At 37.9% G+C, this 71,684-nt stretch overlaps 3 protein-coding genes, 1 long non-coding RNA gene and 2 pseudogenes across 5 annotated transcripts; 3 read left to right on the top strand and 3 right to left on the bottom strand.

Annotated features, from left to right (window-relative positions):
• LOC119251380 (cytochrome c-like) overlaps window positions 1-280 on the bottom strand; it is a 415-nt pseudogene extending 135 nt beyond the window's left edge.
• Window positions 281-3,366: 3,086 nt separating this feature from the next.
• On the bottom strand, window positions 3,367-7,416 carry DNAJB9 (DnaJ heat shock protein family (Hsp40) member B9). Of its 2 annotated transcripts, none has more exons than XM_037511687.2 (3): window positions 7,342-7,416; window positions 5,793-6,019; window positions 3,367-4,882 (listed from the first exon to the last, which is right to left on the bottom strand). In XM_037511687.2, the coding sequence occupies exons 2-3, from the start codon at window positions 6,007-6,009 to the stop codon at window positions 4,431-4,433; spliced, it is 669 nt and encodes a 222-aa protein (XP_037367584.1). In that variant the 5' UTR covers window positions 6,010-6,019; window positions 7,342-7,416; the 3' UTR covers window positions 3,367-4,430. The 2 variants fall into 2 exon arrangements, with proteins under 2 accessions (XP_037367584.1, XP_037367581.1); XM_037511684.2 differs by lacking the exon at window positions 7,342-7,416 and adding an exon at window positions 7,219-7,313.
• Window positions 7,417-7,693: 277 nt separating this feature from the next.
• On the top strand, window positions 7,694-13,176 carry THAP5 (THAP domain containing 5). The gene is made up of 3 exons (XM_037511691.2): window positions 7,694-7,834; window positions 11,510-11,702; window positions 12,162-13,176. Exons 1-3 carry the CDS (start codon window positions 7,755-7,757, stop codon window positions 13,074-13,076), a joined length of 1,188 nt encoding a protein of 395 aa, XP_037367588.1. The 5' UTR covers window positions 7,694-7,754; the 3' UTR covers window positions 13,077-13,176.
• On the bottom strand, window positions 8,417-11,527 carry LOC129145338 (uncharacterized). Its single transcript, XR_008550822.1, has 3 exons — window positions 11,404-11,527; window positions 9,680-9,748; window positions 8,417-8,606 (listed from the first exon to the last, which is right to left on the bottom strand). It is a non-coding gene; the product is annotated as an uncharacterized LOC129145338 (long non-coding RNA).
• A 5,246-nt stretch (window positions 13,177-18,422) lies between the features above and the next one.
• LOC119250397 (sorting nexin-17-like) lies at window positions 18,423-21,061 on the top strand (annotated as a pseudogene).
• An 11,185-nt stretch (window positions 21,062-32,246) lies between these two features.
• Window positions 32,247-69,064, top strand: PNPLA8 (patatin like phospholipase domain containing 8). Its single transcript, XM_037511672.2, has 10 exons — window positions 32,247-32,283; window positions 39,191-40,331; window positions 40,471-40,620; window positions 45,131-45,282; window positions 46,959-47,053; window positions 50,464-50,635; window positions 51,820-51,877; window positions 57,713-57,907; window positions 63,481-63,676; window positions 68,045-69,064. The coding sequence occupies exons 2-10, from the start codon at window positions 39,282-39,284 to the stop codon at window positions 68,317-68,319; spliced, it is 2,343 nt and encodes a 780-aa protein (XP_037367569.1). The 5' UTR covers window positions 32,247-32,283; window positions 39,191-39,281; the 3' UTR covers window positions 68,320-69,064.
• The last annotated feature ends 2,620 nt before the right edge of the window (window positions 69,065-71,684 follow it).

Below are 71,684 nucleotides of genomic sequence, written 5' to 3'. Positions count from 1 at the left end.
AGATACCAACTCTGCCCTTTCTGACTTCTTAATACCCTCAAAGATAATTTTTGTTCCAGGATGTACTTCTTGGGATTCTCCAAATACTCCATCAGGGTGTCCTCTTTCTAGATGATGCCTTAGTTCTTGTTGGCATGTGTGTAAGACAATCAGTGACCTGACCTTCCACCCAAACTCACCATGGAGATTTGGCTTAACTTTGTGTTTGCCTCTTTTCCATGGGTGGCACTGGGCACACTTCTGGAAAAAAAATCTTCTTGCCATTCTCAACAGCACTCATTATTTTTTTTAAAGATTTATTTATTTATTTATTCATACAAGCACTGGGTACAGTCAGAAGCACGGGAGGGTGAGAGAATTCACCAAAGCCAGGGTGGGGAGCAGAGCAGGCAGAAGGACTGAAGTACACTGCTGAGGGGAGCAGCGGGCAGCAGGAGAGGTCTGCGCGCCATGTAGGACCCTTGCCTGCAGCCAGGGATCGAACTGGCACTGCAGAGGCTGCGGGCAGCTTAGCATCCCAGCGCTCAACCGCTGCACCACCGGGAGGCCCAACAGCACTCATTTTTAATACAGCTCTTTTGCTGATCACTCCACAAAGTTTCTCTGAGGCTGAGTTTTAAGGAAGAAAGCCCCTGGCCACAGTGGGTGGTCTTGACTGCTCTAAAATAATCATGGTGGCCATATTCCCCTTGTTACTGATTGAGTTGGGCATGGACATGTAACACCATGAAACATTTCTGGCCAGATGAGATAGAAAGGCTTTGAGGACATTGTAGAGGTTTCATTTTTGATAACAACCATCAGGACAAATCCAACACAGATCGGAGCCAAGACAGCTACAACGGACAGATTCCTGACATATCATAACTCCAAGAGCTGCCTGACTTCTGGACACCATATATCAGATAATAAGCTTCTTATTGCTTCAGTAATATAATGTAGGGGTTTTCTGCTAGTTCCAAGCATCTAAACCAATACACCAGACTTTTTTCTTTAAAAATACACTAATGTAGGGGAAAATACATTCATTCATAAACAGAAATTCAAACATTATAGGTTGATATAAAATGCAAAGTATGTTTCCCCTGCCTCCCAATTCCATTCTTCAGAAGTTACTGTTAGCAGTTTCTGTTAGATTTTCTGGTGCTTGTCATTAAAATTGAAAATAACATGCTTAAATCATTAGTCTTTATCAGTTTTAAAAAATACTATTTTTGTTTTTATTAAAAAACAGATACCTACTTAGAATCAATTGATTACATAACCTATAGTGAAAGATAGAATACAAAAACAAATGAGACTCTAAAAATATACTCTGCATAGTGCAAGATGCTTGCATCAAAAATAAAAAGAGGGCCTCCCCTGGTGGTGCAGCGGTTGAGCACTGGGTTGCGAAGCTGCCCGCATCCGCCAGCGAGGGTTCCACGTGGCGGGCAGACCTCTCCTGCAGCGCCCACTGCTCCCCTCAGCAGTGTATTTCGTCAATCTGCCTGTTCTGATCCCTGCTCTGGCTCTGGTGAATTCTCACCCTCCCGCACTTCTGACTGTACCCAGTGCTTGTATAAATAAATAAATAAATAAATCTTTAAAAATAAAAAAATAAAAAGAAACCAAACTGAATGAGAGACATTATCTGCCCAATAAGGGGTTAAAATACACAAAGAACTCATAAAATTCAACAACAAAAAAAAATTAAACAGCCCAATTAAAAAATGGGCTCACCTGAATAGACCCTTCTCCAAAGAAGACATACAGATGCCTACTAAGTACATGAAAAGATGTTCATCTCTTCATTATTAGGGAAATGCAAATCAAAACCATAAGATATCCTACATCTATTAAAATGGCTATGATGCCAAAAAAAAGAAAAACAAGTGCTAGACAGGATGGAAGAGAAAGAAACCCTGATACACTATTGATGGGGAATGTGCAGTCATTATGGAAAGCAGTCATTGAGTCCAAAAAAAATTAAAAAAAGAAATTCCATGTGATCCTTACTCCACTTCTCACAAAAGGTCTAAAGCTAAGCTATATACACTCCCATGCTCAAAGCAGACTATTTACAAGAGCTAGAAACAATGTAACTTTGCCCTTCTACAAATAGATAAAAATGTGGTATACACACAATGGAATACCACTCTGTTGTACAAAACATGAAATTTTGTCATTTGCAACAGCATGGATGTTAACATATTATGCTTCCTGAAATAAGTCATACAAAAACCATATAACTTCACTTATGTGATACACAGAAAAAACAGATGAACTAAATAAAAGAAAAACAAACTTTTAGGCCATAAAACTTAATTTGTAGTTACCAGAAGGCAAGACAAAATGGGTGCAGGTAAATCAGACAATTATGTGTCGTAGGGTAGAAGCGGACTTTGAGTGAAATTAATGTAGTATACATACATACTGATTTTTGCTGCACACCTAGAATTTATATTATGATGCAATGTTACTTCAATTAAAAAGTAAATTTTAAAAAGGAAGCTGCCTGACTTGCTGATTTTTGAGCAAAAGAAATCCTCCTATTGTGTTAAGCCAAAAAATAAACTTCAGAAATAAAGGAATATGTTTTTATGATTACTGATGTAATATCCAATTGTTTATATGTCAAACTAAACACACTGTATAATAAATATTTTTCCTGACTTTCAGTTTGTATCTTAAGTGTGTATGATTCAAGGCCCATTTCTTCTTGCAAAACTTATGGCATAAAGCCAAAGGGAGGTTTAAAAAAAAAGGAGTCAAATGAATGTTAAGAATAGAGAAAAAAAAACAACACAGACAATAATCAGGTCCTGGAGAAAAAAGAGGATAGATGCCAACAATATTAAAATAATCCTAAAAGTTATTCCTGGTTTGTAAATAGGACTTCTTTTTGCCTTATTTGTTGTTAGGCTATATAGATAACCATCAGATCAAAACTGAAGGTATAATTGTTTTTTTATTACCAAACTAAAGTAGTAGGTATAACTTCCAGGAAATAATTAAGTTACATAAATGTAATAGAATAAGTTCATTTTCTTCTATGTTTTCAAATTAAAGATAATTGTTAATAAAAACAGCTTTATGCTAAGTCTGCTTTTTACGAACAGAGGAAAGGATGGCAAGGTGGCAAGAATAAACAAAATTATAATTAAAAAATCAAGCTACCAACATTTGTGAGAGGAGATATGAAAGGAAGAAAAATTACCAAATGGCAACCAAACAAGGTCATATCAGGGTTTCAGGTTAGTCAAAAGTAACTTCTGAAATATGGTCTATGCTCAATATAAGTAGCCCATTGCTTATATACCCTCCATACACCTTCGGAATTACAGAATAAAGTTTAACAATAAAATGACAACAGAGAACACTACATTGTAAATATTATATTTTTCTCAACTCACACACTCAATTTGTATGAGACATTTACTAGTTTTAATATGTATCCATAGGATTAATACTCATATGGAGTATAACATGGAAAAGTGCAGAACTAAAGAAATCAGAACATCTGAAAACAAAAGCACACATTTCTTAGGATTTAAAAATATTGCACATAATAAGGTTGCACAGAAATTACTGGCTGTTTTTACAAACAGAATGAGGTATTAGTCAATTTCTAGATAAAGGTGAGTGCAGAGAAGAGGAACCACACACACAAAATATATATATAAATCCATATTAAGACCTAGAGCGCCAACAACTAAGAAAGAAATGTAAAAGATAGTAAAAGTAGCTATGACTTGAATACTACAAAATCATTAGCTGGAGACCAAACATGTAACAATCTCTTGGCAATATTTCATAAATTTTCAACTTTCCTTTAGCCTTCATGACTATAAGCATTACAATCATTTCCTGTACCCCAACTCTAACAAAGAAAGGCATAGTTCTGCAGTAACTATTATACCATGCCTTTCTAAAGCCTTCAGTGGAAATGAACCAAGATACTGCTATCCTTTGCTGAACAGACCAATTATAGTTTCATGTACATTTAGCAACCTCTGTCAGAGATGCTAGAGCATGCAATTTTAAATTAGCAACACTTCACTGCAAAAATCATTCAAGTTCATACAATTTAAATCTACCACAACTCTTAAAGTTTAATCTTTAAATATTTATCAGGCAAACTCAATCTTTTCTTGGTAGTGAAACTGGCCATATTAAGATGCCCAAGGGCAGGGAAAGAAAAAAGACCAGGAAGAATTATATTTTTTTCTTAAAAAAGAATCTTTCCTAATCAGGAAAATTAATATTTAGCTATTTCTCTACTAGCTGAAGGTTGCTTAATTTGTCAAAAACAATTTAAACATATTCAATAGCTACATCAAGTTAAAAGAAATCATGCACTTGTCAAAATAGTTCACAGAAAATTGTTTTGCAAAGATATTGAGGAAGAGTCAACTAGTTGGGTTTAGTGAGAACTGAAATAGAACCAACTACTGTCCTGAACAGTCAGTGTATGTAGTAACCATATTTCCTCTTCGTTGAGTGACAGTCCTACAGTGCTTGCTAGATCCATGGAATCTATTTTCAGTCTGTACTGTGTGCCGATTGGTGGTGTCAAAACCACTGAAAGAAAACATTTTTTCCATATCTTCAAACATGTCATCAAATAGTCCACCTCCAAAAGAAAACTCCTGGAAATGATACCTCTGTCTACTGGAACCATCCTGGCGTGTCTGGAAGTGATTTTCAAAATGCTTCTTGGACCGAGTGTTTTGGTTTTGACCAAAAAAACCAAAGTCTTTAATAAAGTCATCAAAATTGAAGTTAAATGACTGCTCAAAAGAACTTCCACTACCTCTTTGTCCTTTGCCATTAGTAAAAGCACTGTGTCCCAACGTATCATATTCTTTTCGCCTATTAGCATCTGAGAGTGTTTCATATGCTGAAAGAAATAAAAATACTTTAGTAACTGAAAGAAAATTAATCAAAATTACTGAAATGTAAACCTCCTCAAGTAAGTGAATTCAACCCTATATTTAGAATCATACATCACAAGTAATACCAAAACACTATACCCATAAGAATAAAATTAAAATGAAAGTTATAAAAGGCAGGATTTTCATCTTACTGACTGCATATTACAAGCATTTAGCACAATGCCTCGTCCAATAAATATGTTAAATGGATGCCACATTACTACCAATAAATGTGAGTAGGTTATTTTTCATATTATTTGTGTAAAACCACTGCATGCATTAAAGAAAGTAACCATCAAATATAACCAATTAGGTAGAAATTCGATTTTTCACTTTCTTAATAATTCAAGTAAATGCTTAATTCCAGACCTTACTCAAATACCTCTACCCATCATGACTGACTTGAATGCTCAGGAGCTGCAATCTGTTTTACAACTAATCCAGTCAAAATTTGTTTTGTTTTTCCATTAAAGGCAAAAGTGACTTTGAATTGTTGATCAAGTCAAAGGGGGTGGGGAGGGAACAAACATTTTAGAGAGTATTTTAATTTTTTTACAGTTAATATATTTATATTTAATCTCAATACTTGGTAAAAATACTATTTTATGTTAGTTCTAAATTGGGGCACCTAAAATTCCTTTTGACTTAGAAATAATAAGTGGATTTATAATTTAAAAAAATATGTTTTCAATATTTTTAATGTGTATTCAATGTTATGTCTATTCAATGTTATGTCTCCGAGAATCTTGCTATATTTAAATGGAGCTCTCACTCTTTTTCTCATCTTCACAAAAACTTCAAATAGATTCACATATTAACTATCATTTCTCCTTCATTAGCTAATGCCGGTGAGACCAGAGAGCGTCATTTACTTACCTTCCGCAATCTCTCTGAATTTTGCTTCAGCATCAGGGCTCTTATTTTTGTCTGGATGGTATTTCATGGCCAACTTGTGAAAGGCCTTCTTGATTTGGCGCTCTGATGCCGATTTTGGCACACCTAGGATATCATAGTAACTTTTTGAGGCCAAAATTAATTCTGTTATCATTAAAATGCAGATTGCGAAGATAAAAACTGATTGGGGAGTAGCCATTTCTAATATCCTGAAAGAGAAAAGAAAAAAAAATTTAGCCCAACATACTACTAGCTTTATTCCCTTTATAAGAAAGTAGCAAGTTCAGCTTTCATTTCAGCATCGTAAGCCATGGATTGCAAATACCACAATAAAACAAGTAATACAGCAGACTGCAATTTTTTTTTAAAAGGTCAAACATTTAACAAAAAAGCAAGGGTAAATAACTCACTTAAAACTCATAATTAATAGAAATCAAATTTTCTGCCAAAGCCGCGAGAAAGATCAACTAGCATCGTCTGTACCTGAGATAAATCCTTATTTTTAAACTCTCCAGTAGCCATTAAAATATTTCCCGAACTTTTAAGAAGTTTTAACTTAGAATTCTTGGTAGCACAGATTTCCTGAGTTCAAGAAATAAGGTTCAAGCAGCAGCGCTCCTGTTTTTTTTGAGCACTGTACCACAGGAGTCCCTAATAACCTATGATGACATAACAAGGCTGACGAAAGGCGGTATAGTTTGTGGAAACTGCCTGCCTTCCTCTCCTGTGGCCTTTTCTCAGCGTAATTAGCAGGTGGCTTACTTCTTTCCACAGTTACTCACAGTCACGGGTACCAAGGATCAAGTGCAAGCTCCCGGTTTAAAGACCACAAACCCAGAGTGCACTGTGGACCGTGCCCGACAGCAGGTTGTTTCCCTAGTCAAAGGGCGGGTCTGAAACTGACAGGGAGGCCTCTCACTGGCTTAGTAAACGTTATCCCGCAGTTTCAAGTCGAACATCTGACACTTTATTGCTGGCTCGGAAAAGACCACACAGCTTTCAGTGACTGACATTTCTTTACACTGACTTCTCTTCACGGCAGCAGGGCCTTGATCCCCCCCCGCCCGTGGCCGAGTGGACAGGACCGTCCGCCCTCACCCCGCAAGCACACGCCCCGACCGTGCAGGCTCCGCCGTCGGGGCGGCCGCCGCCCGGGGACCAGCCCTGGAAGGCGCCTTCCCACACCCGGGGTGGCCAAGCGCACACCCCAAGACCCAAAATGCAGAACCGTGCGGCTCGGCCACCTCCTTTTCCCAGTCCCCCCTCCTCGAGGACACCCAGCAGCCCGAAGCCTGTGCGGCGATCGCGGCGGACACCGAGGCCGAGAGAGCCCACAAAGAGCCCGGCCGAGGCCCCGGGAACGCGATCAACTCCACCCCGCGACCCGGGCTTCGGCCCCCGTCCGCACCCTCCGGCTGCTGCAGTTCCTACGCCGAGGCGAGGCGCCAACGAGGTGGACGCCCGGCTCCTCACTCCGGCCTCCGCGGCCTCCCGGAGCCCGCGCGCGTCCCGCCGCGGCTAGTACACAGACCTCGAGCTCCTCCGGCCGCCGCCGCCCGCGTCCCCTCTCGGCCCGCTCCCTACTGGCGGGAGGCAGCTGCTGGCGCGGCCACCTCAGGAGCCGACCTACACGAAACGCTCCCCTATTGGCTCCCGCGTCCCCACGTGACCCTGGCGCCCAACGCGCACGTGGAAAACTGTTGTTGCCGCTCAGACTCTACGTCATTTCCGGCTCCCACCCTTCCGAAGGGCGGTGCTGAACCCTGGAGTGGCGGAAGTGGGTCGCTGGTTGCGGCGTCTTAACGCGGGGCCGAGCCTGGCGCAGGCGCAGTGACTCCGGCGGCCTGCTCCGTGGCCCCGCCTCACCGGGAAGGCTAGCCTGCGCCCCTAGCCCGCCGGGGTCGCCCCTAGCCCGCCGGGCTGTCCCGGCGCCGCGCCGCAGCGATGCCCCGCTATTGCGCAGCGATTTGCTGTAAGAACCGCCGGGGGCGAAACAGTAAAGACCGGAAGCTGAGTTTTTACCCGTAAGTGACCCCAGGACAGCAGCGTCCGTCTTTCCCTTTGGTGGTGTGGCTTTTGGGGCGTCTCTTCTCTGCTCTGTAAATTCCACCACCACCACCACCCCCCACCCCCACCCCGGCTCTTCGGGCTTGGTGGTCGCGCGCGGGAGGAGGGCATAAAGGCTCCACCAACTTTCCCTGTAAATGCCCCAACCGAGCGGGGACGCTGGACTGGCGTCCAGGCCGGGGGCATGGTTGGATGTTGATAGCGCATGGAAAACTGTCAAGTTTGCCCGGTGATCATGTTTTCAAAGTGTTTCCCCACCTAACCTGACCTCATTGCATTATACGATGTTACCCACCCAGCTGTGGACAGTACCGCAAATCTGACGGATGGGTGGGTTAACTCCAAGTTAAACTTACTACTCTGCTGTGTTGTTGTAGATGTTTTTTTTTATTCTGTTTTCTCCTGAAGAAAACTGAGGCCTTGCAGAAACATTAGGTAACTGCCCTTGAAAGTTTTGTGGCAAGCAAGAATTATAACCCATCTCCTGCCTAAGCTCTCTACACGTTTCACACAGAGGGCAGGATGTTAGTATTCCCAATTACCAGTGCCGCCAATATTTCCAGGAAACCACGGTACTTACTTTTATTCAGAAGAACAGGGAAGTAATACGGTGTAATCTTTAAGATTCCAGGCTCCAACCAGATTTACAGGTTCAATCTAATCCCGGCTCCACCACTTTGTAACTGGATGACCTGCAAGTTAATTAAACTCTGGGTGCTAAGCTGTCATCTGTAAAGTGGAGACATAATACCTGATTCACTCTTAAGTGTGTGTGTAAAGAAGTAAAACTTCACTTAGTACTCAGTACATGCTGAATATATATGAAAATCAGCATATTTAAAATATTTTTTCTTGCATTTAAAAATAATTTCTTTACCTCTAACCTGATTGCCTCTTACTTTGAATTTTCATTAGTTATTTTGTGGAATGTATTTTAATTTAGACCTCTTTGTTCATAGTGATTCGGTTGCTTTTTGTAACTAATGAGAAAAAAAAGCTTGACAACCCCAAATAATTCACATTATGTGGCAATATTTCCAGGATTATCTCCCATGAAGCCCTTCCACAAGATGTAAAAGATACTTGGGGGGTGGGGGTGGCCCCGGATAAAATATTCTTTAACTTTTGTCTGCATTTTTATTCTTTTTAAAGAGGGAAAAATAATACCAGTTTAAGTCTAAAGTTTCTTTCTTTAAAATATGAGCTTAGGGCCTCCCCGGTGGCGCAGCGGTTGAGCGCTGGGTTGCGAAGCTGCCCGCAGCCTCTGCAGCGCCGGTTCGATCCCCGGCTGCTCCCCGGCCACCAGAGGAGGGTCCCACATGGCGCGCAGACCTCTCCTGCCGCCCGCTGCTCCCCTCAGCAGTGTACTTCGGTCCTTCTGCCTGCTCTGCTCCCCGCTCTGGCTCTGGTGAATTCTCTCACCCTCCCACGCTTCTGACTGTACCCAGTGCATGTATAAACAAAACAAACAAACAAATAAATAAATAAATAAAAACATGCCTCTATAAAAATTAAAAAAAAAAAAATTAAAAAAAAAAATTAAAATATGAGCTTAAAGAAACTGCTGTTTTTAAAAGAGTTTTAAAAATTTCATAGGTAGTCCACAAAATAAAAAACTCTACTAGTTTTATTCCCCTAATAGCAACAAACTCGATGAATTTGCTCATCCTAACACTATAGCAAGCTACAGTCTAAATTTATATTAATTCAGGAATTCAGTTATTATATACATATAGTATTCAATTATACTGTGCTTATTTTATGCTTTCTTGGGAATTAATAAGACAGTGAAACAAAATTACCAGTCAAGCCATTGTTAAGACACTACGCTGTGCAGAAAATTTGCTCTGGAAAATTTCTTAAAGATGTACCTGTTGAGTAAACATTGCAATGTAGTTATTAACAAGAATATTCACAAGGTATATTTTTTAGTGTTTTGATAACATAGGTACAATAGAAATAATTTTCAGATATCCTTATACATGCAATTACATAACATTGTAAAAGGCAGTTTCTTGTTTTAAATGTAACAGGAAAAGTATAAACTTATCCATGGCTAGCAAATTTCAGGTCCTTTTGAAAAGAAAATTTACTTTTACCTCTAAATGCCTATTCAGGTTGTTTAAAAAATTTTCAAACCATGTATGAATAGTGTATCTAGGGCCTCCCCGGTGACGCAGCGGTTGAGCGCTGGGTTGCAAAGCTGCCCGAGGCCTCTGCGGCGCCGGTTCGAGCCCCGGCTACTCCTCGGCCACCCACCGGAGGAAGGTCCCACATGGCGCGCAGACCTCTCCTGCCGCCCGCTGCTCCCCTCAGCAGTGTACTTCGGTCCTTCTGCCTGCTCTGCTCCCTGCTCTGGCTCTGGTGGATTCTCTCACCCTCCCGCACTTCTGACTGTACCCAGTGCATGTACAAACAAATATATAAATAAATAAAAATACATGCCTCTTTAAAAAAAAAAAAAGTGTATCTATGGTAAGAACTTCTAAAAGTAAATCATCTTTTTCTATACAAGGATATCAGTGTTTAAAAATATTTCTTTGAAAGTAACAGACTTTTTCTGTTAGCATCTTATAAAGTTATCAATATTTAGAGGGGAAAATCATGTTACTACAAAGCATACACTAAATGGTTGGGATGGGGGGAATATATAACAGCTTTCTGTATGAGAAACCTTGTATCATTATTTTTTCTCTTTTTTTATTGAGGTAACATTGGCTTACCATACTGTATATGATTTAGGGGAGTAGGGTCACACCTTCTCAGATGTGTGTCAAAACACCAGACCTATCACTAAAGTACCCCTAGTCCTTTACCTTAGACAGGCCTCCCACCTGGTTGTTCCCACCCCAATCCTCAGTCCTCCTGCCTCCCTCCCACTCTATTAACCTCAATTCTGCAGTCCTATTTCCAGACTTTGTTTTGGCTTAGTTTTGTCCTTCCTTTGCTTTGACTCTCTATATTCCACACGAGTGAAATCATGCAGTGTTTGTCTTTCTCCTTCTAACTTTGTTAACTGATTTTTTAATAGAAAATTATTTAATGTGTCTCTTGAACTGTATTCTTATAAAGCCATCAAAAGAAATTTAAATCACTGTAACTATTGTTTAATATGTTTTTATCCAAGTCTGTTTAGACTGGTACAAAGAAGTTTTCTGTCAAATACTGCCTTAGTCCAATTTTGCATATAAAACACATTGAGGCATGCAGACCTCTCCTGCCACCCACTGCTCCCCTCAGCAGTGTACTTCTGTCAGTCTGTCTGTTCTGCTCCCCACTTTGGCTCTGGTGAATTCTCTCACCCTCCCGCGCTTCTGACTGTACCCAGTGCTTGTATAAATAAATAAATAAATCTTAAAAAAAAAAAAAAAAAAAAAACATTGAGTCCAGATTATTGTCAGTTTAGGAAAAATGCATATAAAGTATGTATTCCTACATTTTGCTTGAAGAGACTGAGTTTTGTTTTACAAGCCATTGTTCTCATACCAAAGTCTTGGCTATACCTCGTATATCTTCGTCGTCTTACCTGCAGAAATGATTAGTAGTAGTCATAAAGATGCTCTCGTGATAGAGATGGTTGTCTTGCTTTTGTAGCACTTCATGCATAGGTTGTTTTCTTTTTTTGATTTCAGGTTTCCTCTACATGACAAAGAAAGACTTGAAAAATGGTTAAAGAACATGAAACGAGATTCATGGGTTCCCAGTAAATACCAATTCCTGTGTAGTGACCATTTTACTCCTGATTCTCTTGACATCAGATGGGGTATTCGATATTTGAAACATACTGCAATTCCAACAATATTTTCTTTACCTGAAGACAATCAGGTATTGGAGGCAGGGAGTAGGGGAGGGGGATGAAGCTGAGCAGGGGGGCTAATGATCAGGTGGAGGGAGTGGAGAGAGAAACTGCTGGGAAAACAGACTGAAAAAAGATAACTAGCTTGTACTTTTCCTAAAATTGTGATTTTTTTTTTTTAATTTCGTTAAGTATAGCTTATGAGGAACAAAAGAAAACATACATAAATTGCAAACTTATTAATATAAGTTAATGATCTAGGACTTTTTGCTGGTCTTTTGAATGATGTGAGGTGTTCCCATCATTTAATTAATATACTAATGCTTTTTGAAAAACACTTTATATTTGAGTTGTTAACAACTTTTTTTTTTTAATTCAGTAAGTTTGCTTGTCCAGTGTGCTACTCAAAGTTATAACTAAATAGCACTAGTAAAAGAGTAAATCCGTTAAGGACATCATTTTTAGAATTTGAAAATAATATTTTCTAGGAAAAAGACCCTTCCAAAAAAAAATCTCCAAGGAAAAAATTAGAAGATGAAAAACAAGTGTGCATAAAAGCCAAGTCAGAAGAATTATTTGTATCAAATGAGCCAAAGAAAAATACAGTTATCACAGATGTCCTCCCTGAACATGCAGAATTACTTAATTCATCTTTCTTGGTGAAGCCATCAGCTCCAAAAACAGGAGGTATACAAAATAGCATTTTAACTCTTAATCCAGTTAAACATGATACCAGAAAACCAGAATCAACCTTGGAAACATCAGTTAACCAAAGCATATGTAAAAGTGATTTTCACACATCTCTTGAGATTCCAAAATCTACAACTGTTACTTTGACAACTTCAAATTCAGAAGGTACTCAACAGTCTTTGGAAACCCATGAAGTGCTTGAAATAACTACCAATCATCATGCTCATCCAAACTTTATAAATAATTCCATGGAAATTAAGTCAGCACAGGAAAACCCATACTTATTCAGCACAATTGCTCAAACAGTTGAAGAAATAAACACAAATAAAGAATCTGTTATTGCCATTTTTGTACCCGCAGAAAATTCCAAACCTACAGTTAATTCGTTCCTACCTGCTCAAAAAGAAACTGTGGAAATGGAAGATACAGACAATGAAGACTCCTCGTACAAGGATATGGACTACGAGACAGAAGTTTTACAAATTGAACATTCTTACTGCAGACAAGACATTAATAAGGAACATCTTTGGCAGAAAGTCTCTAAATTACATTCAAAGGTAACTCTTCTTGAGCTACAAGAGCAACAAACTCTAGGAAGGCTGAAGTCTTTAGAAGCTCTAATAAGGCAGCTAAAACAGGAAAACTGGCTATCTGAAGAGAATGTCAAGATTGTAGAAAATCACTTCACAACATATGAAGTTACTATGATATAATAAAATTTTAAATCTATGACTTTATGTAAGCTTTTTGCAGCAAAACCAAATTATGTGTAATGTGAACTTTTTCCTGTATAAAGTGTTCATCTTAGTGAAACTAAGAAATGCTCTAATGCATCCTGAAACTAAGAAATGCTCTAATGCATCCTGTTTGTTTCATTGAAAACAAAGTTGTTGAGCTATAGAGAGAACATGCCATTACTTTACAATTTTCCAAATTAAAGTATAGTGAACAATAGGATTAGTCATAAAATGGAGAACAGGTAAAAAGAGCCCAGAAAAGTAGTCAGGCTCAGGAATCAGTCTTGCTTCTACCTTTGGCATGTGGCTTGGGTGGGTTATCAAGATTGAAACTCAGCCTCTAATCTGTAAATTAAGGACAGTTTATCTCTAATGTACTATGTTTTTTTATAGTTCCCTTCTCTTTCTACTAGGATACTTTTAATAGAACTTTCCTGTAAGATAATCTGCACTTGCATAATACTGGATGTTGGCGTGATTTTATACTATTAACTATTGGATCATCTTCAATATTTATTGAATTCTGTGTTGTTTGACTTCTTGACTATAGTTATCTGTAATTTAAAAGAAAATACTCCTTTTATAATTGTATTCCAGTTGAACTAAAATAAGGAACCACCTATTAACTCAGCTCTTAGGAGAGGTACTTTAAACGTCAAAGAATGTATATTTCAATACTTTATTTGTGACTAACCACCATAAAGTCATTTAAGCCTCTGAATATCCTGTATTTAAGGTTATATTTATAAACCAAAAATTTGAATGACTTAATTTTTTAAATATATAATTATATTTTAGAAATCATTTATATCTACTTACTAGGTATAGCTTTTTAAAATGTTCGCTTGTATCATCTTAAAATTCCAGAATGATAGACTTATACTACATTCCCACTTAATATATGTTTTATTAAAACTTGTAAACAAGAAATTAGAGATAATGGTGATGACCCTAGGGAGATAAATAACAAAGAGAATTGATGTTGAAATAAATAAAAATAGAGATTACAGTCACAGAAATTTAAGAAAAAGAAAGGTGAAAGTAAAGACTTTCTGGTAACAACAGAAATGTACAAAATAGATGATCCCTTAAAATTGACCATTAGTATAATTAAATATGTTGCTATTAATGTTATTGAGCAACTTCTTCTCAGTCTGATTCTTAGTTTTTTCAAAGTTGTGTAAAAGTTGCTGTTACTGTCTGAAGAATGGTTTGGAGAATTTTGTAAGGAAACATGTTTTTGATCCTCAAAAATAGGAGTTACTCAATAAATATCAGTTGACTGCATCACAAATAGTATACTAATTGTTTTACAAGTGACTAGTTGTTACTGGCTATATTTCACTTAGTTTTTCAGGCTAATAAATTAATTCCTGTTACATAAATATCAGCTAGTTATTAAAAAAATTGATTAGAGGTATTTTTACCTCTAATCATGGAGTGACCATTGGGACAGAACTTTCAAATGTTGCATAAATTAAGTGTCAATAGTTGATAGTTAATATGATGTTATTTTTAAGTATTCCCATGTGCATTTTGCTAAAACTTATTTAAAATAAATAATACACATAAAAAATATAATTCACTGTGTTTAACTCATTTTTTGCTGTTTACATTGTTGTTATTTTTCCTTTAAAATTACAATTTTCTCAGGAATAATTTATATTAGTTTTACTTTAAACTTAACAGACTGTAAGTATTTAAGGTACCATCTTGGCTGCCTGTATTCAGTTCAGAATATTCTCAGTCTAAACCAGCTAACCTCTAAATTTTATTTGAGGTTCTGGCCAACTTTATTTCTTACTTGGATTATTACGGGAGCTTCTTAACTAATCTTGCCAATGTATTCAATCTCCTACTTCCATGTCATCCTGAACTCTGCTGTCAGTTTTTTACCTAAAATATAGATCTAACTATATCACCCACCTGCCACTTGATCTTCCTAGCTCAGAAATCTGTAATAATTCTCTAGTACCTATGGAATAAAAGCCAAATTTGTTACTAGCATATACATGATCCTCTGATTCTGTTCATCCTGTATTAAAATAAACGTGAACTTCTTAACATTTACAAAACAAGACACATGTGTCTTCTTATTTTATTCCCTAAATGCAACCAGTCTGTCAAAGTTATATATTAATTTTGGTGGAATTTCATCCCTTTTCCAGTCAAAATTATTTTCTCTCTGATCCTACAGGACTTCGTTTTATAACATTAACAGCGTTTACTTATACTTTTTTGTATCATGGTATCTATGACTATCTCCTTATAAAAGCAGAATTTTCTTTATTTTATATATTTTTTAGCAATGTAATAGTCTCTCAATAAATGTTTGAAGGAATACTTTGAATTTGCCTACTGGAATTTCTTGTTTATTTCCACTTAAATTCAAGAAACTTCTTAACAAAGTATGTGTTCTTGACACCTTGGGAATGATTAAGCAAGGATATAGCTCTTCATAAAATATTGGAAACATTCCATTTTTCCAATGTATGGTGCAATTTGCCATCAGTTAACTACTATGTCATCTATTACTTGATGTTTGTTGTGGAAGGCTGACCCTATCCCAGACTATTTCATACTCTATCCTAGATAATTATAAAAGAAATTTTTGCTAAAGCTATTTATCTCTACATGTCAGGAAGTTAGGTGAGTAAAATTTAGCATAAATATATGGTCCTGATCTAAGTAACAAATTTTCTGCATATTTTTTAAATTTATTTATGCATACAAGAATTGGGATCTAGGTCAGATGTGCAGGGTGGGGGTCGGGAGGATGAGAGGATTCACCTGGGACAGTGAGGAGCAGAACAGGTGGATCTACTGAAATACACTGCTGAGGGGAGCAGCGGGTGAGACGGAGAGGTCTGCTGTGCCATGTGGGTTAGCTCCCTGGCTGGGGATGGAATTCATGCCACAGTGTCTGGCGATAACTTGATACCGCTGAGACTTTAACCCATGGCTACCAGGGAGGCCCTTTTCTACACATTTTTTTTTTTAATCAACTATGTATTAAGAGTTGAGATTCAGCAGTCACATTAAAAAATAATTATCTGGGGGCCTCCCTGGTGGCGCAGCGGTTGAGCACTGGGTTGTGAAGCTGCCCGCAGCCTCTGCAGCACCGGTTCTATCCCTGGCCGCCTGGCGAGGGTCCCACATGGCGCGCAGACCTCTCCTGCCACCTGCTGCTCCCCTCAGCAGTGTACTTCGTCACTCTGCCTGTTCTACTCTCCGCTCTGGCTCTGGTGAATTCTCTCACCCTCCCGTGTCTCTGACTGTACCCAGTGCTTGTATAAATAAATAAATAAATCTTTAAAAAAAAAAAAAAAACACACACAACACTTAAAAAAAAAAAAAGTATCTGGGGCCTCCCCAGTGGTGCAACAGTTGAGCACTGGGTTGCGAACTGCCCGCAGCCTCCGCAGCGCCAGTTCGATCTCCGGCTCTGGTGAATTCTCTCACCCTCCCGCATTTCTGACTGTACCCAGTGCTTGTATAAATCAATCAATCAATCAATCAATCTTAAAAAAAATAAGTATCTGAATTTAATTTGAATGTCAATTTAACTTAATATATACAAGATATTATCATTTCAACATGTAATCAATGTAAAAAAAATCATTAAGATTGCTTGCATTCTTTTTTGTACTAATTCTTTGAAATCTGTGTATTTGACTAATTTAGGCTAACCACATTTTAAGTGTTCATTATCCACATGAAGCCAGTGGTATGTATTAATAGCACAGTTCTATAGTATATGTATTGTCTTTCTATAATATGAAGTAAAGAATTTTGTGGTAAAAAAAAGAGTTGAGATTGAGGTGCAGTTGAATTTTTCTAGCTAAATTGAACAACTCTGCCAACTTATTTGGTGTTCGAATACTTTTTTGTTTTTTAGATTTATGTGCACTTTTTTGTTGGGTATGTGAATGGGTAAAACTCTTACACACAACTATTGGGGGAGAAATGCTATAGAGAAGAAGGGGGCAAGATGTAGCTATATGAAGAGTTATAAACTTCAAGGATGGAGTTTCACTCACCATTTTAACCTTTCTGCCTGCTTAGTTTCTCAGCTTCATCCCCAGTGAACTTTTCTTCTACCCCTCCTCAGCTACCTCATTCCCATGGTCATTGGTGAACTTTCATCATCACCAATAAGTCTGTCCCTTACAAAATGACGTGAAGCATATTCTAACTACTACCTTCTGTTGTTATGAGAATAACTCGCACTGCAATGGACCATTTTTCCACAATCCATCATTCCTGAGGTAGGTTGTATTTTCCAAATATGGATCCAAAATATATCTCTTGCTGTTCTACAGTGTAACTCTGCCACTTGCTCATCAAGAGAGGAAGTTTATTTCTCTGCCTCTGAATCTGGTGGGCTGTGTGACTAATAAGTTATAGTGAAAATGATACTGCCACTTCCAAATACAACACTTAATTGGCTTGGCAGCTTCCATATCCTCTTTGGAACAGTGCCTCTTAGAATGCCAGATACCATGTAAGATGTGTGATTACCCTAAGATCATGCTCAAGAAACCAAACCATATGGAGAGTCTGGAAAATAAGACATTAGACACATGAATGAAGAAATCACCTTGGAAATTGATTGATAACTGGTTTATTACTCTGTTTAAAAGTTTTCAAAATTGGGGGCCTCCCTGGTGGCTCAAGGGGTTGAGTCTCAGCACTATGAAGCTATCCGCAGCCACTGCAGCCTGAGTTCAATCCCCAGCCAGGGAGCTAACCCACATATGGCACAGCAGATCTGTCTTGCCCACTGCTTCCCTCAGCAGTGTATTGCAGTAGATCTGCCTGTTCTGCTCCCCACTCTGTCTCTGGTGAATCCTCTCACCCCCACCGCCCACCTCTGGCCTATACCCCAGCTCTTATATGCACAAATAAATAAAATAAATCTTTAAAAATAAATAAAAGTTTTCTAAATTAAAAATTACATAATTAATGACTGCTAGGTGTTAGCCTTCTCAGTAAAGATTATTTATGATGGTTTTGTTTCTTTTAAGAACATTTGAGGGGAATTACAATGAGGGAATGAGTTAATGATTTGGAGTCAGTAAACTTGAATTTGAAGTCAGGCACTGTGGTAATCAGAGTAATACCCCTCTACTTCACTAAAACTTTGAGAAGGTACAGTTTTCTTTCACAAAAGAGATGGGGGAGCAGAGTGGCAGCTAGTAAAACGTGACATTTTATATACCATTTACCCCTTTACTAGCAAATTCCTCTAGCTTCATTCCTCTCCTTAAGCATATAATAACCCACTGACCCACTTTTCTGTTCCCAGAGAAAATAAGGACCATGCAGTACTGGATTGGTAACATGCAATCTTTTTAAGAGTAAAAGTAGGTTTAATGGTAATAGGAACTAATCAGCTAATTAAGTATTCCTCACGGTCTCACGGAAACCCTAAAGACAAAGAATAATCCATCAGTAACCCTCAATGATTGTTTCCCCAAGCTGAGGTTTTTAATAGCATCTCTGGCACATGTACAAATAGTGTGCAGTGTCTAATTAAACTGGGGCACTGGTGATGGGCATGGTATGAGAACCTATATTCGTAGACTTTTATCCCCCAAAACAGATACAGATAAGCCAATGTTAAGAAACATAATTTGAAAGAAAAGTAAGTCTGGTGACCTGTTTTTCTCTGCATCACTAGTAAACTTACTTATTCCCCTGCTCTATAAATTCTGTACCTTCTAGATGATAGAAAAGAAGTATTTTCTTACATTTTCATACTAGAAATTTTTAGAAAATTCTATCAAATAGACTTTCCTTTTCAAACTCCCAATCTTTTTTCTTTGACCCCTTGTATCCTCCACACTCATACCAGGGCCATTCAAGCTGTCCTGGATCCCAGAGTCCGTGGCCATGGTATCTCTGTGCTATTTTACTAGTGTTAGCTTTCCTGTCCATGACTGTCTGTGTTTTGTTCCTTCTTCAAGCATTGTGGTACAGTGTTGTGTTTCTGTCACTGAAGCCTTACCTTACATTTTAGAAGGCTTGAATGTGTACATTCAGGTAATGGAAACAAGATGAGCATTTCACCATGGAAACTGGAACTAATAGATTCTAAGATATTTGAAGGGTACTTAAAATTTCTTATAGATGTCTTTTAAACTAAGTACTTATACTTTAACTTAAAGAACCTAACGTAGGGCCTCCCCTGGTGGTGCAGCAGTTGAGCGCTGGGTTGCGAGGCTGCCCGCGGCCTCTGTAGCGCCAGTTTGATCCCTGTCCACCGGCAAGGGTCCCACCAAAAAAAAAAAAAAAGAACCTAACATAAATGAGCAAAAATTAACTAGGTGAACTATTACTAACATTTCTTTAACTGGAGTTATTTTTAGTAATATATTAATCTGGGCCTCCTTGATGGCACAGGGGTTAAAGTCCAAGCACTATGAAGCTATCCTCACCCTCAGCAGCATGAGTTCAATCCCTAGCCAGGGAGCTGACCCACATGGCGCAGAGACCTCTCCTGTCTCACATGCTGCTCCCCTCAGCAGTGTATTTCACTGTTCATACATCCACCTGTTCTGCTCCCCACTCTGTCTCTGGTAAATCCTCTTACCCCCAGCACCTCTGGCCTACACCCCAGTTCTTGTATGCATAAATAAAATCTGAAAAACAAATAGGAAAAACGTCAAATGGGGAAGCTGCACAGACTCATTAAGCAAAGGAGGAAGAGAGTGTGGCCTTCAGAGTCCATGGCCTTGCCACAGGGAACATGCACTTTTCACACCTGAAACCAAGCCTGTAGCGGGGACAGCAGTGGCTCCTCCCAAGTGGCCTACCACATTCAAGTGGACTACTGCACTGTCAGGTGCCTATAGCCAACTCCTGCAAGAGCAGCTTCTGAAGGAGTACAGGGCCAATGTGCTTCCTGCATTTCCCCCAAAGAAGCTTTTCTCTCTGCTAAGTTGCAGGGGAGAGAGCAGATAGAGAAGTACATCTGGATCTTCCAGGTAACTTGATAGGATGCTTTAGATGACGCTTTTCCTTTTGTACTAAAGTTGAAAGAGTCTGAGCCACTTTTGTGTCTGTTAAAATCTTCAGAGTCAAGAGTATAAGGTTTAGTTAAGGAAGAGTTACTGGGGACCGCCTATGATGACAGTGTCACAGCGTCGGCCTGAACCCACTTTACGCTCAGACAATATCAGACATTGAGTGTGGGTGGATCCTGGTCACCAAGCAGCAGCACCAGCAGCTGAAATCTCTGCAATCAAAGGTTTCCAAGGAGTTCCTGCAGCTGGCCCAGACACTGCGGCGCCTTGGCTACTTGGGCTTGGATCCTGTGTGGGCCAACTTTCCCAAGAACTGTCCTGTGGTGGTGAGCACAGGCAACAGTGAACTCGGCCTCCAGCTCCACCTGCCTGGTCAGCAAATCTGAGAAAACAGCTTCTGGGTCACTTGCTTGAGGTGCTGGCAGGTCACCTCCTCTGTGCCATTGCCCAGTGAAGGCACAAGCAGCCTGGGCCAGGCAGGGTGAGGTGTGCTTAGAACTGGCTTTAAAATACCACATGAAGGCCTCCCTGGTGGCGCAGGCGGTTGAGCACAGCGCTGTGAAGCTGTGTGCAGCCTCTGCAGTGCAGGTTTGATCCTGGCCAGCCAGGGAGATACCCACATGGCGCAGCAGACCTCTCCTGTCTCGCCCGCTGTTCCCCTCAACAGTGTATTTCAGTCAGTCTGCCTGTTCTGCTCCCCACTCTGTCTCTGGTGAATCCGCTCACCCTCCCGCACATCTGGTCTGTACTCTGGTTCTTGTATGTATAAATAAATAAATCTTAAAAAAAAAAAAATACTGCAGAAGCAAGGACCAGCTACAGTGGGTCACTGTCACCAGCCCCCAGGCTATGATGGTGAGCATCTGCTTGCTGTCCATGGTAGATGAACTGATGGTGAAGAAATCCAGAGACAGTATGAAGGTTGAGGGATAGGGGTAGAGGGCATTGGCAGTCCCAGCAGAGTTGCCAGTGTTGTCTACCTCAAGTTCCCCTTAGGAGGCATTGGCGATGAGGCTCTGTAATCTCCAGTGCTGCAATGTCTCCCCTCTACCCTGGAAGAATGTTCAGAAACTTGCCCTGAGTTTGTTTCTTTTATTCCCCAAGCTGAGGAGTCTTTTCTATTTCCCCTTTACTCCTCCCAATCAGGGGCTCCCTAGCATACCTTCTCTTCTCCCTCAGGCTGGTTGCACAAAGGATTATCACCTTTTTTCAAAACTGGCCTCAATGCCAAATAAGCATTTGCACAAAGTCCAAGGAATCATGACTACTTGCCTTGCAGAGGAACCACAGTTGCCCTGGGGCTGCTTCTGGAGGCTCTGGGCCAGGGGGTGGGCAAAGTTTATGTATGGTCTGGCACACTTCCCACCACTAAACTCAGTCTGATTGCTGCCTAAAAAAAGAAAGGAAGGAAGAAAGAATAGAAGAAAGATTCAAATCAAGGAAGAAGCAAAGGGATACCAAGCTGGTGGTTAAGGGAGCTGATGCAGTGAAACAGGACACGTCTCTCTTCCTGCCCCATCAGGTAAGCAGTCCTAACAGTTGCATTTAACAAGCTGTCTTCTTGCATTCTAAGGAACTGAAACATCAGGTGTTAACAAGCAAGCTGGCGCCCACCCGAAATCTCCCTGTAGGCCTGCATCAAAAGGACATGCCAACCCTTGCCCAATTCCCTTTTGTTTTACTCCTTTGTATAAATAACCCTGCCCTCTGCCAAAGAGCAGAATGATGGTCTTTCAGACATGAGTCTGCTGCCCTCCTCAGTTTGTCGACAAATTAAACTATTTTCCTTCTCCTCAAACTCTTTCCTTTTATTGGCTGAGGGAAACGGAGGCCGGCATTCAGTATCAACATCACGTCTGGACCACAGCCTTATAGAACCCTCGATCCAAACTGGAGTCAAGTAGGAGGCTTAGGAATTGAGTCCTTCAAGGAGATGAACAGTGATAGAAAAACTAACCTGTTAAATGCCTTCACAGGGTAGAATTTAGAGTTGGATTGGTGATACATAAAGAGAAAACTATACAAATAAATCAGACAAATACTGACAATGTGCAAAAGCCACATCATCTCAGTACAAAATTGCATTTACATAGTCAAAATAATGTAAATGCAATGTGAACACTGATGCAATTGGGAAGATGAGGAGTGGCAAGGGAGGGGTGTGGGGTGGGGGAGAGCCGAGGCAGAAGCAAGTAGCAGGAGTAATTAGAGCAAAATCTTCATCAACCATACTGGATATCAAAAAGATAATGCCACAGTGCAAAAACTTCTAAAATACTAAATTGAACATGTTATTTCGAGATATATAGGTAAATACACAGAAAATCTGAATGGGGAGAGGTTAGCTCTGAATAGGAAACACAGGAGTGTTTGTAACAAAGCTTATAGAATGCTTTTTAAGCACATGTATAACATCTACAACCTCAAACCTGTGCATCCCTCAGGGCTATGCATGATTTTATTTAGAAAGCCTTCATTTACTCTTTCTTATTTGATCTATCACCTGCCTTTACTTATCCCTATGACAATACTTATCATCCAGTATCATTATTACTTCTTTACATGTTTTCATACCCCCAATGTAAGTTTTACAAAGTGTAAATTTTTTACAAACTTTATAGCTTCATTACTAGCACAATTCCTACTATAAGGTTATACTAGGAATTATTTGTCAAGTGAACAATAGCATCTGCTAAAACATATTTCAGAGACTAGGTCTAATCTGGCTCCCCATTAACACAGTCACCAGATACTGGTGACTGTTAGTCGCTCCATGAGTGCATTATTATCCCATTATTCAAGCAAGCTCCACAGGGGAACATTTCCCCAGTCTCTGCTGCTTCTCAGGCTGGACAAGCAACAACAGACTGATGTGGGCCTCAAAGAACTGTGATTGACCTCAGTTTCACATACCAAGGTGACATGTTTTGGAAAATGCTTACTTTGGACATCTTGGGTAAAGCCTATCAAAATATTTTGGGAGGCCAATCCTATACCCTAAAACATAGAAATGGGAGTTACAATTCTAAATTTGAATATACAAAACACCAATTCAGCTATGTGATTTTAATCAATCAAGAATAGAACTGAAGAGTAAATTAGCCCACATCCAAAAGCAGGCTTGGTGACTTGTACATAGAATTCTTATTTGCTGATTCATATTTTCTGGAAAATAAAATGTTAAATTTAATATTCAATTGTTATGTAAAATAGAAAAAATTCAGAGATTTACTAAGCATTATTTTTGATTATTGGAAAATACTATGTAGTTTAATTCACTAGCTTCTTGGTTACTAAAATATAATTCAAAATGAGAAACAATGGAGCAGGTGCCAATTTCAGAGTGCAGCTAATCTTTATTTTGTTCATGCATGGTTCAGGTTTTCTATTAATAAAAATGCATAGTGTTTAAATATGCACAACGGACTAGAATATCATGAATGTGAAATGAGGTTAATTTTGTTGAGCTCACAACCTTGCATAGTCTAAGTGAAAATGAATTCAGTGACATGAGACTAGAACGTATGGAAACCACAGATAAAATAAGGCAATCAATTCAGTGGTGTGATACTATAACATCAGAAGGAGTTTTGGGGGTGGAGACAGTGAGGAGGGAAAGACAAAGACACCATTCAAATTACTCAGACATTCCCCAGAGTCATAAAATAATAAAGCACCAATCTACTCCTCTTTACAACATTATGTTAGAGATACATGATTTTCCCTTGATTTTCCCTCGCACTTACAACAGTTGATAAACAACCTTTATGATGCCAACTTTCAGTCCACCTATTTAGTTTCATTAATTAACTAATAAAACGCAAAGAGAAACAATATAGCATAATAAAGGCGCCACAGAAAGCTCAGAAGATGGAAAATGCGGCTTGCCTCCGTTATCTAATCTCCAGTGTAATGTGCAGGAGCATATTGCTGGGTCTCAGCACAGAGAAAAAGAAGACAACAAAATTAGGCCCAGTCATCTGAGGTAAACTTCCTTAGCAATAGCAAAACACTGCTATGAGCATCAGAACAACCCTGAGGCTAGAGAATGAAGCACCCTGATTTTAACAAAAAAATGAGTGGCATGGGAGAAATTACTTTCAAACTTAGATAAGATGGTCCCACAAGCTCTCCTCTTTCTTTTGTTAATCTGCACAGAACTGAAATCGGAACTCAGTGAGGGTAGTTCTAAATAACACTGAAGAACCAGCTCAAATGTCACCTCTTTCTAGTATGCCACACACCAGTTAGTTATCAATATTCACCCCTCTGTCTTCGCAAAATCTATTTGTATGATCATAACTAAATCAGGTTTTGTTGTAGCTACCTCTGCATGCCTTGATCTCTGATGAGACCACAGGATCCTGAGAAGAGGCAATCACAACTTAGTTATCTTTGGCACTATCTAGGGGAAAATAATTCCTGTGTCATCTACCCTCCCCAAATATGCACATAATCCAAAATGAAGTCAAGGTAGTGACTGTCATTGTCCTAGTCAAGGCCCTGAAGCAGACTCCCCATGTCTTTTACCAGCATGTCCCTTCCAAGTATCTCTTCCAAGTGTGTCTACTTATCTCTCCTCCAAGTCCCTTTTTCACATGTGTCACCTTTCTATATAGCCACCTTGCTCATTCCCAGCTGTCCCCCATTCAGGAAGTCTGGTTCTGTTGGGATTTATAGTTCAAGCGAACTGGAGAGGGGCACGGGAATGGCACCTTCCCTTCACAGAGGAGTATTTGTAATACTTCCATTTGGAAATAACTAAATTCTTTTTTTTTTTAAGGATCTATTTATTTATGCATACAAGAACTAGGGTATAAGCCTGAGGTTCAGGGGATGAGAGGATTCACCCAAGAGAGTGGGGAGCAGAACAGGCAGATGTACTGAAATACACTGGCCAGGGATCAAACTCTTGTTGCAGTGTCTGGCAATAGCTTGATAGCGCTGTCTTTAACCCCTGCACCACTAGGGAGGCCCGGAAATAACTAAATTCTATAGTCAGCAACTCTCCCTAGCTAGAGTGACCAGATAAAATTGCCCCATTAAATTCAATTTTCAGATAAGCAACAATTATGTCTGAGTTTAAGTGTGTTCCATGCAATATTTATTTTGCCAAAGCTGGGAACCCTATCACTAATCCTTTTTTGGACTCAATCCCCACTCTCTGTGAGTTCTCACACCGACTTATTGGTTCTTTTGTCATGTAACAGATTTCATTTTTCCTTGTTTTATAGTGAATTTATTTTTTATTTATTTATTTTTTTAAATAGAGGCATGTTTTATTTATTTATTTGTTTTGGTTGTTTGTTTGTTTTGTTTATACATGCACTGGGTACAGTCAGAAGCACGGGAGGGTGAGAGAATTCACCAGAGCCAGAGCGGGGAGCAGAGCAGGCAGAAGGACCGAAGTACACTGCTGAGGGCAGCAGCGGGCGGCAGGAGAGGTCTGCGCGCCATGTGGGACCCTCCTCCGGTGGCCGGTGAGCAGCCGGGGATCGAACCGGCGCCACAGAGGCCTCGGGCAGCTTCGCAACCCAACGCTCAACCGCTGCGCCACCGGGGAGGCCCTATAGTGAATTTAGAGATCTGCTTCTTCTATAAATATTCAAACCCTTTGAAGGCAGGAAAGGCACCTACCTGACTGTTTCACACAGCGCTCATAAATGGCATTTCTATTAAACGGAACTTAGCATCCTGCTACATTGTTCAGGCTAGACTCTTACCTCAAATTAATTGTCTCTGGATCCCTATGAAATTCTCAACCCTATTAATTTGGTGTTGATTTGCTAATAAAGTTAACAAAATTTACTGAGGATATTATTTGTGGGCATACTGCTAAGTTGTATATTTGAAAAGAGCTAGGTCCGTATCTGTTCATTAGCCAATGTATAAATTTAGTACCACATATACTACATACTCTAGTTTATAGCCAATGTATGACCACACTGATCAGGTCATAAGTAGTATACAACAAATATGTTTAATAAATATAAGCATTTCATAGATATCATTTAAGTATCTACAAAACACTTTAAGATCAGTATCATTGTGAATCCACCCCCACCCCCTTCTTTTTTGGATGAGAAAGGTAAGAGCAAAAGAGGTTGTGAAACTTGCCCATTATCACTTTGGGAATGACAAAATAGTAACTCTGACTTGAAAGGCTGTGAAGTCCGCCGTTTATTTTTTATTTCTTCCCAAGACATTGTTTTTCAGAAAACTTGGCTTTTTTAAGTATCAGTGCACAGAAATTTCAGTTTGTACACAAGTTGATAATCTGTTACATTTTAAGTACCAGTAATTCAAAATTAAGTATCACATATACTACATACTCTAGTTTTAAATCTTTCACAGCACAAAGTTACTAGGAAAACTGCACTCCCTCACCAAAGCTGTTACAGGGGAAATAAAATACTGATAGGACACCCATGAATAAGGAGTGGTTTTCTTTAAGGAACAATTCTATCAAAGTCAGAGTAGAAGTAACGTCAAACGTTCAAGGCATTAAATGTGACTTTGACTCAAAATTGCCCTTTTTTGTATGCTTTGTACAATAGGCTATGAAAACTCTCCCCCCCATGGAATGGTAAGCAGACACCCAGGAAAATCAGAGCCTCCTGTATTCAATACCCCACTATTTTCTGAATATACCAAAAAGTAAACAACCAGCAGAAAATTTCACTTTTTTTTTAAAGCATTTACTTTTTTTTTTAGATTTATTTGTTTGTTTGTTTATACAAGCACTGGGTACAGTCAGAAAGGGGGAGAGTGAGAAAATTCACCAGAGCCAGAGTGGAGAGCAGAGCAGGCAGAATGACGAAGTACACTGCTGAGGGGAGCAGTGGGCGGCAGGAGAGGTCTGTGGGCCCTGTGGGACCCTGACCGGCCACCGGGGATGGAATCGGCGCTGCAGAGGCTGCGGGCAGCTTCCCAGCCCAGTGCTCAACCGCTGTGCCACCAGGGAGGCCCTAAAGCATTTACATTTTTAAAGTGGGATTGGCTGTGTCTCACCTTCTTAAAAATGTTTCTAGAGCTACTAAAAAGTCTTGCACTTAGAAAATAGTTGATAAAAAATATTTCTCTGGATTGTACAAGGGAGACAGGGAACCCTGATAAGACAGGATACATATGATTCAGACTTGGCTCCTGATTTTTAGCCTCTCCATTCTCTGCTGGTTAAGTCTCTAACTTCTCGGTTAGATACTTTGGCCTACTTTCCCTTTTGCTTTTTGCTTTTCCCTTTTGCTCGCACTTTTTTGTATGAAGATTTCTCTTTTCCTGTGTCTTTTTGGGCTTCCTTTCCGCTTTTGCTGGACCAGGTTTATCTGACATCCTAGGGGATCCCTGGGCTCCTCCTTGGCATTCTCCTCTGCCAAGTGACCTTGCTCGTGGGCACAAAGTGGGTGGGGCGGTGGCGTGACTCCCTGGCGTCCCAACAGCCTACGAGAAGCTGCACTGCCCTCCCTTCCCCTGCACCTCTCCTCTCATTCCCAAACCCCGCCTCCCCCTTCCCGCACCCCCGCACCACCCCCCCCCCACTGCTGGAACCCGCTGAAGTTAAAGGATTTTATATGTTATAGAGGCAGGTATTGCTACCTTTTAAAACTAGACGTTCGTTCTCAAACTGGATGTAAATGCCCTTGTAAGTGTCCTTGTAAACAGAAGAATATTTTTCAAGTGTTGCAACTGAGGCTTAAACGTTAGGTAATTTGCTCAAGTGGCAGAGCTAGAACAGGAATCTAAGTTCCCTGACTTAAAAGCGCATGCTTTTCACAAGCATCATACTTAAAGTGCTTAAGTCCTTGACAAACCTCTAAGCTCTCAGGGACTATAAAAAGCATTAAAGGAAAAGCGCTACTGGTTCTCTTAGAAGCAGGCAATGATTCATTCATACTCCAAACAGTGTCCGTATGTTTGCTATACCCAGGCTGTCCGGTTTTCGCATTCTACTCCTACAATGGGGGACAAATTGTGTGGTTCTGTAGCTGCTGTTTTTTTCTTCAATGACCCAACCCTAGGGCACTAAGAGGAGTTTAAGCACCTCTTGCCCTGCAAGCACAGCACCTCATGCCCTGGCTGTAGATCCTAATACCCTTAAACAATTGAACTGGGATTCTCAGGACTTTTACTGATAAGAGAAGAGAGGCTTGTGGAAATTATTTGCCATGCTATCACAGCCAGTAAATAGTAAGACTGGGAATTGGGGTTAAATATTTAAACTACTTTCAGACCCTAGATCACAAAAGGAATACAATGTATCTAAACTTTTCAGGGAGACTTTTTTTGTAGACACAGCAGAACCTGAGGCTTATTGACTTGTTCCTACTTCTTGATGAATAAACTGCCTTGTGATTAGCCATTGAATTTAAGCCTAGTTCTCATTTCTTTTTTTTTTTAACATTTATTTATTTATTTATTTATTTATTTTTGTGGGACCCTCGCCGGTGGTCGGGGATCGAACTGGCGCTGCAGAGGCTGCGGGCAGCCTCGCAACCCAGCGCTCAACTGCTGCACCACCAGGGGAGACCCATCATTTCTTTAGTCCTAATTCACTAATCAGTGAATAAAATTTCATTCCTTTGTTATCAATCCTAGTCCTTAAAAACCTATACAACATCATCATTCCGTTTCTTAGCCAGCAGGAAGGTAGATCTGAGGTTGCTTCCTACTTCCTGGCCAATAAAGCTGCTTTCTAGTCTCAATCCCTGCTGTCCTAGAAATCAGTCCCAGTGCATATCAGGTAGCACGCCCCATTGCTTGTAACAGTCTTAACGCTAAAGGTAAACAAAACAAATATTGATACTTGCCTAGAAGAAATTAACAATAAAATTCACTATTAGAGCATTTTTAGATTCCCCCCCCCCGAATTTTAACTGGGCAAAGTGTAGGTTATTAAGGAATAACCTAAAAAAAGTATTTGGCCAAAGGTAAACTGTAACTCAGTGCCCAGAGCAAGTTAAAGAAAATATAATTATGTGTACCCTTAAGATTTGAGTTTTGTGTTTACTCTTCTGTTAAAACCTGGGATGTAACTTGTCTATAAATAAATTAATAAGGTAGTAAAAATTATTTTATATGACCAGCTTAGCTCCTCTGTAGCTATCCTATCAGGAAGTAGGATAAACAGATATGGACTGTAAATATAGATTGGGATACTCTTTAAGGAAATTCTGATGAGAAAGAAAGAATGACAAATGATAAACACAAGATAACATCAGGGTTCCTCATCTCTTCCAAATCTTGCCCTCTCACATGTCAAAAGGATTCTTCTTAAGAACTAAATTTGGGGGGCCTCCCTGGTGGCGCAAGGGATTAGGACGCAAACTACGAAGCTATCTGCAGCCACTGCAGCACATTTTGAGGAGGTGCAACATGAAACAAAGGCATAGTAGGTACTCAATGAATACTGTAAAATCAGTGCATCTAATTAATTCAAGAATCACTCACCAAACATTTACTGAGTACCTATAAATGTGAGGCCTAGATGCTAAATATGAAAACAGATAAACTCCTTGCCTTCATATCATCAAACTACATAAAGCTAGTTGTGTTGCTTTTCTATTGCTGCTGAAACAATATACCACACATTTAGTGACTTCAAGCTACTCAAGACCTCCCTGGTGGTGCAAAGGGGTTAAGACACAGTACTGTGAAGATACCCGCAGCCTCTGCAGCACCAGTTTGATCCCTGGCCAGGGAGGTGACCCATATGGCACAACAGACCTCTTCTGACTCGCCCGCTGCGCCCCTCAGCAGTGTATTTCAGTCAGTCTGCCTTTTCTGTTCCCCACTCTGTCTCTGGTGAATCCGCTCACCCCCACACCTCTGGTCTGTACCCCAGTTCTTGTTTGCATAAATAAATCTTTAAAATAAATAAATACCAAGGAGTGCAACTGTTTGATTGGTAGATTTTCTCAGTATCGAAGGGCAAATAAGTGTTTGGGAGGATAGGGTGAAGGGAATAACGAACAAGAGCACTGAAATAGGAAAAGACACACAGTATTTGGGGAACTATAATATGGATGGTAAAGAGTAAGGGGCAAGTGGTGAAATAAAGACTGGAAAGTTGGCAGGGTCTGATCCTATCATGCCTTGCATTTTATTCAGTAGAGATGAAGTGCCAGCAGAAACATTTTATTCGGGAAAACACATGATTGGACTTGTGCTTTAGAAAGACAGCGGAGGCTGCACAGAAGAGAATGACTGGGTCACAGGTCAAGGCTGGAAAGTCAGATTAGATAAGATTAGTTGTAAAGATTAAAGCCTCAACTAAAGCAGTGGAAACAGCAACGTACAACAGTGGAAAGATTTGAGAGATTTTGCAGTGAGAATCATCAGACTTCATTTCTGATTAAAGGTATGAAGGTGGGCACAGGAGGGAAGGGGAGGACAGGGCAAAGAAGGAGGAGGACTTTGAAAATTTCCAACACAGGAAGAAAATCTGGATAGTTGATAACGTCCCACTAAACCAGGAAATAAAGAAAAACAAGGGGAGAATGAATGGTGACAAAGACTTTCTCTCTTTGATCAACCTTTAATTAGATTTCAATAAGCATAGTCTCCCCTAAAATCTGCCTGCACCCTCTCTGTGACATACCAACTCAAGTTTTAGCAAAAATTCTGCTTAGTCAGTGTAGATGGCATTTTTCCCTAAACTAATTTTCCATCCACTCACTCCTCTCGCTGGGCTATACATCCCCAGCAGTCTTTATTGTAATCCAAGTTGAGTCCACATTCTCTTTCCTGTTGTCTTAACAGTGAAGGCAAAAGTCCTGAATAAAGTATTCTCTATTGTTTTAACAAATGGTAATGGTGATGTTTATTACCACTGGTAATGGCAATGTTTCAACAATTTTTTTAAAATTTAACAATGGAGAGGAAATCTCTGAAGAATTAAAATAAAATTACTTCCATACTCTTTTAACATTTAATTTCTGTGTGCATCTTTTAACTATCATGTAGTTTAATAACACTTCTTTATACACTGCAGAGGTCTACTGGACATTATGATGTGCACAATCCAGTCATTTGTGCCCCCCCAAATCTAACAAGCTGGCTCCTTCACCACAATTTTAAAAAAGTGTTAGTTTAACACCTAATATGTTTGGCAGCTCATAAAATTCCCTTCCTTAAAGACTTTTACAAGAATCTTAGAGGGGAATAAAACATTAACACCTGCAAGAGTTGAGCCTAGATATAAAAGAAGCTAAAAGTCTTGGTAAAAATTTGAGGTAAAGACTACTTTTCTATGTTTCCCAACCTCAACTTATTGCAAGGTCACTTCAAGAACAGAGAGAAAGTTGTAACATGAAAATGCTGGAGACATGTAACGAGCATGGCTATGTTCTAAAAAACTTTTTTAATGAACACTGAAACATTAATTTCACATCACTGTCATTTGTCCCAAAACATTTTTATTCTTTTAACCATTGAAAAAAATATAAAAACTGTTCTCACCTCTCTGATGCACAGAAACAGGCAGTGGGGCTGAATTTGTCCCTAAGGGTTATAGTTTGTGACCTAGTATGCACATAATGTCAGATTTTTTTTAAGTGTTTTTAGTGTGGGAGCTTTGTGGGGCATTGTATGCTAACTTCCCAGGTTAACTTTTAATACAATAATAGACTTCAAAGTACCTGCCCAGGGATGCTAACAGCAGTGGGAGAGCGAGGCCCGGCGAGCTCACCATCCATCAAGGCAGATAGTGCAGGCCCCAGTTCCCAGGACTGGCCAGAGCACGGACAGGGCCTTTCCGGACGTGAGCCAGAGACCTCAGCTCCGCGTCCAGGGAACACCGGCCCGCACACAACGCCCACAACAAAAGCAACCCCCAGGGCAACCCAGCCCCGCCTCTCGGCGCCGGCCCGCGCATGCGCGCCCGCACGTCTGGCCGGGCCCTGTCACGCTCTTTTGCGCATGTCTGGGGAGGAGCCCGCGCCGCGAAGGACACCGGGCTGGGGTCGGCGCGGGTCGGAGCTCCGCCCCCGCGGGCGGGTAGACGCGACGGCGCGTGCGTCACTTCCCCTGGGGCGGGCCGGAGTCGGGGTGGGGGTGTCGGCGCCCCGGCGCCAGCTCCTGTTTGTGTCGGCAGCTCAGCTGGCGCAGCGGCCCGAGCGGACGCGAAGAGGAGAGTCGCCGCCGCAGCCCGCATCCTGGTGAGTGGCGGCCGGGGCCGCGGGCGGGATGGGGGCTGGCGAGGGCTGCCCCTGGCTCACCCCGGGCGCCTGCTCGGCCCCCCTGGATTCTCTTCGGTGGGGCGCTTCCACCCTGAGAGGGCGGACAGACGCCCGCTTGGAGGAGGTCCGGGGTCCAGGCTCCCGAGGGCGACCCGGCAGCGGAGGGCGCCCGCCGCGCGCGGGGGTTCGCTGGCCCCGGCGCGCACTGTTTTGGTTTCTCGGGTCCCGCCCCGCGGGTCCCGTCCCGCCCCCTGGACTCCCAGCCCGGTGGCCCGGAGTCAGTTTGGCTCCCCTGGGACTGTAGGGTTCTCTGGCGGTTCACTGGTGAATGTCAAAACGGTTTCCGTGTTCGACATCATTCTCGACTGCCAGGGGGCCTGGTCGTCCGGCAGCTTGGTCTTCTTATTTATCAGCCATTTCTTTTTTTTCCCCTTCCCCCGTTTGACTCTGTCCCCGACTGCTGCTGTTGAGTGGGCTCAGGTGAGTGCCTTTGCTAAGGTGGAGCTGTGTTAACCATTGGGTTGCAGGGTTCCTGCACCTGGCCTTGCTGGGAGGAACCTGCTTTCTATGTTGCAGTGGGAGCTTGAAGGAAAAGTGGCGACTCGTAGGAAAAATTTAGAAGAAATTTGACTAAAGGAATTAACCTCTTGTGCTATGTGAAGTAGTGTTTTTCCTTCCAGTTACTTTTGCATCCTGGTGCTGCAGTCCTAATTGTTGAGATTTCAGAAATATGTGTTAGTGTTTGGAGAAACTGCTTCTAGGAACGGGGAAATATCACGTATTGAAAAATCCTAGAATTAAAAAAAATTATATTAAACGGAACTGAGTGTTGACTTTTATGAGGCTGTTGTTTCAAGCCCATTGTAGTTACTTTGATAAATTGCTTCTACAAATTAGTTGAGTTTTCAGCATAAGAATATGTTATTTCATAATTTTTATTACTCAGACTTTTCCCTAAAGTTAATCTTGCTTTTCTGTCTCAGTTCTAAATGAAAATCTTCAAAGCAGCATCTTCTTTGTGCAGTGATGTTGGGTGAAAGGATTACTTTCACTAGTTTACAAAGTTGATAAAAGTACAGTTTGTACTTTGAGTTGTTTTTCTCCTCAGTAATGACAGGAATTGTGCTAAGGGTACACATTGCTTCATGTGTGGAACATATATTCGTGAGAAAGTAAGAGTTAGAATTCTTAACTATAGGCACCGTTCTGTTTTGAAATGTCTTTTTTCTTTTTCCTGTGTCTTGCGTTTTATTTTATTCATTATCCATTCGTTTTTAAGATGTGTTCTTGCTTTGGTTCATGTTGCCCTGATGTAATCAGGATATCTTTCATCTGTATTTATGTTTTTTTTCTTTGGAAATCTCTCTTTTCTGAACTCTGGATGGCAAGTCACGTTCGAACTTTGTTTTCTCAAAACCAGAGTTAAAAACTTTGAAATCCAAGGAATACTTTGGTAGTTCCTGAATATCCTGAAATGTCCTGGAAAATGGTGGGGGTGGGGTGTGTGTGTGTGTGTGTGTGTGTGTGCGTGTGTGCGTGTGTATTTGCAAATAGGCATTTTTCAGAGAGGAGCTTTTATCATTTTGTGATGCCAAAACATACTTGTAAAGCTTCCTCTGGCAAATTCAGTCTTTCATGTATATCACTTATTTATTTATTTATTTATTTATTTATTTATTTATTTTTAAAGATTTATTTATTTATACAAGCACTGGCTACAGTCAGAAGTGTGGGAGGGTGAGAGAATTCACCAGAGCTGGGAACAGAACAGGTAGACTGAGAAAGTGCACTGCTGAGGGGAGCAGCGGGTGCAGCAGGAGCGCGCCATGTGGGACCCTCACTGGTGGCCAGGGATCGAACCTAGGCTGCGGGCAGCTTCGCAGCCCAGCGCTCAACCACTGCGCCACTGGGGAGGCCCCACTTATTTATTTCTTAATAGATTGTCTCATTCTCCAAGACCTAGAAGACTTCAGGTATGAGGTTTTTGCTTTGTTGTCAACATATTATCCCATTTTTATCCTTGCTTAATGCTTTTACCTTAAATATCCATTACTTCATTAGCCTGGTCTATATTTGTCCCTATTCCTTTATTTCTAGCTGTTCTTTGTCCCAGTGTTATAGGTGTATCTAATATGGCAAGTAACTAGTATGCAGCTGGAGTATTCATTTCTACAATTTTGGTGTCCTTGTTCACTCTTTTGTTTTTTATTTTGCTTGCTTCTTTTTTGTCCCTTTTGTTGTATCCTTGAACATCTGAAACTTTGTCTTTATGTTTTTTCCTACTATTTCTAAATTCTGATGACACATTTTCCTTTTGGCTGTTTTGCTGGTGTTCACTTAAGGTGATGGTCCATTTCCTTGCATGTTTTTCAGTCTTTTGCTGTGAATTAATCTTCAGTGGTGGTTGTATAGTGTGGGAGTGCCACTTGCTGAGAACTTTGGAAGTGTCCTTACGTGGTAGGTTCAGTTGACTGTGCCAGGGCCCCAGGGATTCACCAGCTCTGACCAGTTTTCATTTGCTTAGAGTGTATGCATCATCAAGGTAATGTGACTCCAGATCCAGGCCTGTGATTTCTCTTGAAATTGTAGATTCCCCACTATTATTTTTTCATTATTTGGTAAAAATCATTATACATTTACCATCTTACCCATTTTTGAGTGTCTAATCCAGCGGTATTAAGTACATTCCAGTAGTTGTAAAACAAACTTCCAATACTTTTTCATCTTTTAGAACTGAAACTCTGTACCCATTAAACAACTTTTCTTTTCCTGTTTCCCCCAGCTTCCTATCACTACCTTTCTATTTTCTATTTTTATGCATTTGACTACTGTAGATATCTCATAAGTAGATTTACAAAGTATTTGTTTTTAAATACTTCTTTTCAAATAATGTCCTTAGGGGTCATCCATGTTGTAGTATGTGACAGGATTTTCTTCTTTTTTTGAGGCTGCATAATACTCTATTATGTATTTTAGTTACCAGATTTTGTTTATTTATCTATCCATGAATGTTTGGTTTGCTTCACCCTCTGTTACTGTGATTAGTGCTACTACGAACATGGATGTGTAAATATCTCTTTGAGACCCTGTTTTCCGTTCCTTTGAATATAATCCCAGAATTTGGATTGCTGCATTATATGATAGCTCTATTTTTAAATTTTTTAGGAACCACTATACTATTTTCTCTAGCAGCCACACCATCACCATTGTGTATTCACCAGTGGTGCTCATAGGTTCCATCTTCTCTGCCAACACTTGTTACTTTCTGTTTTTTTTTTTTTTTTTTTTTAATAGAGGCATGCTTTATTTATTTGTTTGCTGGTTTGTTTGTTTGTTTTGTTTATACATGCACTGGGTACAGTCAGAAGCGCGGGAGGGTGAGAGAATTCACCAGAGTCAGAGCGGGGAGCAGAGCAGGCAGAAGGACCGAAGCACACTGCTGAGGGGAGCAGCGGGCACAACAGGAGAGGTCTGCGCGCCATGTGGGATCCTCCTCTGGTGGCCGGGGAGCAGCCGGGGATCGAACCTGCGCCGCAGAGGCCGCGGGCAGCTTCGCAACCCAGCGCTCAACCGCTGCGCCACTGGGGAGGCCCTACTTTCTGTTTTTTTGTTATAGCCTGCTGAGTGTGAATTAGGTATCTCACTATGGTTTTGATTTTCATTTCCCTGAAGCTTGGTGATGCTGAGCACCTTCTCATATATCTGATAGTCATTGGCTTGTCTTCTTGGGAGAGAGATCTGTTCAGGTCTTTTGCCCATTTTTTAAACAGGCTATTTGACTTTTTTTTGTTGAGTTGTAGGAGTCTACTATTAGTTTTGAGTATGACTTTTTATCTCCATGTACTTTAACTGTATTTGATCAAGTATTCCCATGTGTTGGGAGTTGCAGGGCTTTTATGTTAATTCAGTTTATTATATTGACTGCAAGTCATGAGGCATTCAGAAGACCTAATAAAAAACAGATAGGTTTGTTTCTTTTGTCATCTCCCCTCTGTCCATTTGGGAATTTTATAATAATAGTGTACATGCAGTTTGGAAAGATTTTAATTCAGACTATCCTCTTCTAGACAATCACAATAGGTTCTTGGTTTCTGTCTCAATCTTGTTCCATACTACATGCTGTCAGAGATCTGCTGGAATTAGTCTTTCTAATGTCATTGCTGTACTTAAAATATATATGTCACTGACATTTGATTTTTAGTGGCCTTTATAAGGTTTCTGAAACCCTTTATAATCTGGCTCAAATTGTTTTTGCAGTTCATCTATTTCTCCCTCATTACTCTCCCCAGGTGTTACAAAGAAACTAGACTGCTTGTAATTTTTGCTCATAGTGTGTATGCTTTCTTCCATGTTTCTTTCCTGTTTGCTTGTGGTCATTTGCCCCATTATTAGAATTCTCTCTTTTCTTCTCATCTTTACCATATGATGAAGAATTACTTTTGAACTTTGCTCAGTTGTTTTTTTTTTAATTTATGCATATAAGAACTGGGGTGTAGGCCAGAGGTGCGTGTGTGTGTGTGTGTGAGAGAGAGAGAGAGAGAGAGAGAGAGAGAGAGAGAGAGAGAGAGAGGAGGATTCACTAGAGAGAGTAGGGAGCATTACATGTGGATCTACTGAAATACACTGCTAAGGGGAGCAGCAGCGGGTGTGACCGGATTGGTATGCTGTGCCTTGTGGGTTAGCTCCCCAGTTGAGGATCAAACTCTTGCTGCAGTGGCTGGTGATAGTTTGATAGCACTGAGACTTTAACCCCTGTATCACCAGGGATGCCCAAACTTTGCTCCATTTTTAGTGGCATTTTTCTGGCTTACTTTGATATTTACTTTCTTTTTGAGTCTTCTATTCACAAAGCACCATCTGATAGTGCTTTATTTTTTTTTATTATTATTATTTTTATTTATTATTTTTATTTTTTTGTGTGTGTGTGTGTGCGACCCTCACCGGTGGCCAGGGATCGAACTGGTGCTGCAGATGCTGCAGGCAGCCTCGCAACCCAGTGCTCAACCACTGCGCCACCACGGGAGGCCCTGTTAGTGTTTTAAATAGCACTGATTACCCAAGTAATTTCTAAATAATTCAGACAATAGAGAATTAAAAGGTAAAAACCCTTCTCGTTCTCTTTTGATCCCATACCTTAGGTCACAAGAGTTAATAAGCCCTTATATTAATCTTTTTATAACCTCTATCCTTTCCTCCATGTCCCCCCACCCCCGCCTGTATGTGTATGTATGCTTTTATAAAATACAGATTTAAGTTGCATATATAGGTTTTTGTTTTATTACATAATAAAAGATCTGTGTATCTTCATGTGTGTATATAGTATATAGTATATTTTCTGTATGAAGGCTATGTCAGTATTCACAGATCATCTGGTTTTCTTAAACTGCTGTACGTTATAATACACTAGTCCTTTGTGTGTGTGTGTGTGTGTGTGTGTGTGTGTGTATAATTTATTTTACCATCCCTTGCTAGAAACATTTAAGAGTTGTTTTCCAGTGTTTTGTTATTTCATGCAGTGTGCCAGGGGATATATGTATTCCTTTATACTCTAATGCAACTATTTCTGTAGGATAGGTTCACCACAGTGGAATTACTGATCCAAGACTGTGTGACTCTAAAATTTTGATAGCATTTAAATTTTAATTAGATACTGTCAAATGACCCTTTTTTGCACCATTTCCCCACTCCCTTATCAATACTGAATATTACCAGTCATTTAAATTTTACCAAGTAAGGAACAAAATATCATTTAATTAACATTGTTCTTTGATGAGGGAAGGATTTTTTTTTTTTATAATTTTACTGTTTGTATATATTCCTCTAGGACTGGTCTGTTTATGTCCTTTGCCTATGTTTCTACTGAGTTAGTCTTTCTTATTTATATGTGTTCTTTTATATTGTGATAATGAGCCCCTTATCTGTTAGATGTTGTACATATCCTCTTCTAGTCTGACTTCTTTTATTGAATAAACACTTGTTACTAGTGGTTATCTCTAAATTCGTTGGAAAATTCCTTAATATCCTGTAGAGTCTCAGCATTTAGCCCCATGTCTGGTATAGATTAGATACTCTAAAGTCATTTGCAGTTTGTGAGTTATAAGTCTTCTGATCCTTGTCTTCATAAAACTTAGTCTAGTGTCACATAAACTGGTCAAGAATTTAGCAGTAAGGAGTAAAGCATAGTATTTCAGTTGCATATGTAGCTGTGTGTTGTAGTTCTCTGTTACATAGAACTGTAAGTTAGTTCACATGAAACATCTTACTGTTCGCTTTCTTTTCCATTGACTTGTGTACTGGAAGGTGAATTATTTCCTTTTAATTTAAAAGTGAGATTTATGTCAGCCATAATGGAAGTATATTATGCTTCTTTTGAGGCAGGTTTCTGAGTTAAGTTCAAATAGTAATGTATTTTATCTTATATCTAAATTCCATTTTGTGGAATATTACTCAGCAATCAAAAAAGATAAACACATGCAGTTTGCAGCAACATGGATGGAGCTAGAAGGGATCATGCTCAGCGAAATAAGTTAAAGAAAAAGAAAAATACCAGATGGTCTCACTCATAGCAGGAATTTAGAAAACCTAAATAAGGGACCAGGAAAAAGATTAATAAATACAAAGTAAAAATCAAAATCAGCAAGCAAGTATAAACCAGAGACACAGTGGGGAGAGGGGGAGGGGCGGGGAGAGGAACAACTAGGGTCAAAATAAGGGGGGAGTGCAATTGTATGGGGAATATAACCAAAATGATAATTCATACATTGTGCAAAAATGAAAAATGATGTAAGAATTATATAAAATAAAATATTAATTAAAACATCTTTAAAAGAAAAAAATAAATTCCATTTTGCCTTGGATTCTAATTTTTTTTTTCTTGCCATTTCAGGTAAGACCATGAATTATGGCATTTCTTAAATGAAGCATTCAGGAATGAAGTGAAAATCATAACATATAGAAAATAAGTGATTTTTTAAGTTATGTCTATTAATTTGACTATAGATATATATATTTACCTCCTTAGTAATGCCAGAAGTCTTTGTGGGAAGCAGAGAAGCAAGCAACTGCATTTCTTTTGCTCACCTAAACATTACTGGAGGATAAGCCACATCAGTCTTCAAAGAGGTTTTTATTCAAGCAAAATAAGATGTAAATGGACAAAAAGTGAAGCACATTCTTGCAGTAAACACTGTTACTCTCTCAGCAACCATGCTTTACATATTGGAATTTTGAAACTTAGTACTTCTGCTCCCAAGGGACTTACAAAAGTGAGCCTTCGTATGTCCCGTATTAAAAGTACTTTGAACTCTGTTTCAAAGGCTGTTTTTGGTAATGAGAATGAAATGATCTCACGTTTAGCTCAATTTAAGCCAAATTCTCGAATACTAAGAAAAGTATCAGATAGTGGCTGGTTAAAACAGAAAAGCATTAAGCAAGCTGCCGAAACGCTTAAAAAATACAGTGACAAATCAGCAGAGAAGAATTCTTTTCCAGAAAAGAAAAGTAGCATAGATAAAGACAAAAGTAAAAAAAGCCTTTATCATTATACAAGTAGTATAACCACAAAATTTGAAGAATCATTCTATTTTTTATCAAATCATATTAATTCATACTTCAAACGTAAACAGAAGATGTCTGAGAAGAAAGAAGATAAACCTTTTCAGGACAAATTAGAAGTTGAAGATAAAAGCATTGAAGTGAAATCCAGTTCTCCAGATCCTGGTGTCCAGATTGATAAGAAGCTAGACTCAGAATCTTCTTTACCTACTGAGGACAAACCTGCAAGTCCTAGCAAGGCACCTGAGGTTCTTCCAGTTTCTACTAAACAAAGTATTGCAAATTTTCTTTCTTACCCCACTGAGGGTGTACAAGCTTTAGTAGGTGGTTATATTGGTGGACTGGTACCCAAATTAAAGTCTGATTCAAAGAGTCAGCCAGAAGAACCGGTAGAGGCCGCTAAAGCTGAGCAGCCTGTCAGCAAAGACAAAAATGCAGAGGAGAGAAACCGTTTATCTCTTCAGCGAGAAAAGGCAAGCTGTTATTTAGTTTGGTTTTAGGTTTCATTAATTTTTGTCATATTTTAAGTTTCACTACCTAAGAAAATTTGACCATTTGTTGGTATTTCTAGCAGTTTCATATACTAAATATGTATTTAATTTGTCCTTTTAGATTATTGCAAGAGTGAGTATTGATAACAGAACTCGGGCATTAGTCCAGGCATTAAGAAGAACAACTGACCCAAAGCTCTGCATTAACAGGGTTGAAGAACTTACTTTGCATCTTTTAGAATTTCCTGAGGGAAAAGGAGTGGCAGTCAAGGTAATCTGGTTTTATCTTAAAAATATTTATTAACCTCTTGGGCCTCCCCAGGGGCGCAGTGGGTTGAGTGCAGTGCTGTGAAGCTGTCTGCAGCCTTTGCAGCACGGGTTTGATTCCCCGCCGGCCAGGGAGATACCCACATGGCGCGGCAGACCTCTCTTGTTTCGCCCGCTGCTCCTCTCAGCAGTGTTTTCAGTCTCCGCCTGTTCTGTTCCCTGCTTTGTCTCTGGTGAATTCTCTCAACCTCCAGTGCCTCTGGCCTGTACCCCAGCTCTTGTAAAAATAAATAAATCTTTAAAAAAGTCAATTAAAAAAATATTTATTAACCTCTTAAAATGGAGAAAGCCCTTTTTTTTTATTTAAAATATTTCTGCTTTCATCACACATGATGTAATTTCAGCAATTTCCCCATTCTATGTTATACATTATGCTAAATGCTCTTTTATTCTATGATATAAATCATGCTATTAGTGCTAGTATCTGTACTTTGAGATTAAACTTTTTTAAAATGGAAGATCTCAGTGTATTACTGGAATTGCACAACAGCTGCCAAGTTTATTTTAAATGTAGTGTAGATATTTATAGTACATAATTACTCTTTCTATGACAGGAGACTCAATTTACAAGTAAAGCCACTGCTAATTTTTATTTTATGGTCTTACTCTATTTGTAAGTTTAAAAATTGTAATGATCTTACTGATAATACAATTAGTAATCATTAATAAAAGAATTAACTTTTCTTTGCCTCAGTTTTTTCAAATATTAGTGAAGATTATTGAGACCCATTTAAATACTTTCAGAGAGAAAATTGTAAAATAAAAGTTTTGTATTTAATCATATTTAATCTGTACCAAGATAATTTTTAAATATTTAATGAACAATTTAAAAATACCATGCAATGAATTGATAATGTTAATATTTCATTGGAGATCTATCAGTGCTTACTTTAGCTTCCCATTCAGAAAATTATGTTAGCTCCCATTTGTATGACTTTCTAACCGTCATTTTCTGGAAAATGATGTCTTCGAATGATGTACCTTGCTGTGATTTTTTTTGTATTGTATATATATACATTGTTCATATTGTATATGTATACATTGTTCATAAAATTGAGGATGATCTTTCATATATGTGTAATCTCTTAAAAGATAAATATCCAAATACACATATGCTTTTAAGTGCATTTTATATTTTATTGAGATCCTGAGAGCAGAGATATAAAATAGAATTGCATATTTAAAGAAATTTTAAAACAAATGTGATTTGGAATGTTTATTCAGCTCAATTTTTTTTTTAAAGATTTATTTATTTATTTATACAAGCACTGGGTACAGTCAGAAGCGCAGGTGGGTGAGAGAGAATTCACCAGAGCCAGAGCAGGGAGCAGAACAGGCAGACTGATGAAGTACACTGCTGAGGGGAGCAGTGGGCATGGCAAGAGAGGTCTTTGCGCCATGTGGGACCCTCGCTGGCGGCTGGGGATAGAACTGGTGCTGCAGAGGCTGAGGGTAGCTTCGCAGCCCAGCCCTCAACTGCTGCGCCACCGGGCAGGCCCTTCAGCTCAATTATTAATGAAAATCTACCTAGAGTGATAGAATTGCACTTTTGAGAAATGCTAGTCATTTATTCACGGAATTTTTATATGAAATTTACTTTGTGTGTGTGCTGTATTTATGATAACCAAATCTAGGGAACTGTCTTTAATATCTAAAAGATTTATTTATTGGGACCTCCCTGGTGTGGTGCAAGAGGTTAAAGTCTCAGAATTTGAAGCTATCATAGGCACTACAGCGAGTTTGATGTCCAGTTAGGGAGCTGACCTACATGGCGCAGCAGACCTCTCCTGTCTCCCCTGCTGCTCCCCTCAGCAGTGTATTTCAGTCAGTCAACCTGTTTCCCATTTTGTCTCTGGTGAGTCCTCTCACTGCCTGCCCCCTCCCACACCTCTGGCCTATATCCTTGTGTGCATAAATCTAAAAAAAGATTTATGTATGCATTTAAAAAGATTTATTTATTTATGCATACAAGAACTGGATTATAGGCCAGAGATCCAGGGGATGGTGAGAGGATTCACCAGAGACAGAGTTGGGAGCAGAACAGGTAGATTGACTGAAATACACTGCTGAGGAGAACAGCGGGCTAGGAAGGAAAGATCTGCTGCACCATGTGGGTCATGGACCTCCCTGGCTGGGGATCAAACTCATGCTGCAGTGGCTGCGGACAGCTTCATAGTGCTGAGATCTGAGCCCTTGCACCACCATGGAGGCGCTTTTGTGTATTTTGTGTACTTGTATTTTATGTGTTATATTTATGGCAGCCACATCTAGGAAATTGTCTTTGATGATTTTTTCATTGGGGATCAGGGTGATCTTACACTAATTTTTTTAAATTAAAAAGTAATCTTTTATTATTTCAAAAATGGGCAGCATGTGGACATTGTAGAAAATTAGAGGAAAATAGGAATAGAAATGGCTCTACTATCCTGAGATTACCACTGTAATGTATTAGTATCTATTTGTGTTAGATTGAACAGGGTTAAGCTCAAATAACAAATCATACCAAAATAGCAGTATCTTACCACAACAGAAATTTGTCACTCATGTAAAGTTGGCTGCTAGTTTACGTGACAGTGAACCTCTGTGTTGCCTATTTTGATCTTGTTCCCTGCATCTTAATACAAGGCTTCTTCCATGGTTGCTCTAGCAGCGTGAGAGTATTTGAGCAGAAATTGACATAACCTATTTTTCCTGCCCAGTTGGATTAGCCCTCAAAGTACTGCCATTGTGTGCCTGAGGGTGGAAGCGAACTGGGTGGGTATTGGCAAACACTGGTAATATCTACCACAATATTCTCCCAGAATCTGTTCTACACACACACACACACACACACACACACACACACACACACACACACGGGATGAAGTCATTGTATATATAGTTCTGTTTCATAACCTGTTGTTGTATTTTTTACAATATAAACCTTTCTGTCAGTAAATTTTTGTCTCCTCCTATACCTAGGAGGTATAGTTCAAAATGTTTTATGTAACTGATTGGATTCAAATGAGAGTCCAGTTCAGACCATATGTTTTATTTGGTTAATTCCCCTAAGTCATTTATAATATAGCACAGCCCTTCTTTACCCCCACCATCAAAACCGACTAACTGAAGAGATCAGTCTGGGTTATTTTGTAGAGTGATTCACTTTATGGATTTACCAGACTTCTTTTTCATTGTTGGTACTTAATTATTCCTCCATCCTTTTTATTTCCTGAACACTGGAATTTAAATATATACTCTTGGTTGAGTTAAGCATTTTCTTGGTAGAACACATTGTAAATAATGTCCTGTGCCTCATTGTGTCATATCAAAACACATGACTGGTTGCGCAACCACTAGTAATGCTACTGGATTAGGAGGAGGACATTTGATCTTTTCATTGGATGCTTAAACTGGAACCATTATCTCATCAGCCATTAACTTAATTGTTTCCAGAACTAGTCATTTCATTAGCATTGCAGAATGAAAATCTTCTAATTCCATTACTCCTGTATTACAATTTACATTCTTCTGTAAAAGTAGAGCTTTCCTTCACCAACTGAAGCTATTTGGTTACTCTCAAAGACCAACTTTACGAGACTAGCAAGAGAAATGCTTACTTTCTTTCTATTTAATCTCCAAATTTCAAACAGAGTTATTTTTAAAACTGCCTTAATGGCAACATGGATTTTGGGTATCTTTTCTTAATTTTAATGGGCAGTATTTGTCTTCTACTTCAATTTTATTACCATTTTCTCATTTCACCATGAGGTATCCTTGTATCCCATATGAAATGTACATAAGGTGGTTTCATTTTTTTCTTTTAGTAGTAGTTTAAATTTCTTAGAGTTACTATGAAGCAGTTTCATCTTTAAGATTTGGACAAAATATTCTATAAAATTTGTTATTTTGTTGTAATGATACTTGTGTACTTGTGTTAAATTAAACTTTCTCTGATTGTTAAACTAAGCGCTGCATTTTAAAAAGAGAATTATTGGGCCTCCCTGGTGGCACAGGTGATTGAGTGCAGCGCTGTGAAGCTGTCCGCAGCCTCTGCAGTGCCAGTTTGATCCCTGCTGGCCGCGGACATACCCACATGGCGGGATAGACCTCTCTTGTCTCGCCCACTGCTCCCCTCAGCAGTGTATTTCAGTCAATCTACCTGATCTGTTCCCCGCTCTGTCTCTGCTGAATCCTCTCACCCTCCTGCACATCTGACCAGTACCCTGGTCCTTGTATAAATAAATAACTGTTAACAATAAATTTAAAAAAGAGAATTATTTGTTTTGTCCTAGATATTAAGACAAAAATATTTTAGATACTCATTAGATACTAATATCAAAAATTAAGATTACTGAGAAATTAGTGAATACTGACACTTTGATTATAAGTGATGGTCTGTATGTGTTGGTTAAAAATAATCATACATTTTCACTCTCGACTAAAACAACAAAATATCTTTTCTCTTAATGTAGGAAAAAATTATTCCGTATTTATTACGATTGAGACAAGTTAGGGATGACACGCTTCAGGCTTCGGTTAGAGAAATTTTGGCCTTAATTGGCTATGTGGATCCAGTGAAAGGAAGAGGAATACGAATTCTTTCAATTGATGGTGGAGGAACAAGGTAAGTCTAGAAAAATAATTTTTTTAAACTACAGATACAGTTCAACTTTAGGAGTTTTTAAAACTGATTTGGTGTAACTGTGTCTTCACTTACTATATTCTTAGCTTACTACTTGGTCAGTCTCAGTGCTTCAAATTCAAATAAATTTCCTTTTATTTGAATTTGATCTGGTTTTACATTTTAGTTTTTCTGCTCAGACCATTTTGTTTTTTAGGAGAGTTTTATCAATGTGATTTTCTCCAATTTTGGCACTGTTTTGTAATGTTAACTTTCATTATACTTATCTTACCAGTAGGTGTCAGTCACCTAGTTATTTAAGAAATAAATAACTAGGAAAGGAGTCTGCAATCAGTAACTTCCTGACATCTTCACTTGTGGGTGCCAGTTCTGCTACACAGGAAATACTTAATGTATTCTTAGTTTGGAAGGTGATAAATTTCAGCATCAAGCTCCATTCTTACTACTGGCACTCCACTCTTGCTTTTTACTCTCTTAATTTTTCTAGTTTCTTACTACCTTTTGCTTGGATTCTTTGGCTTGGTTTTATAAACTGCCCCCCCCCCCCAATTTTCTAGCTTCAGTTCCAGTTTCCTGCCATTTCTACTCTTAACCTCTTAGTTTTGTAGCATATGTACTGCTTATCATTCTAATATCTCTAATATTCCTATCTTGTCAATGTTTCAGTGATTTTGTATATTCTTCTGATGTTAAGAATTGTTCACTGTTACATACACCCTAACACCTTCTGGGTTTTTCTGTCTTTCACATTCTTTCATGACAGTATTTGCACTTGGGCAAGGATCAAAAAATGAACAAAATTAGATGTATTAATGTATGCTGCTGACTTTGCTGGTTTCTGGATACAGCTATTTCTTAATGCAGAACATTGTCCTAAGGTTGTTGAGAGTTTTTAAAATAAGCAAAAAAGCTTAAAAATATGACTAGTGAAATGTATAAAACAAAAACATAGACACTTAGATCCTCAACTACTTTGATAATAGAATAAACCAATAGATGGCATCCAGAAACTTGGTGAGTGGAGGTTTTAAATATTTTCCAGAGTTGGGGTGTTTTAAAATAATACCTTACATATGAGTGAAATCATACTGTGTCTTTTTCCTTCTGACTTATTTTACTTAGCATAATATGTGGATTATAAAAAAAAAACCAACCAAAATAAAACAAAGGAACAAGCAGAAACTCTTAGCTACAGAGAGTGAATTGTTGATAACCAAAGGGGAAGGAGTTTGGGGTGGGAGGTGAAAAGGGCACGAGAGTCAGTTATGTGGTGGTGGATAGAAATTAGACTCTTGGTGGTGGTTGTGTAGCATATATAAATTGTCAAATGATAATGTACAACTGAAATTTGTAAATGATGTTATAAATCAGAGTCACCTAAATTTAAAAAAATCTTGCATTGGCATAACTTTGTAGTCTTAAAAGCAGCTAGTATAAATTTTATATACGTATTTCCTTAATAACTTTTATACCATTCTTTAGGTGTTGATTTTCTAAAGTGATTCTAAAAACGTGGACCATTTTTACTGATGCTAATATATAATATTAGTTTTCATTTTAGCATATAATCTAGAAAAGCAATTGTGGGATTGTTTCATTCAATAACTTAATTGTCCTTGAAGCACAAATTCTCATTTTGCTTTTAATCTTTATTGCAGGGGTGTGGTTGCTCTCCAGACGCTACGAAAATTAGTTGAACTTACTCACAAGCCAGTGCATCAGCTCTTTGATTACATTTGTGGTGTAAGCTCAGGTAATTATTATATGGAAGTGGTACATCCCATCATTGCATTAAGAAAAAGAACATTAAGCATTAAGTTTAAAATGATGGTCATTCTCTGAAATGATGGGTTTTTTATGTTTTGATGAATAATCTTTTTGGTTTGCTTAATAAACTTTTAAAAAGCTTATTGGGATCAAATTAACTCTCAGAAGTCAATTTTAATGTGTTTTTCCAGTATTTTTAAATCACTCATTGTGACAAGTGCAACTTATGAATTAATTGCTTTGTGGAATAGTCATCTTAAGGAAGTGATGGAAGGAAAGTAAGTACTCAAATTGTATTTGAGCCAGTAGAATATTAAAGACAAATAAGATTTAATTTTTTTTTGTGAGGGATGTCACTGAAAGGAAATTGCTTTTATTTTTTACATCTGATTTTTTGAAACTAGAATTTAAATTAGTAAATGTGGCAATCTATGTTTTTTTTAGTTGTAATTTCTTATTTATTTTTCAGAGATTTATTTTATTTACTTATGTATAGAAGAGCTGGGGTGTAGGCCAGAGGTGCATGAGGATGAGAGGGCTCACTAGAGACACAGTGGGAAACAGAACAGGTGGATTAACTGAAATATGCTGCTGAGGGGTGCAGCTGGTGAGACAGGAGAGGTCTACTGTGCCATGTTAGCTCCCTGTCTGGGGGTCGAACTAGTCTGCAGTGGCTGGATAGCTTCATTGTGCTGAGATTTAACCCCTTGTGCCACCAAGGAGGCCCCAGTTTCCTATTTTTTAATAGAAGAAATTGGTAACTTAAGACTACGATTTTTGCTGAATAATTTCTTACTTTTTGTTGACTTATAAGATAAATTTTTTTTTCTATTTCCTTATATCAGCTCTTTCACCCATCTACAATCCCTGTCTCTGGTTACCCCCATTTCCTTACCCTTGTATGTATATTAAGCCTCTGAGGATACCCATAGTTAATTGTTTACTTCTCAGGTAACACTCAAGGACTATTAAGATTGCAAATCCTTGCTGTGTGTTTTGCTGTTGGACCTGATAATTTTTCATTGTGTATTAGTTTGTCTTCATAGATTTTTATTTCTGTTTCTTTTTCTCATTCTTTTGAATTACAATCAACAAAATCAAATGATTTCTTTATATTGTCTCTATATGACAAATATTCTCAAAGAACATGTTAATTGATGCTCAGTTGTTATAAAAAATGAAAGCAGTGGTGGGGATGATTCAAAAGCGTAAGGAATCTTGTGATTCCTGTGATGTTCCACTCAACACTGATTCCTTAAGATCTTAGTAAATTTGGAAAATATTAGAATAAAGGAAGATAAACGGTTTCATTACAGAGGGACTTGTGAGATCTATTGTTACATTAAAAAAAATGCATTCTTACTCTCAAGATAGGAATTACATATATATCCCAAATTAACTTTATTATGGACACTTTTCTTAAGAGGCCCTAATGTGCTTTGGTACTTTTTTGGAGCTATTACCCTAACAATTTCTGTTAAAATTTGCAATGGTCGTAGCAGTTCAAAAATTTAAACATATCTGTGAGCTAACTACTTACTTTGGCACCATGGTTGGTGAGTGGGTACACAGTAATTAAGAGAAGTTTAGGGCCTCCCCGGTGGCGCAGCGGTTGAGCGCTGGGTTGCGAAGCTGCCCGCGGCCTCTGCCGCGCCGGTTCGATCCCCGGCTGCTCCCCAGCCACCGGAGGAGGGTCCCACATGGCGCGCAGACCTCTCCTGCCGCCTGCTGCTCCCCTCAGCAGTGTACTTTGGTCCTTCTGCCTGCTCTGCTCCCTGCTCTGGCTCTGGTGAATTCTCTCACCCTCCTGCGCTTCTGACTGTACCCAGTGCATGTATAAAAGAAAACAAGCAAGCAAACAAACAAATAAATAAATAAATAAAACATGCCTCTATTTAAAAAAAAAAAAAAGAGAAGTTTAAATCACCAAGATTTATCCAGGAAGTAGACTATCAGTTTCTGTGATATGTACGTTTTTGTATTTATCACGATATGTGTTTTCCATTGTGTCTTCTAGCTTGTGTTAATTCTAACTTAGCTTACTTACAGTTTTGCTTTCTTTATTCTATTGTGTGTATTCTACCTTAGACATTCTGTTTATTTATAAATTTTATAGTTAATTAAATATATATTTAGTTTAAGGGCATTGTCCTCACCAGTTAAATAAAATTCAGTTTTTTAATACCTGTTTAGGTTTACAGTAGCCCTAGGAAAGGAATTGAAATTTTTGGCAAGTTATTTCTTGTGTAAATTTGAACCTTCTCCCCTTTTTCCCATTAGTTCAGGGTTATTCCACTTAGGTGCACTAGGTGGCAGTGTGTCCTACCAGTTGCAGGTGGAATAAGAAATAAGCTATTAATAGTTAAAGGGAGGGCCTCCCTAGTGGCCCAGGGGTTAAAGACACATCACTATCAAGCTATTGGCAGCCACTGCAATGAGTTCAATCCCTGGCCAGGAAGCTAACCCACATGGCATAGCATAGCTAACCCACATGGCATAGCAGTGTTCTGTTCCCCACTGTCTCTGGTGAATTCTCTCATCCCCCTATACCTCTGGCCTACACCCCAGTTCTTGTATGCATAAATAAATAAATCTTTTTAAAAAATAGTTAAAGGGACAGCCCAGAAACCTTATTTCTTTTATTACACCAGTTCCCAGCCCTTACTTGAAGGAGTCATTACTCTAAATTAATTGGTTAAGTAGTCAAATATACTTTATTCTGTGACTAAAAGTAAATAATTTATGAAGTTAGAAAGAACATTACTGCAGTATTTTAATTTTAATTATGTACTTAATACAAAACAACACGTTTTTACATATTTTTAAATTGTCGTCATCATCATCATTGCTTAGCATTTATGTAATCCTTATTGAATCCTGGTAAAGCCCTTAACATATGTTTTCCCAGTGCAAGAACCTTATAAATTTTAGTTGTTACTGTCTTCATTTTATAGATGAAAAAATTGGGCCTCCCCGGTGGCGCAGCGGTTGAGCGCTGGGTTGCAAAGCTGTCTGCAGCCTCTGCAGCGCCAGTTCGATCCCCGGCTGCTCCCCGGCCACCGGAGGAGGGTCCCACATGGCGCGCGGACCTCTCCTGCCACCTGTTGCTCCCCTCAGCAGTGTACTTCGGTCCTTCTGCCTGCTCTGCTCCCCGCTCTGGCTCTTGTGAATTCTCTCACCCTCCCGCGCTTCTGACTGTACCCAGTGCTTGTATGAATTAATAAATAAATAAATATTTTTTTTAAAAAAAGAAAAAAATTGATGCTCTAAGAGGTTAATGGTTTGTCTCAGGTGACTGAGTTTGAAGTAGCAAACCTAGCCAGGTCAGTGACTCAGGATATCTTATAGTTACCATAATGTCAATGCTGATAAAAACCTAAGGATTCTTTCTTTCAGGTGCCATATTAGCATTCATGTTGGGATTGTTTCATATGTCCTTGGATCAGTGTGAGGAACTTTATCGAAAAATAGGATCAGATGTCTTTACACAAAATATCATTGTTGGAACAGTCAAAATGAGTTGGAGCCATGCATTTTATGATAGTCACACATGGGAGAATATTCTAAAGTAAGTTATGTTTATTCTGTTTAAAATATTAAGATTATGTAGGTAATATGCGCATACTATAACTTGAAAAATATGAAGAAAAATATTATTGAAACCACTAATTAGAGATAGCCATTGTTAATATTTTGGGGAATCATATTGTAGTCACATATACACTCATTTATAAAATCAAGATTTAAATAAAATAGCAAGTGTGTACTTTGCTTAAAATCAGAATGCAACATGCTCTCAGGAATTCTGTCCTAATTTTACCACTGGACATCTATGAAAAGATAAAGTAAAAAAACTTAGAAAAATAAAATTGCATTAATCTTTATGTAGAAGAAACATGTAGATCAGGTTGGATAAAACAAAGGTCTTGTCCATCGTAGAAAGTATTTTATAAAAGATTATAAAAGGTAGACATTACCTAATTTGTAAATAGTACTCTTATGTGAAATTCACTAGTATTCTGATTGAGAAACATGAGTATTATTTGGAAAAATTATTAGAAAAACATCTTTTCTTATTAAGACAGATTGGTAGAAACCATAGCCTTTATATTCAACATATATTCAATGTTCAATATATTCAGTATTGTATCTAGGGAAAATCTGCATTAAAATACATTTCCTATATATTGGAATAGTCAAAATTGTTGCACAAGGGCAATCTCTATAATGTTGCAGTAATTCACATGCCAAATCAAATGATTTTAAAAGCATGTTTAGGGTGGGAGGTGACGTTGACTTTGTACTGCTAAAACAAATTTAAAGTCTGAATGTCCTGATTTGATTTTCAGATTGCTTATACTTCTCTAGTCTTACCTCAGCATTGTTCCTTTATCCTACCAGGAGGACTCTGAAAACAACAGATTTATTCTGCTTCTGTATATGTTCTGACTCTGAATGCATTGCTTGGCCATCTTTTGCAGGCCTTCTCTAGCTACAGCTCATGAGTTGCTGCCCCAGTATTGATGACCACCCCTTCAGAACTATAGATACTTAACAGTTTTGATCAGAGATTAATAAAAAGCTACGTATTGTTTCATGTGCTAATTGGATAATAAGCATCCTAGGGAGAGTCTTGTATATTTGGTCCCTCTTATCCCTTTACTACTTGCATAGTAGATCTGTTGAAAATGTCTGTTTCCTGATTATTAGGAGATAGTCATTTTGATACAGTTTCTTTATTCTTTAATAAAGGGATAGAATGGGATCCTCACTAATGATTGAAACAGCACGAAATCCCACATGCCCTAAGGTAAGTTCAAAGTTTCTTATATGTAACAGAATTGAAGATCAAGGAGAAAGCACTTATCGTGAAACTCTTTCAATAGATTATATTATCTCCTATATATTGAATCATTCTGTGGAGATACAGATTATGATCATTTTCGATATGCACTAAAATATAAAAAATATTTGAGAGTATGACAGGCTGAAGATAAGGGCTGAAGTTAAGAATTTTTTATTTTTTTTTTAGTTTTAGTTTTTTTTTTATTATTTATTTATTTATTTATTTATTTATTTTTAAACAGAGGCATGTTTTTATTTATTTATTTGTTTGTTTGTTTTGTTTACACATGCACTGGGTACAGTCAGAAGCGCGGGAGGGTGAGAGAATTCACCAGAGCCAGAGCAGGGAGCAGAGCAGGCAGAAGGACCGAAGTACACTGCTGAGGGGAGCAGCGGGCGGCAGGAGAGGTCTGCGCGCCACGTGGGACCCTCCTCCGGTGGCCGGGGAGCAGCTGGGGATCGAACTGGCGCCACAGAGGCTGCGGGCAGCTTCGCAACCCAGCGCTCAACCGCTGCGCCACCAGGGAGGCCCTATTATTTTTTTAATAATAAATTTTATTTTTATATTCCCCATACAGTTGCAACCCCCCCTTTCTGATCCCAATCCCTCCCCTCCCGCCCCCCCCAAAAGTGTCTCTGTTTCATAGTTTTTTGTTGATTCTGATTTTCACTTTCTTATAGTTATTCATTTTCCTGGTCCCTTATTTAAGTTTTCTAGATTCCTGCTATGAGTGAGACCATCCGGTATTTTTCTTTTTCTTTTTGGCTTATTTCGCTGAGCATGATCCCTTCCAGCGCCATCCATATTGCTGCAAATTGCATGTGCTTATCTTTTTTGAATGCTGAGTAATATTCCATGGTGTATATGTACCACATCTTCTTGATCCAGTCATCTATTTTTGGGCATTTGGGCTGTTTCCAAATCTTAGCTATTGTAAACAGTGCTGCTATAAACATAGGGGTGCAGGTGTTCTTTGGAATTGATGTTTCTGTGTCCTTTGGGTAGATACCTAGGAGTGGAATTGCTGGATCATATGGAAGCTCTATGTTTAGTAGGTCCAGAAATCTCCACACAGCTCTCCATAGTGGTTGGACCAGTTTGCACTCCCACCAACAGTGCAGAAGAGTTCCTTTTTCTCCACACCCTCGCCAACATTTGTTGTTGCTAGTTTTTTTAATATGTGCCATTCTCACTGGTGTAAGAAGGTATCTCATGGTAGTTTTGATTTGCATTTCCCTGATGACAAGTGATGTTGAACATTTTTTCATATGTCTGTTGGCCATTTGCATTTCCTCTTCAGAGAAGTTTCTTTTTAGCTCTTCTGCCCATTTTTTAACTGGATTATTTTCTTTGTTGTTGTTGAGTCTCATCAGCTCTTTGCAGATTTTTGTGATCAGTCCTTTATCATGTTGGGTGCAAAAATGTTCTCCCAGTTGGTGGGGTTTCTCTTTGTTTTTGTTATTGTCTCTTTTGCTGTGCAGAAGCTCTTTAATTTGATGTAGTCCCAGCTGTTTATCTTTGCCTTCACTATCACTGCTTTGGGTGATGTGTCTGTAAAGATGTCTTTGATGTGCAAATCACGTAGTGTTTTGCCTATATTTCCTTCTATATATTTTATGGTTTCAGGTCTTATGTCTAGTTCTTTAATCCATTTTGAGTTGATTTTTGTGTATGGTGTGAGGTAGTGGTCAAGCTTCATTCTTTTGTATGTAGCGACCCAGTTTTCCCAGCACCATTTATTGAACAAACTTTCTTTGCTCCAATGCATAGTCTTTGCTCCTTTGTCAAAGATTAGTTGACCATAGATCTGTGGGTTTATTTCTGGATTTTCTATTCGATTCCATTGGTCTGTATGTCTGTTCTTGTTCCAATACCATGCAGTTTTGATTATTATGGCTTTGTAGTATAGTTTGAAGTCTGGGAGTGTGATGCCTCCATTTCCTTCTTTTTTTTCAGGAGAGCTTTGGCTATTCGGGGTTTTTGGTGATTCCATATGAATTTCATCAATAATTGTTCTATTTCTTTGAAGAATGACATTGAAATTTTGATTGGAATAGCATTGAATCTGTATATTGCTTTTGGTAGGATGGCCATTTTAATAATGTTTATTCTTCCAATCCATGAGCAGGGGATGTCTTTCCATTTCTTTGTGTCTTCTTCTATTTCTTTTAACAGTGTTTTATAGTTTTCTTTGTATAGGTCCTTTACCTCTTTTGTTAGATTTATTCCCAAATATTTGATTTTTTTTTGTTTCAATAATAAAGGGATGGTTTTTTTGATTTCTTCTTCTTCAGATTTATTGTTTGTGTATAGGAAGGCTACTGACTTTTGCGTGTTGATTTTGTATCCTGCCACTTTACTGAACTGATTGATTAGTTGAATTAGTTTTTCTGTGGAGTTTTTGGGGTTCTCTACGTATATTATCATATCATCTGCAAATAGTGATAGTTTGACTTCTTCTTTTCCTATTTGGATTCCTTGGATGTTTTTCTCTTGTCTTATTGCTCTGGCTAGGACTTCCAGTGTTGTATTGAAAAGCAGTGGTGAGAGTGGACATCCTTGTCTTGTTCCAGATCTTAATGGAATTGCTTTCAGCTTTTCACCATTGAGAATGATACTGGCTGTTGGCTTGTCATAGATGGCCTTTATGATGTTGAGGTACGTTCCTTGTATCCCAAGAATTTCAAGGGCTTTTATCATGAATGGGTGTTGCACTTTGTCGAAAGCTTTCTCAGCATCTATTGATATTATCATATGGTTTTTATATTTCTTTTTGTTGATGTGTTGGATAACGTTGATTGATTTTCGGATGTTAAACCATCCTTGTGTCCCTGGAATGAATCCTACTTGGTCGTGGTGAATTATCTTATGGATACATTGTTGGATTCTGATAGCTAAAATTTTATTGAGGATTTTTGCATCAGTGTTCATTAGGGAGATTGGCCTGTAGTTTTCCTTTTTTGTGTTGTCCTTGTTCGGTTTTGGTATTAGTGTAATGTTGGCTTCATAGAACGTGTTTGGTATTGTCCCTTCTCAATTTTTTGGAAGAGTTTGTGAAGAATAGGCACTAATTCGTCTCTGAATGTTTGGTAGAATTCATTTGTAAATCCATCAGGTCCTGGGCTTTTGTTTTTGGGGAGGTTTTTGATTACCATTTCAATTTCGCTGCTTGTAATTGGTCTGTTTAGGTGTTCTATTTCTTCTTTATCTAGCTTTGGGTGATTGTAGAGTTGTAGGAATTTGTCCATCTCCTCTAGATTGTTGAACTTGTTTCCATATAACTGTTCATAGTAGTTACTGATTATTCTTTTGATTTCTGCTGTGTCCGTTGTGATTTCTCCTCTTTCATTTGTGATCCTGTTTATTTGTGCTTTCTCCCTTTTTTCCTTTGTGAGCCTGGCTAGGGGTTTGTCTATTTTATTGATTTTTTCAAAGAACCAGCTCTTGGTTTCATTGATCTTTTGGATTGTATTTTTAGTTTCAATTTCATTTATTTCTGCTTTGGTTTTTATTATTTCTTTTCTTCTACTGGTTTTGGGGTTTTTTTTATTGTTCTTTTTCTAGATCTTTGAGCTTCGAGATTAGGTTGTTTCTTTGAGTTCTTTCTTGTTTCTTGATGTGACCTTCTATTGCTATATATTTTCCTCTTATTACTGCTTTTGCTGCATCCCATACATTTAGGATATTGGTGTCCTCCTTGTCATTCAATTCAAAGAATTTTTTAATTTCTTCTTTGATCTCCTCATTAGTCCAGTGGTCTTCCAGTAGTGTGGTTTTTAATCTCCATGAGATAGGAAAGTTCCTTGCCTTCCTTTTATGGTTTATTTGTAGTTTGATGCCTTCATGATCAGAAAAGATGGTTGGTATGATTTCAATCTTTGTGTATCTGTTGATGTTTGTCTTGTGCCCCAGTATATGATCGATCCTGGAGAATGATCCGTGTGCACTTGAGAAAAATGTGTACTCCGTTTTTTTGGGGTTTAGTGTTCTATAGATGTCTGTTAAGCCCAAATGCTCTAGGTCCTTATTTAGAGCTTTAGTTTCTTTACTTATTTTTTGTCTTGTTGATCTATCCATTGTTGATAGTGGTGTGTTGAAGTCTCCCACTACGTATGTGTTTTCTCTGATGTCTGTTTTCAGAGAGGACAACAGTTGTCTGATATATTTTGGTGCTCCTTCGTTTGGTGAGTATATGTTAATGAGTGTTATTTCTTCTTGAAATATTGTCCCCTTGATCATAATGTAATGACCATTGGGGTCTCTCTTTATTTTTTTTTGAGTTTGAGGTCTGTTTTATCTGATATAAGTATAGCTGTTCCTGCTTTCTTTTTTGGTCCATTTGCTTATAGGATTGTTTTCCATCCTTTAACTTTGAGCCTATTTTTATCTTTTGCAGCTAAATGTGTTTCCTGGAGACAGCAAAAGGTTGGGTTTTGTTTCTTAATCCAGGCTGCAACTCTTTGTCTTTTTATTGAAGAGTTTAGTCCATTTACATTTAGAGTTAATATTGATATGTTAGCATCTGTATTTGCCATTGTGTTTGTCTTTCCTTTGATTTTATTTATTTATTCTTTTAATAATTTTTTTTTTTTTTGGCCTTCTTTCGTTGTTATTCGTCCCTCTGAGGTTCTGGCTTTAGGATTCCTTGTAGTATTTTTTGGAGTGGGGGTTTAGTCTTAATGAAATTCCAGAGTTTCTGTTTGTCTGGGAAGGTCCTTATTCTTTCTTCATAGAGGAAGGAGAGCTTTGCGGGATAGATTATTCTTGGTTGGCATCTGTTTTCTTGGATTCTGTTGACTATGTCCCTCCACTCTCTCCTTGCCCGTAGTGTTTCTTCAGAGAAGTCTGATGTCAGCCTGATTGGTTTTCCTTTGAATGTTATCTGTTTCTTCCCTCTTGCCAGCTTCATTATTTTTTCCTTGTCCTGGATTCTTGGGAGCTTTACTATTATGTGTCTTGCTGTATTTTTCCTTTCGTCGTGGAAGTTTGGTGTTCTTCTTGCTTCTTGTATATCAATTTTCAGCTCCTTCTTCACATTTGGGAAGTTCTCTTCAATTATCTCCTGGAATATTTTCTCTGTTCCTACATCTCTCTCCTCTCCTTCTGGAATTCCTATAACTCTTATATTTCCTTTCCACATGGAGTCAGATAGTTCCCGAAGTCTTTCTTCATTCTTTTTCCTTTGTACTTCTCTTTCCTTTTCTGTTTTGCTTCTTTTTATTTCTGTGTCTTCAAGAGTACTTATTCGTTCTTCCATTTCATCTATTCTGCTTTCAACACATACCAATAAAAAAAATCTTGAGACCTGGAACAAAAGATTTTTAATAATCACCCAGATGCCAGTAATTAACCATAGTCAGAAAATCTTGGGTTTGTGTATTGTTAGAAGTTCAGTTACTAAAGTTATAATGCTATCAAAGAGCACAAAAACAAAGACTAATTTTTAAGTGATATGACAAAAACAATTACTCATCTTTAAGTAGTTTTTATTCATTTCTATTGTATCAATTATATAAAGGTCTGCAAATTTATACCTTTTTGAATGTCTTTAATCACAGTCAAAAATATCTTTTGTTATGGTTTTCTTTTAATATATTTCTTAAAACTGTCCCATCCTTGTATCTGTTTCCCCATAAAGAAATACATATTTTAAAAGGTTTGTTTTCCTTTGCTTAACATTAAGGTTAATCTTAAGGGTAAAACTGTAGATTGTTCGTTCATACAACTAAATAATACTTAATTTTTACAAGTTCCATTATACTGCTTATAATGCATAATGTTCACTTTTTAATCACCCAGGTAGCTGCTGTAAGTACTGTAGTAAACAGAGGGATAACACCTAAAGCTTTTGTGTTCAGAAACTATGGTCATTTTCCTGGAATCAGTTCTCACTATTCGGGAAGCTGTCAGTATAAAATGTGGCAGGCCATTCGAGCTTCATCTGCTGCTCCAGGCTATTTTGCAGAGTATGCATTGGGAAATGATCTTCATCAAGTAAGTTCATAGTATGTCTTATCTTTTTAAATTTCATGTGATTAAAAAGAATCAGAACTTACTAAATGTCACTGAATTTACAGAGGGATCAAACAAGAAGACTTTCTTCTTCATATTTCCATGTGGCAAAAAATGTATAGTACAAGATATTTTTGTTTGTTTTTCTTAAATTAACAAACTGCCTGACTTGAGCATATTTTAGGAAAGAATTTCTGTGTGTTTTAAAAAATGTTATTTATGTTCAATTATTACCATTTTATTTTTGGAAAAATGGACTTAATATGTATCATTGATCTTCCAAATGTGATAAACATCAAAAATGAAACTGCCCTTCAAAATGCAGAATCCAATCTGTTCAACAGTTTTGACAGACATACTTCGAAGAAGAGGCTATAAAACAATAATAATAGTAAAGACTCATTGTTAGCTATTGCCTGGCACTTATATATAGTCCTTTATAAGCACTGTCTCATTTAATCATCACTGCTTATGAGGTAGTAAGAGTTATTTCCCTTTCACACTTGAGAAATTGGAGTCAAGAAACATTAAGTAACTAGACTAGGGTCACAACTGACAAGTGACAGATTTCAGATAGTCTCTAACTTACTGTTTTTAAATATATGGAGTTGTGATCTATATAGTTGAATATTATTTCTGATAATTTGTTCATTTTCTGTTATGTAGACTCATTCATTTATTGTAAATATTTTCCCTTTCAAGTTTTCCACACTATTTGTAGAAATCTCAACTCATAACTTACACTACAGGACAAAAAAGAGTCAATAAAGCTTTTGAGCTGATGCTCCCAAATTACATACTTTTTTTTATATGCTTAATTTTTTATATGGTATCTCACTTCAAAGTTACCTGCTGGAGTCAACAGCCTTCACTTTCCTTGCTAAGAACTGAAGTATGCCCTCTTTGTCATTTGGGAATTCAGATCAATGTTGAGGAAAAAAACTAGCATCCTTGACAATGATTATCAGATACCATTCAAAGCTCATACATAGATTTGTATTAATTACATATCAACTATATGATTTTAATTTTCATGTGTTTGCTATAACTAAAGCATTTTCATTAACTTTTTTCTCATTTTATATAGTAGCTTAGATATATTTTAAAATGTTATAGTAGCTATCCCATTTGACTCTAGAAGTAATCTTTCTAGTTAAGAGATTAAGATAGGATTCTTTTTGCCTTTGGAGTCAATTCAAATTATTTCTTACTTTGTCAAATCAGTCATTGTTGAATTATGTAAGGCACTTCCCCTTCTCGCCTTTCTCGTCTTTCTTCCACCCCTGCAGGACAGAGAGTGTTAGCCCTTGAGTTTATTTCTGATACTGATTTTTAATTTTCACGTGTTGGCTTATTGGGGAAATAAAATTTTTCCTTAATATAGGGCTTGCTGACGTGGATGGAGCTAGAAGGAATTATACTCAGTGAAATAAGCCAGAATGAAAAAGAAAAATATCGGATGGTTTCACTTATAGCAGGAATATAGGGGAACCTAATAAGACATCAGTGTAAAAAACATAACAGTACAAAACACAGCAAAGCAAAAACAGACAATTATAAACCAGAGACATACTGCAGGGGAGGAGGAGGGAGAGCAGTGAGAGGGAGGGAGGGAGGAGCACAAGGGACTGTGGTGATGGTGCACGGGTGCATTGGGGAAGGAGATTCTGTGGGGACTCAATCTGAGGGGGTGGGGGGAAGCAAATATTGTCTAAAAAATGTAAAAAATGATAAACGTTAAAATAAAAAAATAATTTAAAAAAAAGAATACCCATATATATATATGGCTTGCTGTTTAACAGCGGTTTCTCCATAGTCTTAAAATTTTTCTCACCATGTCAGAAATGAAGAAATAATGTAAGTGATGTATTTCAAATATAATTGAGATTTATAACTTAAAACTTTAAGATGGCTGCCATGCTACACAATTGTAGTTTTGCCATATATTAGTGAGTATCAAACAAGTTACTGAATTTCATGACCAAATATTCTGAGAATTCAAAAAAAGATATTTTATTTGCTTTTTAATTCAGTGTTCTTTAAGATACATAAAACAAACTAATGTAAATTCAGTGGTTCTTTTTCCATTTCAGTTAGACTAGTGATAGTTGTTTTCATGCTTAGCCATTTTTACATTGATGACCATAATCTTTGAACTTAGGTTGAGGTATAGTTTAAAATAACTTTTTGTATGAATTTTATGTAAAGCATATAACCACATATATAGATAAGATACATCAGTAACTTGACACCAGAAAGATTGGCACATCTAATTTAATAAAAATATTCAAATGTAATCTGGAGTCTAAGCAAACCCTATTTAAGTACATTTTCCTTATTGCATATTCTCTTCCAATATTTGAAGAATTAGGGTATTTTTCCTCAAAAGACACCTTGAAAGATTGATAAGAATATTCTAAGGTATGAATGATCGTGATTGCTTAAACAAAGAAAATATTCACGCAAAGTTCCTTTCCAACCCTTCAGAAGTTGCCAAGAAGTTTAAAACTAAAATGTGGTACTTAATTATCTAAGTTATTTGAATAATTATATTCAGTTATTTCTAGTCTCATTTCTAAAGTCCCTTTTAACTGTCACATCTGACATATGTTTTAATGTATGCTACTTCATATCCTTTTTGGAATCAGGTAGGGTATAAATTATAGATTAATATTCTCCTTAAGCAGTTATTTAAAGTAATGCTATAATTAAGAAACATGAGTAGGTAGATGGATAGATTTCATTTGTCTTTGATTATAAAGAGTAGAATATTATATAGTATTGACCAGATTTATTACTTGTCCTAGAAAATTATAAAGTTGAAAGGATTGTTTTTTAGTTGCTTCTAAAGTATTACTTCTCTCTACCCTGCTTCTCCACCCCCACCCCCCACTGCTCAAGTAGCATCATATTCATCTTGAGTTAGTACTTTCGTATTTTAAGAAAATTATCCCTCTCTCTCCTTAATGACTTTATTGAGATGTAATTAATAGGCAGCAACTGCATGTATTTGATCTATACAGTTTGATGAGTTTGGACATATGCATTTCCCTTTTCACTCATCTTTTCCCATCTCTACATCCAAAATTACATCATTCATGTTCTGGCTTTAGAGATTCTGATAAATTAATTTGCACTAAAGATTTTGATGACTGATTGTAATATATTATTTCTTTTAAGCCTTATTTACATTTTAAAAGGTTATATTCAGAATTCAGAATACATTAACCTAAAAGGAATTATGATATTTCATACAAATTTTCCAGATAATGTTTTTAGCAGAAAGCGCCTGCCAAATTATGCCTGTGCTAGGCCACAATTAGTCGTTTTCATTATAACACAGCAAAAATGTGCTGAGTGTTAATAAGTGCCATGCACTGTGTTAGTCCTAAAAATATAAAGGTTTTGAGAATCTGTGTCTTGAATCCTACCCTCCAAAAGCTCAAGCTAGAAGAATATAAACTTAGTTATAGACTGAGATGACTAAATTAATTTTAATAAAAATGTGCAGAAATAAGAAGTCATAAAGAAGATGTGACTTACCAGAAGGAAAAGAAAAATATCGAATGGTTTCACTTGTAGGAGGAATATAGGGGAACCAAATAAGGCATCAGGAAAGAAAATAATAACAATAAAAAACACAACACAACAAACAAAAATATACAGACAACTATTAATCAGAGACATTCTTCAGGGGAGGAGGTGAACGAGGGATCGAAACAAGGGAGGGAGGAGTACAGGGAACTGAGGTGATGGTGCACGCGTGCATTGCTGGTGGAATTTCTATGGGGACTGCACCTGAGAAAAGAAAGCAAACATTGTTTTAAAAAAAAGAATGATATAAATATATATAAATATTAAATAATAAAAAAGAATATGTGAATTATAATATCAGAGTTGGCTTTATGAAAGTTTTCATCTGAGTTGATGTATAAAGAATAGTTGACTAAGATGGGAAACAAGATAGGGGGATGGGTAGTGACTGCTTGCTTAATGATTACAAAGTTTTTGTTTGGGGTAATGAAAACATTTTGGGACTAGATAGTGGTGATGTTTATAAAACATTCTGAAGGTAATTATTATTAAAAATGGTTAAAAGGACCAGTTTTAAGTTACATATCTTCTATCATATAAAAAACCAAAATGTTTAAACCCTAAAATCATAAGATGCTGAGGTTAGATGATTAAGAGGTATTGGCATCGTTATTTTCTGGTAGGTAATGATGAGGAAGTATTTAATCTAAAATATTCAGATGGGGCCTCCCTGGTGGTACAAGGGGTTAAGACGCAACCTATGTAGCTATTTGTATCCACTGCAGCACGAGTTCGATCCCCAGCCAGGGAGCTACCCACATGGCGTAGCAGACCTCTTCTGTCTTCACCTGCTGCTCCCCTCAATGGTGTATTTCAGTCAATCTGCCTGTTCTGTTCCCCACTTTATCTCTGTGAATCCTCTCACCCCCCCCCAACACCTCTGGCCTGTATCCCAGTTCTTGTATGTATAAATAAATCTTTAAAAAAATAAAATATTCAGATGATTATTAGAAGTTATACATACATTAATTAGAGAATTTAGGATAAGCATAGTTTAATGAAAGAGAACCTTTTTGCTGGATTAGAAATGAAATATGTTTCCTCTATTTTGGGATACAGGCATCATTCTAATGTCCTCTTATAGAGAAACATTGGAAGGACTAAGTTAAAAACTGTACTTGAGGAAAAGTTTAAGAAATAACTTTATTGGTATCTACATTTTTAGGAATCAGGTAGATTTCTACAGTTGAATAATACAAATACCTTGCCAATTTATGACTTTTCAGTATATATAAAGATTACTAATATTAAAAAGAATATTCCTCTCAACTGCTTGTGAACAAACTGATATATCTGAATAATGGACTAATACTCAGCAATAAAAAGGAATGAATTAAGAATTAATGACAGCACAGTGACATGGATGATCTAAAAAGCCTTATTCTAGAAACCAGACTCTAAAGACTCAGTACTGTGTAATTCCATTTATTTTGAGAAAAAGAGCTGAAGTGTGACTTTGAAGAATAGATGGAAGAATAGATTTTACAGAGAAGAAGATTGAGAAACTGAGGGTCCAAGGTTTTGTAAAAATAGAAAGTCACCTGGGTAATATAAGAAATTTTGATCCTTTTCTATCTTTGTAGATAGAAAACTGCAAATAATTCAAAAATAGCTAGACTCTAGGATTAAATGATGACCAATTCTGTGTAGCTTCAAAATGCAAAATCTGCAATTAATAAGTAAAAGTTACAGGGAGGAAGACTTGAGTTTATTAATTTTCTAGCAGTTTATAGCTTTTCGAAATGGAATGGATATATTAAGTGAGGTTTACCCCAGGAATGCATGACTGGTTTATATTTTTATTCTGTTACATTTTGTCATCCTCCATCAGCATGTTTTACCTTTCTTTCCTTTTGAATTCTTAAGAATATTTTGGTTATTGATAAACTAGTTAGTTCTGAATTATATGCAGTTTTCTTTCAAGAGTTCTGAACTATATTTGCTTGACTTACGTTTTGCAGGATGGAGGTCTGCTTCTGAATAACCCCTCAGCGTTAGCAATGCATGAATGTAAATGTCTCTGGCCAGAGGTCCCATTAGAGTGCATCGTGTCCCTGGGTACTGGGCGCTATGAGAGTGATGTGAGGAACAACGTGACCTACACCAGCTTGAAAACGAAGCTTTCGAATGTCATCAACAGTGCTACAGACACAGAAGGTGAGTCTGCTTGCTTCCAACCTTAAAGCACTTTATTTTTTTTTCTTTTTTTAAATTAGGTTTTATTTTTATTTGTATTTATTTATTTTTTGGTGGGACCCTCGCTGGCAGCCGGGGAACGAACCAGCACTGCAGAGGCTGCTGGCAGCCTCTCAGCCCAACGCTCAACCACTGCGCCACCAGGGGAGGCCCCTTTGAAGCACTTTAACGTCTAGAATTTATTTTAACTTTCTAGAGTTTTTGGTAGAGTGTGTTGTGTTTATTATGCAGGCTCAGGAAGGAGACGCACACGGAAGCAAGTCTTCCATTGTTTCCTTTTTTTCCCTCACCCATTTCTTTTAGTGAACCTAGACTAGAGACTGTTCTCCATCTGAGAGCTAGTCAGTGAAGTGAACTCTAAGATGAACTCTTAGAGGGTGAACTCTAAGATGCATGTCCCATCGTAATTTAAGAAACAGGGAAAAGAAAAGGAATCAGATTGGTTAAAATACATATGTGATAACAGTAAGAAAATTAAAAATATACTTAGGGAATTAGATAATTTAGTAACATGGACAACACCTGGATTTATACAAAGTCTCTGCTTCTGTCCTGTGCTCTTATAATCTAGTCTTCATATGAAGACCTAGGTGATCCTTTTAATTGTAAATAAAAAGTCATATATTTTCCCTGCCCAGACCTTCACAATTAGAAGCAAAATTCAGATGTCACACACACTGAAATTTACTGGGCCCTGTAACACCTAGCCTTCCCGCTCTGCCAGAATGTGCCCCTTGTGCAAAGTGTACTCAGCTGCATTTTAAATCTTGCTGTTCTTCATGCTAAGAACCTAAGAGGCCTCAGGGTCTCTGTGGTTACTACATTCTCTCTTTAAGCCCCCGCCCTCTGCCTTAGATATATGATTCTCTCCCTTAATTCAGGTCTCTGCTCAGGTGTCACTTCCTCAGAGTGACCTTTCCTGACCACTCTCCAACCCCCTCACCATCTCACTCTAATCCTGTATCCTGCTTTTCCCCCCTGCCTCTTAAAGCATTTATCTCATCTCCTTGTTAAAGTGCTTGTTTCTCTGTTCCACAAGAGCGTAAGACAGGTGCCTATCCAGTTCACTCAATGCCTGGCATATAAGGAGGAAGTCAGTGAGGATTTGTTGAATTTCTAGTTTTGACCTTGAGGTATAGATCTCCTTATTTTACCGTATTAACAATTTTTAGGTTCTATGTGAAATCTGTTAATAAATTTCTAAAAGGAGTTACTCCCACTTAATGACTTGCTTCTAAATTTAATTCTTCTAGTGTATCATCATGTTGTTGACCGAGCCATTAGCCTCTGTGAAGCTCCTCACTGAGGATTTTCTTAAATCTATTAATTGATAACATAAGAAAAGTTGATATAGTGGGTTTTTCACTATCTGAAAGTTTGTTTCCAGATCAATGAAATATTCTTACCATAAACCACCTGACGAGAAAAAGATAACTTTAATCAGTCGTTCTCATAATAATTAAATGTTTATCTCCTACAAACCATGTGATGCACTCATTTGAAATTTTTAAGAAGCATGCAATGGTCTCATAGTGTACTTACACTCTAGTTAATGAAGAGTTAGAGTGAAATATTTACACTAATTGATTCTAAATGGTTATTGACCTACAAAGACAGTTTTCTTTGGTTTCATTTAATATGTCATAAATTGCTAAATGGTGAATAGTTGTAGATGATTACCACTATGAATGAGGAAAAGGTGTGAGAAAACTAGATTGTTGTAGACAGTATACAAGAAGTAAATTTAACTTGACACAGTTCTTAAAGCATACATAGGGTTTGAACATTTGAAAAGGTTAAGACTTCCATTTCTGACCATGACAGGATAATAGGAACCATATATCTCTTCTCATTCTAAACAGTCAGTATAGTGGACAAAACAATGGCATGTCGATTAGAAATAAGGAAATAAAACTTTTTGTATTGCTTACATGGTTTTCTATGTTGACAATCCTAAGGGATCGAAAAATAAGCTAGAACTAATAAGTGAGTATAGCAAGTTGAAGCATGAATACAGGGTCAGTAAAACAGGTGTAATTTCTGCATACAATTGGAAATTGAAATTGAATATATACAAGTATAGATACTAGAACAGTGAAAGCTATACATACAGAGAGATATTTAAGGGCCTAAATAAATGAATAGATAATTACACCATGCTCTTTAATTGGAAATTTCTATATTGTTACAATAGCAGACCCCAAAATTGATCTATTAACTCCATACGATTGCTATAAAACACCGAATGAGTTTTTTTTCTGGGATAGAGATTCCCAGATGACTATAAATGCATATGGATATGAACAGGACTTAGCGTACTCTAACGGATTTTTAAAAGGAACCAAATTGGAGGACTTATACTCTGATTAAAAGACAGTAGAACTAGGGCCTCCCCAGTGGCGCAGCGGTTGAGCGCTGGGTTGCGAAGCTGCCCGCAGCAGCCTGTGCAGCGCCGGTTCAATCCCCGGCTGCTCCCTGGCCGCCGGAGGAGGGTCCCACATGGCGTGCAGACCTCTCCTGCTGCCCGCTGCTCCCCTCCGCAGTGTACTTCGGTCCTTCTGCCTGCTCTGCTCCCCGCTCTGGCTCTGGTGAATTTTCTCACCCTCCCGCGCTTCTGACTGTACCCAGTGCTTGTATAAATAAATAAATAAATAATTCTTTAAAAAAAAAAAAAAAAAAACAGTAGAACTATCGAAAGCATGGACTATAGTATTTGCATAAGATAGAAATCTGTATCAGTGGTACCTAATAAGAGTACAAAAACTGAACCATATATGTGAATTTGAAATATTTTTTTCTTTTTTGATTCTGCTTCAGACTTCTTTGTACAAATGGCACAGAAAAACGCTATTCAATAAGAAATGGATAGTCTTTTTCAACAGAAAAGATAGACTAGTGGGCAGTTAGATAACTGTATTCATAAAAATTGAAATTTGATCCTTCATACAGATATAAAAATTAACTTGCATTAGATTGTAGACCTAAGTATAAGTGCTAAATCTATAAAATTTCTAGAAGAATATCCTGCAGAAAATTTTAATGACTTCAGGTTGAGTAAAGATTCCTTAAAGAGGATTCAAAGTACATGAACCAAAAAAGGGAAAAAGAGAAATTAAACTTCACCAAATTATAAATTTTGCCCTTCAAAGGACAATTTCAATAAAATGAAAAGATAAAGACTGAGAGAAAACATTTATCAGAACCAAATATTAGATCCAAAATATGTAGAGAATTCTTACATATATAAAAAATAAAATAAGTAATTCAGTGGGAAAAATGGGCAAAATTTTGAACAGTAATTTCATTGAAGATTACAGGTGAGGATCAGCACAATTTCTGCACTGGCAAAAGGCAGCTTCTGCCCGCCTATGATTATGCAGGTACCTCTCTTTTTCTGGTTTTCCTAGTGAACCTGCCCTTTTAAAATGTTAAAAAAAAAAAAAAAGATTACAGGTGGCTAATAAGCACATGAAAGGCTATTCCACTTTATTGATCATTATAGAAATACAAATTAAATCCATGAACTGTAACTGTATACATCCTCTATAATGGTTAGTATTAAGTCTGGCAATACCAAGTTTTGGCAAATATGTGGAGAAGTGGCAGCGAGCTCTGCTACATTAATGATTGGAATGATAGATGATATAGCCATATGGAAAACAGAATGGTAGTACTTTAAAAGATAATCATATATTTTTATCGCATAACCAAGCATTTTAATCCCCAGGTAGTTATTCAATGGAAAGGAAATCATATGTCCACAAAAAGACTTAATTTGTGTAAAATACTTACAGCAGAATTATCCCTAGTAGCTGAAAACTGGAGAGAATGAGAACTGGAGAGACCAGATTGTATTGTTCCTGTACAATGGAAAAGTGCCCAATGATAAAGAGGAACAATTGATACGTGCTATAACATGGATGAATCGCAAAAGCATTTTGCTAAGTATAAGAAGCTAGACACAAAGAAGAGCTATATGCTTAGGATTTTGTTTACATGGAATTCTAGAAAAAGCAAAGGGTAAGGGGAGAACAATTATAAAAGACACATGAAGGAACTTTTGGGGGTGATGGCAATGCTCTGTCATGATTGTTGTGGTTATACACGTGTGTACTTTTGTCAAAACTTGTCTCGTTACTTGGAGAGATAAATTTCATTTTGTCATTGTAATTATGGATTCCTACCCCTATTAATTGGCTGAAGTGATGAAATGAGCTAAGTTTCGTAATTATCCCTAAAAGAAGAAATTTTTGAATAAAGATAAAATTAGATCATTGCCCAGTAACTCAGTTGTCTTCCACCCTAACCTCTCTTTGTTTATTTTAACAGAAGTCCATGTAATGCTTGATAGCCTATTACCGCCTGACACCTATTTTAGATTCAATCCTGTAATGTGTGAAAACATACCTCTCGATGAAAATCGAAACGAAAAGTTGGATCAGCTGCAGGTGGAAGGTATGAAGTACATAGAAAGAAATGAAGAAAAAATGGCAAAGCTTGCAAAAATCCTAAGTCAAGAAAAAACAACTCTGCAAAAATTTAATGATTGGATAAAACTGAAAACAGACATGTATGAAGGTCTTCCATTCTTTTCAAAATTGTGATGAGTGCATATAATATTGTCATAAATGAAGTACTGTTTATAAAAGCCACCAAATTAAATAACGAATTGTGGGGTTCCGCATGATTAATTGTGAAATACTTGGGAATTCTGGAAAAGACAGTGCTTGGATCAGCTTGCACATCACAAAAAAAGGTATCCTGGATTATAAAATTCTTACAGGAATTGGATTTTTATGACTAGGCTTTAGGAATTTTATTGTGCTAGTTGTTTTTAGTAGATATTGGTGTTATATTGTTTGATGTTTGAAAATTTGCTAATATATGTGCCAAACAAGACCTGAAAACTATCATATTATGCTTTGTATTTTTGCTTTATTCGCCATAATCATGTTGAAATTATTTGCTCATTGATTATCTTATGAAAATCCACCAGTGGAAAAGCTAATTTATTTTCAAATTTACATTGTTTATTTTTTTCACTAACTACACACAAATGTTACCTTTTACTGCAATATCTAAACGTATACAGAAAAGTGGAATTTTCTCTATCAGAGAACTTTTACATTTAAAATATGAAAGAACCAGATACAGTTTTCTATTCAAAATTTGCTTATTTCAGCATTGTTTGATTGAAAAGACTAGGTGAATTTCCAACCACATTTTCCTCCTGAAATTTCAAAATAATGTTGTATGTTAACTTTTCTAGCTCTAGCTTATCATTCACTGTTATAAAATTATTTGAATTTACTGTGAAAATACCCTATCATTAACAAAAATAAACTATTGAAATAATCTATTGTTAAAAGCTAATGTCATTTTTAAATTAACTACTGCTCACACTAATGTGGTTCCTCATCTTTTTGTAGCATTTGAATACATTTGTCAACAGTGCTTTTTTTTTTTTTAAAGATTTATTTATTTATTTTTTATGCATACAAGAGCTGGATGCAGGCCCGGGGAGGGGGTTAGTGAGAGGATTCACCAGAGATAGAGTGGGGAGCAGAACAGGCAGATGTACTGAAAGCCACTGCTAAGGGGAGCAGTGGGCGAGACAGGAGAGGTCTGCTGCACCATGTGAGTCAGCTCCCTGGCCGGGGATCAATGTCGTGCTGCAGTGGCTGCAGATAGCTTCATAGTGCTGCGACTTAACCCCTAGCTCCACCAAGGAGGCCCTCAACAGTATGCTTTAAAAAAAAAAAAAGATTGTTTTACCATATTAATTCCTTTAACTGTCTAGATTTCACAGAGGCTAATAACATTTACAACAACCTAATGCCAACCAAAATCATCTCTTTTGTGTTATATCTTTGTCATGTAAACTCTTACCATAATTAGATTTAGCAAGGAAAATGAAAAAAAAGGTAAGTGACCTAGGATTTGTACATACAAACTAAACCTTTGTAACACTGACTCATACAGGCAGTGAGGTATGTTTCTTAAAAGGACTGGAAGGCATTGAAATCTGGTACCTGATCTGGGATCCTAACTAACCTCCTGTAGCTGAGCTGGAGAAAAGCAGAGGACCTGTTCTCTGGGTATCACATGTTTCCACTGTAAAATGAAGACAGCTAGCTCTAAAATTTCATTTGCTCTTCATTTCTGGCAACCTGAAAAAGTAAATTCTGCAAATGTACAAAAGATAAGAAGTATAAAATTTCAGTTATATAAAGATAAAATACCTGATCTTTTCCAAGAAGCAGAGAAAATATAGTCTAATTTTAGAAATAAAATATAGTAGATTTTTCAACGCATTAATTATATAAAAAGTACAAAGAGAATAAAAATTGTTTTGATGCTCGGACTTTCTTGGGTGTCTCACAATTCTTATTTCTGTAATAAATGGCTCACTGGCAATAATTCAGTTCTGGTTTTACAGTAGATACTATTCTTTATTGAGGTAATAACATTGAATTATGACACTGTATATGATTCAGAGCGATATGTTCTCCCTTTGTTTAAAAATAGTATCTCAAATGGACCTGTCCCTAGAAGCATTTCCTGTGCAGGGTGAAAAGAGCATGCCTGGGACATAACGATGCTGTGTGATGCATCTTCTCCCCCCCACACCAACTCTATCCAGAAGAAAGTACCTGTCAGAGGAATCTGCTGAGAGGAAAGGAATTAAGAAAAGGTCAGCATTCAGTCTGGGAGAGGGGTAGATTGAGGAGAACCTTACAACTTTATCAATAGATGGACGTGATCCCTTAGAATTGTGTTCCACCCCAGCAGCTCACAGCTGCCTCCCCTTTTCAGTTGTTACAGAACTGATCATTATTGAACTAGGAGCCCTAAAGTTCAAAGCTCAAAATTTTGCCTTACTTGCTATGCTCTAGAAATAGTCCTAGTCAGTTTTGAGTATTTCACAAGCAGCAATGCTAGTCATATGACTTTAAATAGATTTGTAACATACACATTACAGTTTTTAGTGTAAGGAAATAATTCTAAAGATATTGTAAAATACTATTTCAAGACCACAAATTTTGCATATACACATGCAATTAGAACTTGTAAACAAATGTAAGAATAATACAGAGTAACTGAAAATCAGGATATTTCTGTGTATTCTTTGTAATAATGCAAATTTCAAGTATAGTACAGTAATACTTAATGCAGTTTATATACTTGCACCTTATGTAAGGTTGCTTTTGACCTAATAGGATTCATTTCACCCATTTTACAGCCCAAGTTAATTTTCTGTCTTGCATTTTTGCTTGGCCACTTATTTCTCTTGAATAATACAATATACAGATATACTCTGGCCTGAGCTTCTTAACTACATGGTATCTAAGTATGTTTCCATCTCCCTGCCCTTGTTTCTTCAGCTCTTTTCAGTCTCCAACAAAAAGTACACCCAGTTGTGTGGTGTCCAATTTTCAATTATTATTCTCCCCGTTTGTACCTGAAACTGGTTATCTGAAGAAGTGTGTAATTCTGCACATTACATTATAAAATATAATTCTACATTTTATAATAAGGCCTGTGCTTTCCTTTGCCCAAAGGCAGAGTAGGTTTCTTTTTTTAAGATTTATTTATTTATTATTTATATACAAGCACTGGGTACGGTCAGAAGCACGGGAGGGTGAGAGAACTCACCACAGAGCCAGAGGAGGGAGCAGATTAGGCAGAAGGACCGAAGCACACTGCTGAGGGGAGCGGCAGGCGGCAGGAGAGGTCTGCACCCGTGGCCGGAGAGCAGTTGGGGATCGAATTGGCCCGAGAGTAGGTTTCTTTTCAGGAAAGAATAGAAGTAAAGAACACTTTTCTGAAAGAGGAACACTCATACCAACTAAGTTATGGATACTCCTTTAGGCTGTTTTTCAAGTAGGATAAGTTCTTTTGTGAGAAAAAAATTTAAAGACAGATAAATGGCCTACTTAGTTTCCATCCAATTTTTTTTTAAAATTGG

Source organism: Talpa occidentalis, unplaced genomic scaffold (assembly GCF_014898055.3).
Source record: "Talpa occidentalis isolate TD23 unplaced genomic scaffold, MPIMG_talOcc4v2.1, whole genome shotgun sequence".
NCBI lineage: Eukaryota > Metazoa > Chordata > Mammalia > Eulipotyphla > Talpidae > Talpa > Talpa occidentalis.
This window is presented reverse-complemented; position numbering and strand designations above follow the sequence as displayed.

Coding starts and splice junctions, on each gene's coding strand:
- PNPLA8 (XM_037511672.2), top strand. CDS start 39,282: ATGTCTATTAATTTGACTATAGATATATATATTTACCTCCTTAGTAAT. Junction 45,283..46,958: donor ATTGATGGTGGAGGAACAAG/GTAAGTCTAGAA, acceptor TCTTTATTGCAG/GGGTGTGGTTGCTCTCCAGA. Junction 47,054..50,463: donor CATTTGTGGTGTAAGCTCAG/GTAATTATTATA, acceptor TCTTTCTTTCAG/GTGCCATATTAGCATTCATG.
- THAP5 (XM_037511691.2), top strand. CDS start 7,755: ATGCCCCGCTATTGCGCAGCGATTTGCTGTAAGAACCGCCGGGGGCGA. Junction 7,835..11,509: donor CGGAAGCTGAGTTTTTACCC/GTAAGTGACCCC, acceptor TTTTGATTTCAG/GTTTCCTCTACATGACAAAG. Junction 11,703..12,161: donor CTTTACCTGAAGACAATCAG/GTATTGGAGGCA, acceptor AATATTTTCTAG/GAAAAAGACCCTTCCAAAAA.
- DNAJB9 (XM_037511687.2), bottom strand. CDS start 6,009: ATGGCTACTCCCCAATCAGTTTTTATCTTCGCAATCTGCATTTTAATG. Junction 4,883..5,792: donor ATTCAGAGAGATTGCGGAAG/GTAAGTAAATGA, acceptor TATTTCTTTCAG/CATATGAAACACTCTCAGAT.